This window comes from Vicia villosa, linkage group LG4 (genome assembly GCF_029867415.1).
Source record: "Vicia villosa cultivar HV-30 ecotype Madison, WI linkage group LG4, Vvil1.0, whole genome shotgun sequence".
NCBI classification, from domain to species: domain Eukaryota; kingdom Viridiplantae; phylum Streptophyta; class Magnoliopsida; order Fabales; family Fabaceae; genus Vicia; species Vicia villosa.
Genome location: NC_081183.1, coordinates 121,449,795 through 121,521,883, shown reverse-complemented (window position 1 = coordinate 121,521,883; position 72,089 = coordinate 121,449,795). Strand labels below are relative to the sequence as shown.

General features: G+C 36.3%; 2 protein-coding genes across 2 annotated transcripts; one reads left to right on the top strand and one right to left on the bottom strand.

Annotated features, from left to right (window-relative positions):
- Positions 1-15,283: 15,283 nt before the first annotated feature.
- LOC131599593 (uncharacterized) lies at positions 15,284-24,190 on the bottom strand. The gene is made up of 3 exons (XM_058871891.1): positions 24,080-24,190; positions 20,951-21,963; positions 15,284-15,412 (listed from the first exon to the last, which is right to left on the bottom strand). The coding sequence occupies exons 2-3, from the start codon at positions 21,954-21,956 to the stop codon at positions 15,399-15,401; spliced, it is 1,020 nt and encodes a 339-aa protein (XP_058727874.1). The 5' UTR covers positions 21,957-21,963; positions 24,080-24,190; the 3' UTR covers positions 15,284-15,398.
- A 10,049-nt stretch (positions 24,191-34,239) lies between these two features.
- Positions 34,240-35,426, top strand: LOC131599592 (chitinase 2-like). Its single transcript, XM_058871890.1, has one exon. The coding sequence runs from the start codon at positions 34,279-34,281 to the stop codon at positions 35,191-35,193; it is 915 nt and encodes a 304-aa protein (XP_058727873.1). The 5' UTR covers positions 34,240-34,278; the 3' UTR covers positions 35,194-35,426.
- The last annotated feature ends 36,663 nt before the right edge of the window (positions 35,427-72,089 follow it).

Here is a 72,089-nt window from a genome sequence, read left to right as displayed (position 1 = left end):
ATTTGAAAATGATTTGGAATGATATGAGGTTTCGTTGTTTGGAAACCCTAATCATTTGATTTTATCAGAGATTGAAAATAGTTTTGAGATTTGACAAAAGTCAACTTAATTAAAGTAAAAATAAAGATTTTTACTTAGTTAAGACCTTAACAATTAGGGTTTTATCATAAAATTATTTATAAAATGATTAGGTTAAATCAAAGTGAATATATATATTTAAAGTATTTAAGAAAACACTTAAAAACATACTATTTTAAACCTAATTAAAATATATGAAATAAATAATATTTTTATGATTTTTTTTGATTATTCACAAAATAGATATGTTAAATAAAAAGTGTGTGAAAAATGAAGTGAAAATGATTTAATTTGATAGGTTAAATAATTGTGTGAAGTTGTGAAGAAATTTAGTGTGAAAAGTGATAAAAAATATGATTTTGTCACCTAGAGGGGTTGAACTCACGCCCTTTAGGTCACATACCCAAAACCAAACCACTGGGCCAGCGCGCGCTCAGTGTTAGTAACTTGCCTTCAATTCATTATATTTTCAAACAAGTAGTAAAACCATGAAAAAAAAATAAAAGAAACAAAAAGTCTGGGGCGAGGGGGATTCGAACCCCAGACTTTGGGCATGAGGAGTCTAAGAGCGCATGTGTGGCCACTGGGGCAAGTTGTTTAGTCATTAATAAAACGCATACCACTCAAAATAAAATAAACTCTCCCCTGAGAATTCAAATTTGCGCGCCACCACCATCTTCGTCTTCAACCTCAAGCTCCATGAATTTGAATTTCTGAACTCACTCATTTCTCAATCATTTGCCATGATGTAAACACGAAACTTGCTCTAATTTCACTCACGATTCTAAATATGTAACTAACATGAACTATCATTAACTACATCTAACTAATTTACCAGAAATCGTGAAGAACCCTAAAATTTCAAAATCAAATTAAATGACTATACTGAAAGATAAATGGATGATGATAGAGGGTTTTCAATCCTCTGATGATGCTGAGCAAGATAGAATCGAGCTATTTCACAAAGAGTACTTAAATTAGAGAGGTGAAGTTCAGAAACTTACCTCTGAAAATGGAGGTCGTGAGGATGATTGAGAGCACCTGGGCTTGAATGAATGATCTCAATAGCTTCCCTGAGACTCAATGATGCTAACTGGATGCTTATTGTAGCCTGAATCCTTCTGAATTGTTCTATGGACCTCCCTCGATTTGAGCTTCAAGTGGACATGGAGGTTGTTGAATCCTGAGTTACAGATGAGCTGCAGCCATCTGGTTAGCTTCACTATGACCTGAGGAGTGTGTCTGGATGATTGGCTTGCCTTGAAACCTTCTGAATCACTCCATGGACCTCCAACTGCAAATGCTCCAAAGTGAGAGCAACAATGGTGTTCCTCCACCTACAGAAGTGATCCAGGTGCTTGGATCACCTCAAATGACCTCCCTTGAGATGTTAGAATGCTCACTTCCCAAAGATAAGCTTTGGTTTGAAGAAATCGATTCTTCTTGCCAAAGAACTTTGAAAAACAATGAACAAGAGGAGAGAAAGAGAAAGCAAGGAATATGGTTGCTTTGGTGTCTTTTTTGAATGAGAATGAGGCCTCTATTTATAGGCAATTGGTTCAGTACTGAGTGAGAGTGTGAGCTTCCTTAGTGAAGTTGATTTGCTTTCTTAGCCATGAAGGAAATTTGCAAATATCTCTTATGCAATGATGAGAATTTTGATTCCATTTAATCAATCCCCTAGCCCTCGATTTTGCTTGATCTTAGGGGACAATTCTGAGCCAGAAATGAGCTCTAATTGGTTGGTGAGAAGATTCCTTGGGTGATTCATCAATTTGCCATAAATTCACAAATGTAATCATTACATAATCACATGTTCTTGTTTTTAGAATCTTCTTCAATTCTTATGGCATGGTGAAAATGAATGCATGGCATGTTTTCAGATGTGTTATGGGTCGTGTAGCATCCATAAGAGAGGTTATTTGCACAAAATTTGCAAAGTCCAAAAGTGTCCATGACCTATAATTTCACTTCATGAGGCCAACTTTGAACAAGCATAACTCCTAGCTCAAATTGAATTTGGAGAAGGTTGAACACAATTTGGAAAGCCCTAAACATCTACTTTAAATCATTAGTTTATGTCTTCTTCAGAATCATTTGGGAAATTTGTGAAAAATGAGCCCAAAGTTGGATGAAAACTAGGTTAAAACACTTAGAAAAATTTCTAAGTGTTTATGACCTAAACTTCAAAATTTCCAAAACTTCATAAATGGTTGATCTTTTGAAAAAAGTTCCTTTGTAAGATGTTGTTTTATTTTGCAAGATCTACAACTTTCATGTTGGAAGTTTTTTTGAGTTGTGTAGGTGAAATTTTGAGTTCTCACCATGCCTTCAAAAACCCTAATTCCCGACTTTTTGCTCCTTGATGAATTTCTTTGAATTTCTTTGGTCAAATGACTTTAATACCCATATATTGATGATATTGATCTTTGAAAGTCATTTTTTGACCAAAAACCTTAAAAGTCAATGATGATCCTTCACAGTTGACTTTTTCCTGACAAAGTGAATTTTTGGACTTTTGTGTAGAAACAAGATCTTATCCTCAAATGAATGATGTAAATGGATTATATTGAGGTAATGGAGATTCTTGAATCATGTATTGAGTTTTGGATTCATGCCCTGATCAAAAGTCAACCATCTTGGTGAATTAGGTCAAAACCCTAATTTGTCGACCATGTGAAAATAATGACTGTAGGCTTTGAACTGAGATGTAATGTCCAGTGGATCTTGTCATATGAGTTATTTGAAGATGATTGATGTCTTTGAATGGTTCCCTGGGGCTTTTTAGGGTTTCCCAAAAGTGATCCCTGATTTTAGTCCTTGATAGGCTCAAAACCCTAGTCTGGTGACCTGAGTAAACCTGTACTCAGATGACTGGATGTCTAATCAATCATAGATGAGAAAAATGAAGTCCTTGAGCCCCATGATTGTATTAGGGACTAATCCTTGTATTGATTGATCCTTTGCCTGAGCTTTTTTGTCTTTGAGCATCCTCGATTGAATGCCAGATGGAGAAGTGACTGCTCTGGGAACTTGTCTTGACCTGATGAAAAATCCTAAAGATATGCCATCTCATGGGGGTCAAAAATTAGGGTATGACAGTCGGATTCAAATGCTGTGTATGGGCAGAAAAGGATGAACCATGATCAATCTATTGGGGCAGTTCTGAGCTCCACACCGGCGCCTCAACAAGGTCGTCAAGACAAACAAGTTACACCCAGACGTCAATTCACAAAGATCAACACGTCGCTAGCTCAGGCTTTACAACATCTGCTAAAGGCAAATTTGATCACCCTGAGGGATCCTCCTAAGAATCCTAACACCTCTGCTCCTAGTTATAAGCCCAATGCGAGGTGCGCATATCATTCTAATAGTCCTGGGCATGACACAGAGAATTGTTGGCCGTTGAAGAACAAGATCCAAGATATGATCGACGCTGGTGAAATTGAGTTCGACCATCCTACAACTCCTAATGTGATCACTGCTCCCATGCCTAATCACAACAAGATTGCTAATACTATGGATGGCTAGAAGGATGGACTTTTTAGATCATTAGATTTACTTTTGTTTGCAATTTCTATTCTGTTTGTTTAAACATTCGACTTATGATAGACATTATCTGTTTTAATAATTATCATCAGTACATTGCATATGTTTGTCTTGAATACATTATTTCGTTATCATTCATTTCAAATCACGTATTTACTTTGCATATGTTTTGTATTTATTCAACTCCTGCTAAGCTTTAAGCCTTTTGAGGGAGGATGACGAAAACGATACCGCAACCTCATACAATATGCTTTTGAACGGACTATGCTGACGATGTACAGGCATTGTTTCAATTCCTAAATAGTGGAGATATAAGGATGTTAATCCCTCGTCAACCCCTTTGAGCCTAAGAAGTAGAAGTTTCTTTCTTGAAAAATTCAAAACCCTTGATCATAACCTGGGGCATGGTAGTTCTCAGTTAATTTAGCTGTGCATTCTATTTTAAGAGAATCATTCAGTACACCTTTCAACAAAGGTTTCAATCACAAACGTTCAACCACACACATCAAAGAAGTTTTGGAAATGTCAATCAAAAGACAATGACGTTTCAATCAATCATCAAACAAGGCAGTCAACATCTTTCAAAAGGAAAAAAATAAAAAAAACATACATACAAAGAAAAGCCTGCTAAGTCAAAAATCAAAAAAGAAGACTTAGGCAAAAATCAAGGCATCCCGCTGACTGTAAGCTCAAAATAGACAGTTCAGGCAAAAGTTAGGGATATCAAAAGGATGAAAAAAGAGAAGTCAATAAATTCCTGAACAACAAAATGTTGTGACTACCAAAAGGAAGAAGTGGCTGCCATCTTAAAAGTTCTCTTTGCTTGTGAACCATCATCATTATCAAAGGTGCAAATCCAAAAGTCTCTTGGAACCTGAATGCATAAGTCAAATTAACTAAGCTTAGGACCGAAGATCATCACGAAGAGGGGTGGGTACAATCAAACTTTGAGCCTTTATCCTTTGTTTTTTAAACCGTGAACCAAACCATGTTACAACCCTTGAAAGTCCTAATTGAAGCATGGTTAGTTCAAAAGCATATTGTCACCAAAAGGGTATCCTGACTCCTTAAGGTTTACCATAAATGCCGAGTTGATGTCACATTTTCACAAATGGCACATTGTTATAAATATCATGTTCCTACAAATGTCGTGTTTTTACATCTCCTGCTTTAATGTTTTTCAAAAACTCAAGACAAACGTATGCATTGCATCTCATGAATTCATTATTAAACATATTCTGCTACATAATTTCAAATGTTAGCATCAGAAAGAACTTGTAACAGGGTACAACTAATGACTGAAAGTTATCCCGACAGACAATATTACTCCAAAAAGCAATGTCCCCTACGTATACAAGGGGCATGACACGTTTTTCCCAATCAATCTGGGGCAATCAAGTCAAGATTCCAAGAATCTCTCAAAAGCCAAACAGTCAGGGGCATCATCCTAAGTTTACGATTACTAGGGGCATGTCACCTACAATATACACTTCATAAAGTCCTCACTAGCAGGGGCAGATCTATGCAAGTCCAGTTCAACATCTTGATCAATACTCAGTGGCGTGTCCTGAATCGAGTAGTAAGTTACTATGATACTGGGGGCAACTTTCAAGACATCCACATCTCCCCACAGAGCCAGGTTCATAAGATCATATCCCCACAAAGTAATCATTAAGAAGATATATTCAAAAGTTCTCGTCCAGACACAGATGTAGATCCCCAACAGAGTTTACATCTTCAACACTGTCGTTTCTCCAACACTTTGCTCTCCGCCAACATGGTTTGTTAATATCTCTAACCCCCAGTCAGGGTATATCAAGTTACTGATCGTCCCCAAGCAGAAATCATAAATCCCCATCTGTACTTCCTCAAGACAAAATCAAACGACAAAATCACAATGATACAGAGATTTATTTTCTCAAGATACTCCAAATAGCATAAATCATTTTCATACATCATGTGTCATAGTAAATTCATACATAACATACATACGCCTCATTGCCTATGCATAACACTTTCATTCATAAACATTACAATACATGCATCACAACATTGCATAAAACTAATGTTCCTTTTTCAGCCTACTTCTACAATCAAATAAACATTGTCTTCTAGATATAGTGCAGAGATAATCAAATCAAAGATTTAATTCTGACGCTCATTCAAGATGGAGATTTAGTTCTGATACTTAATTTTGGATACCTTCCAAAGATAGCTCAGAGATAATCAACACATATATCTAAATTCTGATACTTAGTTCTGGATATTCTCCAGAGATAGTTCAGAAATGATCAAGACAAAGATTTAGTTCTGACACTTAATTTTGGATATCTTCCAGAGATAGTTCAGAAATGATCAAGACGAAGATTTAATTTTGACACTTAATTTTGGGTATCCTCCAAAGATAGTTCAGAGATAATCAAGATAGTTATTTAATTCTGACACTTAATTTTGGGTATCTTCCAAAGATAGCTCAGAGATAATCAACACATATATCTAAATTCTGATACTTAGTTCTGGATATTCTCCAGAGATAGTTCAGAAATGATCAAGACAAAGATTTAGTTCTGACACTTAATTTTGGATATCTTCCAGAGATAGTTCAGAAATGATCAAGACGAAGATTTAATTTTGACACTTAATTTTGGGTATCCTCCAAAGATAGTTCAGAGATAATCAAGATAGTTATTTAATTCTGACACTTAATTTTGGGTATCTTCCAAAGATAGTTCAGAGATAATCAAGACAGAGATTTAATTCTGATACTTAACAGTTCAGAGATGATCAAGATAATTATTTAATTCTGACGCTTAATTTTGGGTATCCTCCAAAGATAGTTCAGAGATAAACAAGATAGAGATTTAATTGTGACAATTATTTCGAAAATAGTTCAGAGATAATCAAGACAACGATTTAGTTCTGATACTTAGTTTCGAGCATCCTCCATAAATAGTTCAAAAGACTTAGATCTAATTTAGTTACTACGAACGGCGCTGACATGATCAATCTCCAATAAATTTTCTCTCAACACCTGGATGGCATTTCAAGCCCATCTCCGACAAAGGTCCCTACTTCAGCAAGGGCAAATTTCTTGGTATTCTAGTGTTCAATCATCTTCCACCTTCAGATACCGACTGGCATACAAACCACTCTACATCTTCAGGTTTAAGACAATTGAACAGGGGCAGCTGTCATACCCCAAAATTTGCCTTCCAGATTCTTTTTTAAGCGTATGCTTTTGCATATCATCTGCAAAATAACTCAATTTTGCAATTTTTTAAAAATACGTTCATCTTTGCGTATTTTGGTCGTTTTTACGATTTAGCAATATTTTTGGTTCACTAACCCCTTTTTAGGCTTACAATTATAATTTTAATTCAATTTAAATTTAAGTTGAATTTTAATTAAAATTAACAAATCATTTTTATTATATTTACATATTATTCTATTTCTTTTAGTTTTTAGGTGCAAATAGAAATTGAGAAGCACATAAACCTTTTTCTATCTATTTTATGATTTTTATTATTATATAATCTTGAATTTATTTATTTAAATACAAATTAAATCAAATAAATCATAAATTGGTAATTAAAAGACCATATATTTGTTCTCAATCAATTCACACCTATTTCAGGATCAGTCAAAACGTGGAGAAGATATTAAGAATGGAATTGAACCAATTTAGGAAGATTGGATAATCAAATTCAATCATATCCAAATCAAATTTCAATCATAAGAATCAATCAAATTCCTTCTAAAAATGTTAACCTAATGGATCCTCTATAAAGAGAGGAATATATTCAGATGCAGAAAAAGAAGGATTCGGAGGCAAGGATTGGCTTCATCAAATTTCACTAAACCGTGAGAAAAAAGTGAGGTTGCAGTCAAAATTGTAGCGCAATTCAAGTGATCCAAGGCATTCCGATACATTCCCAAGATATCACTGAAGGATCTCCAATTGTTCTCAAGAGCCAGAGCCCTCAGAATCGTGCCCAGTTCGTTACGGTTTGTTCACTTTTAGCCAAGTTCAATTCTCATGATTCATGCATCCCTAATATGTTTTGAACCTATATTCATGTTTATAATGGTGTTACAATGCTATCTGGATTGTTTGATTAAGTTTCAGTTGCAGGAAACACAATCTAACATTGTTAGGGTTTTGAGGTTTTGAATTGGGGCCATGCTATTATAGAGTAAATTAGTCCAAATCGACCCCGTTTTCGTGTTCAGTAGGTTATGCTTGTTTGATCTGGGTTCTTGTTTTCTATTTATCCGGCTTCCATGTCGAGTTTGAGGTTTGCAGGGCTATTGCCACGAAGCTAAACCGTTGCTGCATCTGTGAGTCGCGAGGAAGAAGATAACTCAAGCCAGCGCGCGTTTTGCTTGAGTTTGAAATATTACTTTGTTTATTATAATTCTGTTTCCATTGTGTAACAACGTAAGCGCGTAGCTCAACTGGTAAAGGCAAAGGGATATTCAGCGTGAGGGCCTGGGTTCGAACCCTACCCTCCACGCTATAATTTTGGTAATTTTGATGTTCTGACTTGCTAACAGATCCAGCGTTTGCACCCTCATCGAAACCAACACGCACCTGCAAGTGCCACCCTTCAGATTATCACTGAAACTCATCCAACGCACGGGAGGCTGCTAGTGTGCCATAGACCTCAAGGATGCATCACACCTAATCACCAGCTGAGTTCCCTAATTTTATTTATTTATTTTTCTTCAATATTTATGTTTTATATGTTGTTTAGTTTATTTTATTTAATAAAATGTCTTTTAAACACTCTTTTTAAAGAAGAACATCTACTAAATTCCTTTTTTTAAATAATTTATTTTATAAATATTTATTTTAATTAAATGGTTAAATTAATTTAATTGTTTAATTGTTTAATTCGTTATCAATGTTTTTATTAGTTAAAAATGCCCATTAGGATTAGACAATTTAATCGAGAACCTTATTTTGCCGATTTAATCAATGTTATTTATTCTATTAATCATAGTTAACTTGTGCCCTAATCAGGGTTTACGAAGATCATTCCATACACTAAATATTTCTTTTTCTATGCCTTTTCAGGGTTATCCTTCAAGTGTCTTCCGACTACGCGCCTGATCAAGAACCGAAGCTAAGTACTCGACGCTAAAAATTGAAAATCTATTTTATTTCCTGTTTTTAGGGTTTCTCTTTTTAAATAAACATTGCCTACACTCAATTTTTCTGCCTCCGCCTTGCCTCTTTTCAGGGTTAACCTTAAAGCGTCCTATCAACCATATCAGATCAAATCCGAGCTAAGTACCCTTACTTATTTAATTATTTTTATATATATTTATTTATTCTTTATTTTAGGGTCAATCCCGTTCGCCTTTGAATTAGCCATACACTCTCCCTATTTTTGTTTGCCTTTTCCAGGGTTTGTCAAATTGCCAAAGCCACGAGTTTGGTAACCTTAAACCCTAACCTTTTATTTTTCTGTTTAATTATTACTTGTGTCAAACCCTATTAAGGGATCCGCTGGTTACAATTTCCCTCCCCCATATTACTGTTTCTTGCCTTATATTATCTACGTGGTTAGTAAAATAGGGAGTGACAACCATTAAATTGAATTAGCCTCACTAATTTACAAGATAATATAATTGAATATAATCACGTGATTGGTGCACACACGCACGCTTTTGGGTAACCTCTCTGTTGCCTTGTTGACTGTTGCCTTGTGTTTTTTTTTGCAGAATAAGCCAAGTCCCTCGAATACGAGGATACCTCAGCCATGTTGCCTCGATAAAAAGGTCACGACCCTAAATGATGCTGCCTTCGATACACAAATGACCTCGACCCTCGGAAGTTGCCTACGGAAAAAGGCTGAGGTATCTTCTGGTTGCCTAACGAAAATGGCTTATTCTGATTCTTGCCTTAGACTACCTGCCCTTCTATGGCATGGGACAGTCTCATGGAAAAGGATGCTTCGACGACCCTTCAACCTCCAAACGAAAGGCTTCCTGCCCTCTTATGGCAAGGATAGACCCTTTCATTCTGAAAGGCTAAAAAGAGACCTATCATCTGAGTTTAAGGTAATTGCCCCTAATTGCCTTGCAATGCTCATCTTTAATATTCTTTCTCACAATTCTTCGAAAACTGGCTACGCTCATTTACGAGCTAAAGTCCACTTTTTTCTTTCATCTACCTTTTTTAAAAAAAACAAACGAGCAAGCAAAGCAATTAAGAGCCCATGGAAAACCATGGATGCAAAGGGTGCCTTACACCTTCCCTTTGCATAAATTACCCCCCGAACTTAGATTTCTTTAAAAAGGTTTTTTTCTGTTTCTTTTTGCCTTTCCGAATTTGTTTGGATAAAATAAAAGTCGGTGGCAACTCTTGCTTACCGCGACATTTCGATCGATAAAAAGTCAGTTCACCGTATTACAACTGTGTTCCCAACCAACATCCTTTGCATACTTGCTTTGATAGAGGAGAATTGAGTCCTCCATTTGTTTAGCTCGTCCTCCTAGAAACTTTGCCAATCTCAAATGTATTTGTTTGACAAGATGCTGGAACATTTCATCCGACATCCCTTTTGTACTTATACATATCTGGGCATAGTATCTCAAGCCCTTCTTGACACAGAGAACTTTTTCAGTTTCATTCCCTTCATATTCATGGCTGTGTTGGGGCTCAATTAACATCATACACCACGCACTTGGATCTTGGTTCGTGTCACACTCACATATTCTTAGTTCAAGCAGTGACTGATTACTCATATAGTCCCCTTCAATCTGATATTCACCTGGACAACCAAACTGAACATTAAGACTCTCTTCAACTCTGTAGCAAAGTCTTGCTTACTTAGGACATGCACCTCATACACTATTGGGATCAGGTTCCCTATATCCTTTCTCTTGTACTGATTGAGTTCATCTTCCAGGCCATTAACCTAAGGCTCATCAGTTGCTACTTTATTCTCATAATTTGATATACAACTGGGACTTGATGATCCTTCCCTTGATTTGGAAGTATCTTTTTGACTAGAAACATTTAGTCTTAGTTCTTGAGGGTGATCTTTTTGCCTACTACAGACTAGATCTTTGACAGCTATCTGTGTTTCCTCAGCTTCAGCATTTGTACCACATTTCTCAATGTTGGTATCTGATGTTGACACATCTTCAGCAAAGCTTCCTTCAGCTGGTATTGCAGTTGTCTTGAGGGTGTTCTCTCTTCTGATAGAGTCACTGATGATCACATCTGTAGGGTCCATTATCTTCTTGGATCTGGTCAAGTCACAGTTCTCTTCCTTGCGAGATATGACCATGGAATCCGTAGACCTCTTTTTGTCAGAACTCACCCTTTTGGCCTCAAAGAGGTCATTACTCATGACACCTACATCATTCTTGCCCCTTGAGACTCCAACCTTCATTGACTTGGATTTTCTTCCATGCATAACATGGCTTGTGTCACTAGATACAATTTTTATACATCTCTCACGACTAGAGACTTTCTCTTCCTTCGGATTCATCTGAGTATGTTTCCTTTGACGAGACACCATTCGTTTGGGATATCTAGTCAAGTTGTAGCATGTAGCCTTTGAATGACTAATACTTCCACATTGATCACATTTAAGTTATTTATGCTGAGGGCTATTGTATCTTTCCTGTGCTCCTTTCAGATGTTGTGACAAGAATTTCGACATCTTCTGCTCCTGTCCTTGAGGGACCTCCTTGATTTTCATCCCAACTTGGTTTCTAGAGTCAAGATTTATTGTTTTCCAGGGACTTTTCACTTAGGAGATTCTCATCTCTCATACCAGTACTTGACCTACTTGTCACTTGAGTTATGTTATGTTCTCTTGATTTTAACAACACATCATCTCCTCTAAGGTCCTTAATGATTGTCAAGAGTTTCTCTTTCTCACCCTGTAGTAGAGATGCAACATTTATGTGCTCTATTACTCTCTTACAAAGTTTTTCATTTTCCAAGCATGTCTATGAGAATCCTGCTGCAAGTTCACACACTGTAAGTTCTCCAACATATGACTCAGTATCAGATTCTTCATCAGATTCACAAGCTTTAGTCATGATATCTTCTTGTTTGACTATTTTCTTTTTGAATTTTTCTCCTGACCATGATACAACTGAACCTCTCTCATGTTTTTGGAGATATATGATTTTTCTTCCTTGTTCATATCCTTCATGATTCATCCTGGACTTCCTTGATATGTTGTTGAACTGCTTCCTCAACAGACTCAGGTCGTCGGATGCGTTTTTAGGAATCATCTCTTCTTTGGTTCTTGAGGTCGAAGCAACCATGCTTTTCTTGTCAAGATGTCGAGACATTTGATTTGACATCTTTGATTTAGTTTGGAGATGACTAGAACCTAGAGCTGACTTATGTTTCTCATTTAGCCCTAGGCTACTCATACCTCTGGTCATTCTACCCACTCGAGGAGCGGTATAGAGCGAGTCAGACCTATTGTTGAGCATCCTGACAGACTTATGAACTTTGTCAAGTTCGGACTTCAGAAGGCTCACCTCTTCTTCCATACTAGAAATTGTCCTTAGTTGTTCTTTCTTTTCTTTATTCAGTTGGCGCACCAGACACTTCTGTTTCTCCCTTTCTTCACACAATTTAGCACTTCTGAGACACAATTCCCTATATGAAGCAACTAGATCATCATATGTTGAATCATCATCAACGTCCACCCATATGCTGGTTAAAGCATTCACATGTTTGGCAGATTCGTCTTCAACGTCACTGTCAGAGTTTTCTTCAGACCAAGTTACATATATGCCCTTCTTCTGTCTCTTAAGATACGTAGGACACCCAGGTTTAATGTTCCTAAGCCTCCACATTCATAGCACTGTACGCCCTTTTCTTGAGAGGATTTTTCTTTAGATTTTCTTCTTCCATCCTTGTTTGAATTTTGAATGTCAGAAGGGTTGTTTTGGAAATTTGATCTTGGATTCCTACCTATCTGTTTTACCACCATGTTAAATTATCTCCCAATCAATACTATAGAATTGGATATTCCTTCATCTGAACCCAGATCACATTCTTCCATACCATCTTCTGTGTTGGCAATAAAAGCTATGCTTTTGTTATTCTTTTCGGCTCTATCGTTGATGCTTAATTCAAACGTCTAGAGATATCCTAATAGATCTTCCAACCTTATTCTTTTAATGTCTTGAGCTTCTTCGATGGCATTCACCTTCATGTCAAATCTCTTGGAAAGAGACCTGAGCATCTTTTTTACCAATTTTTCTTCTAGTATCTTTTCTCCTAGTGCACTGGATGCATTAGCTATCTCAAGAACATTCATATGAAAGTCATAAATACTCTCATCACCTTTCATCCTTAGATTCTCAAATTGAATGGTTAGTAGCTGAAGTCTTGACATCTTGACTTTATGTGCCTTCATGGGCAGTTTTGAGAATTTCCCATTCATCCTTGGCTACTTTGCATGTGTTCACCAACCTAAAGATGTTCTTGTCGATTCCATTGAAGATGGCATTCAAGGCTTTAGAATTTCCAAGAGCAAGTTCATCATCTTCTTTGTCCCAGTTTTCTTCAGGCTTTAGCTCATTAGTGGGTTGTTTTTCTTCTCCGATAACAACAGGATGATTCCATCCTTTCAAAACAGCCTTCTAAGCCCTGCTGTCTATTAATTTCAAGAAGGCCACCATACGGGGTTTCTAGTAGTCATAATTACTTCCATCTAGAACAGGTGGTCTGTTCAAAAATCCTCCTTCCTTGTCCATCTTACCAGAAAGTAACCTCCCTAAATCTCACCCAAATGCAGAGCAGGATGTCTGCTCTAATACCAATTGAAACTCTGGTATCAGATATGTGATGTCGAATGAGATGTCACGACACAAATATCTATTGATGAAACTAATAGAAAAAACAACAACAGTAACGAAAACAATAACTGTGCAGAAAGGTAAAGAACACACATAATTGTTTACCCAGTTCGGAACAACCTTCCTACTCTGGGGGCTACTAAGCCAGGGATGAAACCAATATATGATAGTATCAGTTCGAAGCTAAACTTCCCCGTTTACAACTTCTCACTTAATCACTACCCTTCCTATGACTTATACCTAAGACTCACCTAGGTATGAGGCCCTCCTCAAATCCCCTCCATCACAAACCCGTGACAAATAACATAAACAACAAAAACAGAAGAAACTCTTCCAAGACACACAATCCTAGATGCTTAAAAGCTTATGAGAACGACACTACTCTCCTTGCTTAACAACTTTGGAGATTAAACCAACATTCAACACCTAGAGGTTTGTGAATGCATACATATGGAACTTACAGCACAACTTAAAATAAGGATTCCTATAACCCTAAAAACACAAGTATCAGTTCCACCTAAAACTAGGTTACAATCCTTCTATTTATAAGATTAATATCGACTGGACTGGGCTTCAAAACACAACAAAGAACTGCTACTTGTTCTCTAAGAAAATAGGTCTTCAATCCAAAGTTTCCTATATTGTCTCCAATTATAGAAAGTATGGAAATCTCATGGTTGAATCTATCTTGGATAACACATAAGCTAATTGAGTTATCCTGAATATTCTGTAGCTGAAACACGAGATTCCTGTAGCAATAAAAACGTCTGATTCACTTGACATATCAGCTTCTGCAGCCAGGATGTCATACCAGACATGTTGTGACATCTTGTTTGACGTGTTGAAGTCTGAACGTTAGGAATCTTGCATTTATTTCAACCTGTTATTGCTAAGTTTGTTTTACCAAAATGCATGCCAACCTCAGAGAAACTACAATATGGATCTTTGTAACATTTTACTTGGTTTGCCATGGCAGTTTGATAGTGATATGAATTACCAAGAGGAAAGAAGTCTAGTTTCATTTGGATGATGAAGAGAAAAAATGAGCTTGATGAGGCTGTTAAAGGACTTGAACTTTTTTGTCTACTGGTGATTAAAGGGATGATGAGTATTGTAAAGGAGGAAACAAAAATTCCAGAAGAAATGTTAGGGATCCTAAAGGATTTTAATTCAATGTTCACTTATGTGAGATATTTACTCAATTTTCACTTATTGAATCTTCCATCTTCACCAATATGCTCACAGTTTTCATGTGGAAATTGTTGGAGCGGTAAAGCGGCAAGCAACAAAAGTTTTGGAAATATTTATCCGGGAATTTATCGTGTCCACAGAGATTAGTGCTACTGAACTGCCGTTTGACGGATTCTTAGTTCTTGAGTTCGGGTTAAAATGGGTGTTGAGTAAACAGGAAAATATAACATATGAACATAAAAAATATTCATTCTTGATAGAGAATAGCTTATTTGGTTTGAATCTAAACTACTCCTCACAAACTTAGATTTATCACTCCGCCGTATGTAACACCCCAATTCTACCCACGAAATTTAAATAAAATAAGAGTATAAAAATTCACAAAAATAAGCAATTGAGGTATCACATATTCATTCTCAAAGACAAATCACCTCGTCGCATAAAGCGGATACATAGCATTCATAAAAAAATATGGGAGAACCGACAACATCGAATGATAGTCTTTAACATAAAACAACTTCCATAGAAGTGCAACGGAAACTCAACAATTAGTTCAAAGATTTCATAGCATCTTAATTCAACAATTAACACAATTAAATTGGCAATCTCAAATAAACAACTCAAGTATTTGCCAAAACGTAGTAAATCAATAGCAAGTAAATTGACGCGTTCGTCCCCCCGAGTGCTACGTATCAGAGCGACAACGACTCAAGACCAACTCGGCTAACCTCCTCTCAATGCGAATCACCTGCACGTTACCAATATAAAGGCAACGGCGAAACAAAGAAAGGGTGAGATATTAATTCATATAATTGAGCGCATGATAAATTATATATTAGAAATTAGACATATTCGGCTAATCGCATTCACAAGTATTAATATAGTCATTCTATCATTAAGTCACAAATTCACATCTTCACATAATCCCATCCTTTAATAAGTCACAAAAATACAAATCACAACAAAGTCACAAACGTCACGCTATGAATCACATAGAAATATATGGGACATGACTCATGTATATGCATGTGGTACTAATCGGAGCTTCAGCCCCCGTCACCAATTGCCCAATTCAGAGGCACAAGGCATAAGCCTTCGTCACTAATTTGCCAATCCAGGCCGTCACAATAAATATGCAAATGCATGCGACTCGATGAACCGAACATCACACAACACCATCATTATCATTTACTTCACAAAAATATTCGTCACAAGGCACGCGCCCATATCACAATTATTACCGATTATTAAAGGTAATACACTTCACACTTCATACGACAACGAAACAATTCCGAAAACTCATTAAATTTACGAACAATGCCTTTAACAAAAGAATCACAAAGATATTCACAACAATCACATTCACGGTCAAATTCGCAAGATGCCGTAATTTACCGCTAAACCGAATAGTTAATCTAAGTTCAAGTTTATTCTAATTAAATAGGCTAATTGAAATTAATTCACTATTAATTTAATCGACCGATTAATATCACAATTCCGACAAAAGAACACCACCACGTTAATGTACTAATTAAACTTAGCTACCACGTCAATTTTCATCAAATTCCGGTCAATTAATTATACCGCTTAATTCGGCTATTTCGATCAAACGGGACTGTTTTACTTATATTTTAACTGCTACTACTGTTACTAGCCATGTATTTCCATTCTTAACATTCTGTTACCTAATAATTACTACTATGCTATAAAGGTTATACCATGATATACATATTCAAAATATTCTGAAAAACAAGTGAATGGTAACAGAGAGAACAAAACAAGGGCAAATCAGAAACAAAACAATGACACAATATGAAGCCTAATTACAGTTTCTCACTAATTCTAATATGTCGATAAACTTATAATACTCATGTATATAAAGTTAATATGAGTGATTTTTCTAATTTCTAATTTCATAAAACTTGAACCATTAATTAATTTATTTCTATAACTAATTTCAAATTCACATTTCACTTATACAATACAAGTCACTAGCATGAAAATGATACTTTTAAAGTGAATTTAGAGCACCATACTTCAAAAACATCATGTGCCGCCTGTCTCCCAAGGGTGGCTGTCGTCCTTCACTGGGTGTGTCCCAAGGGTGGCATATTCAAAGCTCACGTTTAGTAATACAAACAACAACACAGTAGCAAACAACAACGGTAGCACAACACATGATTCCAACGTTTTCAATTCCCAGAAACAAGTTAACATGACAATTTCAAACAACAATAGTAAACAATTTCAGCACAGCAAATCAATAACCTAAATCCCTAATCTCCAACATATAATTTCTCATAAGACCCATTATATAGAGAAAAACCCCACCCTTACCTTGTTTGGATTGAAGAAAACTCTACAACCCTAGCACTTGGATTGAGATTTCTCTAAGCTTGCTCTCCTCTTCAAGACCTAGCCTCCTCCAAATGCCTTCTATTTTTCTGGTTTTCTCTCCACTTCTCTTCCTCTTACTAACACTAAAAACCTAATTTTATCATAATATTGGACTTAGTAATTAACACCCCCTTCTCTATTGTTTACTAAATCAAAAATAGGCCCAATAAACTCATTAACTCAAAAAATAAAATAAAATACTATTTATAATAATATTCCACTTTTTATTCTATTAAAACAAAAATTTGATTATTTAATATACCGACTTATTACTCAATAACTCATTTTTACGGTCTAATCTTAATTACTCGAAAAAATTCCCAAAACGCTACATATTAGCTTATTAATATTTCTAATACTAAAAAATATTAAAATTTTCGATTAAATGTTGATCCGCTATCCCGAACTAATACCGACTAAATCGCTTCAAAACGCAACAATTCACTAAACATCACAAACGTCTAAATTAAGCGAATAAATAAATTTCCGGGCGTTACAACTCTCCCCCACTAGAATATTTTCGTCCTCGAAAATAGAAATTTACCTGATTCAAATAACTCGGGATAGGAGTCTCGCATCTTGCTCTCCAGCTCCCAGGTTAGGCTCTCACCAGCAGCTCCCAACCAGACAACTTTCACTAATGGAATCTCTTTGCCTCTTAGAACCTTCACTTCGCGATCCTCAATTCGCACCGGCATCGTCTCCACTGTGAGATTATCACGCACTTGCACATCGTCCATCTGAATCACATGAGACGGATCTGAAACATACTTCCGGAGTTGTGACACATGAAACACATCGTGCAAATTAGCAAGATTTGGCGGTAACGCCACACGATAAGCAACCTTCCCAACTCGATCTGATATCTGATACGGACCAATAAAGCGAGGAGTGAGCTTCTTAGATTTCAGAGCTCGTCCAACACCAGTCACAGGTGTGACCCTCAAAAACACATGATCACCAGCTTGAAATTCCAAATCTTTTCTTCTCTTGTCATGGTAACTTTTCTGCCTACTTTGCGAAGCTTTCATCTTATCTCGAATAAGCTTCACCTTCTCCGTAGTCTCCCTAACCATCTCGGGTCCAAGTACCACACTCTCACCCGACTCGTGCCAACATAACGGAGTCCTACACCTCCGGCCATACAACGCCTTAAAAGGTGCCATCCCAATACTAGAATGGTAACTGTTATTGTAAGTGAATTCAATCAACGGAAGATAAGTATCCCACGAACCTCCCTGCTCAAGAACACATGCTCTCAACAAATCCTCCAATGACTGAATAGTCCTCTCGGTCTGACCATCTGTCTGTGGATGATACGTCGTACTCAACCTCAACTTAGAACCCAACGCTTCTTGCAAACTTCTCCAGAAATCGGAAGTAAACCTTGGATCTCTATCTGACACAATACATAAAGGTACACCATGCAACTTCACAATCGTCCTGACATATATCTCTACTAACTTCGCAATCGGGAATGTGATGTTAATAGGTATAAAGTGTGCCGACTTCGTAAGCCTATCAACAATCACCCAAATCGAATCAAATCCCCTCAAGGTGTTAGGTAATCCCGTTACAAAGTCCATCGAAATGCTATCCCATTTCCATTCTGGAACTTCTAACGGTTGCATCAATCCTGCAGGCTTCTGATGTTCGATCTTTGACTTCTGACAAGTCAAACAAGCATACACAAACTGTGCCACATCACGTTTCATACTAGGCCACCAAAACAAACCCTTCAAGTCTTGATACATCTTTGTAGCTCCTGGATGAATACTCAAATTGCTTCTATGACTCTCTTCAAGAATTGCCTTCTTAACCTCTTCATCATCAGGAATGTAAATACGATCTCGGAATCTCAACACACCACGTGCATCTAACTTGAAATCACCATTCTCAAGTCGATCAGTTCCTACCATCAAATCCACCAACTTCACATCTAGCTTCTGAGCCTCTCTAATATTGTCAAGAAAGTCATTGTTAATCTTCAACATTCCCAACATAACACTATGCGGTGTCACTTCGCAGACCAAACTCAAGTCTCGGAACTGCTCAATCAACTCCAACTCTTTAACCATCATGGCCGATATATGCAAAGTCTTTCGACTCAAAGCATCGGCCACTACATTTGCTTTTCCAGGATGATAGTTCAAAATGAAGTCATAATCGTTCAACAATTCAAGCCACCTTCGTTGCCTCATATTCAACTCCTTCTGATCAAAAAGGTACTTCAAACTCTTATGATCGCTAAACACCTCGAATCTAGAGCCATAAAGGTAATGTCTCCAAATTTTTAACGCAAAGACCACTGCAGCCAACTCAAGATCATGCGTAGGATAATTCTTTTCATGGATCCTCAACTGCCTAGATGCATAAGCAACCACTTTACCATTCTGCATAAGTACACCACCTAACCCCATCAAGCAAGCATCACAGTACACAACAAAAGGCTCTCCTGAATTAGGCAAAGTCAAAACCGGAGCCGACGTCAAACTCTTCTTCAACTTATTGAAACTTTCTTCACATTGAACATCCCACACAAAGGCCTTTCCTTTGCAAGTCAATCTCGTCAATGGAAGTGCCAACTTAGAAAATCCTTCGATAAACCGTCTATAGTAACCGGCTAAACCCAAGAAACTTCTAATCTCAGTAGCTGACTTCAGAGTCTCCCATTGTAACACCGCATCAACTTTAGAAGGATCCACGGTAATGCCACTACCAGAAATAACATGGCCAAGGAAACTAACTTCATGCAACCAAAATTCACACTTAGACAACTTGGCATACAACTGCTTCTCTTTCAGAACTTGCAACATAATTCTCAGATGCTCTTCATGCTCTTCTTCAGATTTAGAGTAGATAAGAATGTCATCAATGAATACCACCACAAACCGATCCAAGTAAGTATGAAAAATACGGTTCATGTACTCCATGAATACTCCCAGTGCATTAGTGACACCAAAGGGCATCACCGAATACTCGTAGTGTCCATACCGAGTCCTGAACGCGGTCTTCTGAATGTCATCTTCTTTTACTCTAATCTGGTGATATCCGGACCTCAAATCAATCTTAGAAAACACACTAGCACCCACTAACTGATCCATCAAGTCATCGATTCTTGGAAGTGGATACTTGTTCTTTATCGTCACTTTATTCAACTGCCGATAATCAACACAAAGTCTCATACTTCCATTTTTCTTCTTTACAAGCAATACGGGTGCTCCCCACGGCGATACACTTGGTCTTACAAACTTCTTCTCAAGCAATTCCTCTAATTGCTTCTTCAGTTCAGACAACTCTGATGCAGACATTCTGTATGGTGCCATAGAAACAGGTCTGGTACCAGGTACAAGGTCAATCGTAAACTCAACTTCTCTTTCTGGAGGTACATCAGGGATGTCATCAGGAAACACTTCAGAAAATTCTCTCACCACCTTTAACTCATCAATTCGAACTTGATTCTCAAAAGACAAGGACGCCATCAATGAGAACATTTGCGCTTCGTCTTGCATCAGTTGCTTCAATTGCTTACCAGTCAACAAACCAACTCCTTCTTCTTCAAGAGAAGAAAATCTCACTGTGTTGTTAAAACAATTGATATGAACGTAGTTGTGTTTCAACCAATTCATACCCAAAACCACATCCAAACCAACAAGCGGTAAACACACAAAGTCAACAACAAAGTCCCTATCAAAGATTGACAGAGGACAATCCAAACACATTAGAGAAGTAGTCACCGTTCCCTTAGCGGGGAGTTCGACAACCATTTCTCCCTTCATAGCAGACAAAGTAAGACCCAATCTTTTCACACAATCAGCAGCAATAAAACAATGAGTGGCACCGGTATCAATAATAGTAATTAAAGGAGTGCTATTAATGAAACAAGTACCTCTAACAAGGCCGTCCTCACTAGATGTCTGAGTGCCTGACAAAGCGAACACTTTACCACCTACAGCTGTCTTCTTTGGCTTCTGACACTGGCTATCAATATGCCCCTCCGCACCACAGTTAAAGCAAACAACATCCTTATGCTTACAAGCAGATGACATATGTCCCGTCTTACCACAACGGTAACACCTCTTCACATCAGTAGTACAAACATCGCTCTTATGACCAGGTCGACCACACTTGAAGCATACAACCCTAGCAGGAGCATCTCCCCCACTAGTCTTATGACCATGAGCAACTCTTTGCTTCCCTCTACCAGCATCATATGGTTTCTCACGGCTTTGTTGATTCTTGCCCCTCTCCTCATTAATAACACGATAATGAGCGTTGTTATCCTCCTCATAAATCCGACAACTATCAACCAAATCAACAAAAATACGAATCTTCTGGTAACTGACCGCTTTCTTGATTTCTGGACGCAACCCATTCTCAAACTTGATACACTTGGAAAACTCACCATTCGCACCATCATAGTATTGGTAAAACTTAGCTAGCTCACCAAACTTAGCAGCATACTCCACAACAGACTTGTTCCCTTGTTTCAGCTCAAGGAATTCAATCTCCTTCTTACCACGGACATCCTCAGGAAAGTATTTCCTTAAGAACTCCATGCGAAACGCAATCCAAGTGATCTCCTCACCATGAGCCTCCAACCTCCTACGGGTCTCAAGCCACCAATCATCCGCTTCCTTAGCCAGCATATGAGTGCCATATCTAACCTTCTGTGCAGAAGTGCAATCCATAACACGGAAGATTCGCTCGATCTCCTTCAACCAATCAAGAGCACCATCGGGGTCATGCGTACCCTTGAACACTGGCGGATTCTCCCTCTGGAATGTCGCCAAACTACGAGATCCCGCATTCTCATCAGCATTAGGTTGGTTCTGCATAGCCTGAGCCATCGCTTCCAAAGCAGCAGCTATCGCAGCATCATTCCTCCCAGCCATAACGTCACTACAACACAAAAACAATTAGCACAAACAACAATACATGATTGTTAGACAACAGTACGACTCGACACTTGGCCGGACAAGACCGACCTGCTCTGATACCACTAATGTAACACCCCAATTCTACCCACGAAATTTAAATAAAATAAGAGTATAAAAATTCACAAAAATAAGCAATTGAGGTATCACATATTCATTCTCAAAGACAAATCACCTCGTCGCATAAAGCGGATACATAGCATTCATAAAAAAATACGGGAGAACCGACAACATCGAATGATAGTCTTTAACATAAAACAACTTCCATAGAAGTGCAACGGAAACTCAACAATTAGTTCAAAGATTTCATAGCATCTTAATTCAACAATTAACACAATTAAATTGGCAATCTCAAATAAACAACTCAAGTATTTGCCAAAACGTAATAAATCAATAGCAAGTAAATTGACGCGTTCGTCCCCCCGAGTGCTACGTATCAGAGCGACAACGACTCAAGACCAACTCGACTAACCTCCTCTCAATGCGAATCACCTGCACGTTACCAATATAAAGGCAACGGCGAAACAAAGAAAGGGTGAGATATTAATTCATATAATTGAGCGCATGATAAATTATATATTAGAAATTAGACATATTCGGCTAATCGCATTCACAAGTATTAATATAGTCATTCTATCATTAAGTCACAAATTCACATCTTCACATAATCCCATCCTTTAATAAGTCACAAAAATACAAATCACAACAAAGTCACAAACGTCACGCTATGAATCACATAGAAATATATGGGACATGACTCATGTATATGCATGTGGTACCAATCGGAGCTTCAGCCCCCGTCACCAATTGCCCAATTCAGAGGCACAAGGCATAAGCCTTCGTCACTAATTTGCCAATCCAGGCCGTCACAATAAATATGCAAATGCATGCGACTCGATGAACCGAACATCACACAACACCATCATTATCATTTACTTCACAAAAATATTCGTCACAAGGCACGCGCCCATATCACAATTATTACCGATTATTAAAGGTAATACACTTCACACTTCATACGACAACGAAACAATTCCGAAAATTCATTAAATTTATGAACAATGCCTTTAGCAAAAGAATCACAAAGATATTCACAACAATCACATTCACGGTCAAATTCGCAAGATGCCGTAATTTACCGCTAAACCGAATAGTTAATCTAAGTTCAAGTTTATTCTAATTAAATAGGCTAATTGAAATTAATTCACTATTAATTTAATCGACCGATTAATATCACAATTCCGACAAAAGAACACCACCACGTTAATGTACTAATTAAACTTAGCTACCACGTCAATTTTCATCAAATTCCGGTCAATTAATTATACCGCTTAATTCGGCTATTTCGATCAAACGGGACTGTTTTACTTATATTTTAACTGCTACTACTGTTACTAGCCATGTATTTCCATTCTTAACATTCTGTTACCTAATAATTACTACTATGCTATAAAGGTTATGCCATGATATACATATTCAAAATATTCTGAAAAACAAGTGAATGGTAACAGAGAGAATAAAACAAGGGCAAATCAGAAACAAAACAATGACACAATATGAAGCCTAATTACAGTTTCTCACTAATTCTAATATGTCGATAAACTTATAATACTCATGTATATAAAGTTAATATGAGTGATTTTTCTAATTTCTAATTTCATAAAACTTGAACCATTAATTAATTTATTTCTATAACTAATTTCAAATTCATATTTCACTTATACAATACAAGTCACTAGCATGAAAATGATACTTTTAAAGTGAATTTAGAGCACCATACTTCAAAAACAGCATGTGCCGCCTGTCTCCCAAGGGTGGCTGTCGTCCTTCACTGGGTGTGTCCCAAGGGTGGCATATTCAAAGCTCACGTTTAGTAATACAAACAACAACACAGTAGCAAACAACAACGGTAGCACAACACATGATTCCAACGTTTTCAATTCCCAGAAACAAGTTAACATGACAATTTCAAACAACAATAGTAAACAATTTCAGCACAGCAAATCAATAACCTAAATCCCTAATCTCCAACATATAATTTCTCATAAGACCCATTATATAGAGAAAAACCCCACCCTTACCTTGTTTGGATTGAAGAAAACTCTACAACCCTAGCACTTGGATTGAGATTTCTATAAGCTTGCTCTCCTCTTCAAGACCTAGCCTCCTCCAAATGCCTTCTATTTTTCTGGTTTTCTCTCCACTTCTCTTCCTCTTACTAACACTAAAAACCTAATTTTATCATAATATTGGACTTAGTAATTAACACCCCCTTCTCTATTGTTTACTAAATCAAAAATAGGCCCAATAAACTCATTAACTCAAAAAATAAAATAAAATACTATTTATAATAATATTCCACTTTTTATTCTATTAAAACAAAAATTTGATTATTTAATATACCGACTTATTACTCAATAACTCATTTTTACGGTCTAATCTTAATTACTCGAAAAAATTCCCAAAACGCTACATATTAGCTTATTAATATTTCTAATACTAAAAAATATTAAAATTTTCGATTAAATGTTGATCCACTATCCCGAACTAATACCGACTAAATCGCTTCAAAACGCAACAATTCACTAAACATCACAAACGTCTAAATTAAGCGAATAAATAAATTTCCGGGCGTTACACCGTACTCAATCTACAATACTAATCAGAATCACCACATATCCCTCACATCAATGTCCATTTCTGCAACACCGACAGATTTCAACCATATTGCTCTTTCGACGATGTCTCCACCGATTGAACAACACAGAGGCATTAAACTCAGATATTATGTGGATGTTAACCCCAATCCTATGTCTAGAATCAAAAGCTAACAGATATCCCCCTAATCAAGATTTGTGATGTCTATTTCTACAACAACTCAAATCCAAAGCATTTAAGCAAAAAGATCAGAAAAACACCGATTAAGATTTGTAAAGCAAACTTTATACAACTAGTAGAAAAAGCAATAAACATCCATGGGTTTAGAGTAATTTACATACAAACTCACCAAAAGAGAAATACAAAGAGAAGAGAAGAAGAGGAACCAAACATTTCTTGGTTTGTCAACACTAATCGATGAGAAATTCAACCTCCGATCATCTGATTACAAGCTCCAATGGTGTTTCCAAGCCAAATCTACCCAAAAATGACCTTGGATGAGTTGGGGTTCAAAAATACCCAAAACATTACCTAAGAAATCTGATTTTCGGCTATTTATACAATTTTGAGTTCTGTCCAGCGCGCGTCGCGCGCAGGAGCGCGCATCGCGCCCAACACGCGGACTTGAAAAAATAGCTTTTAGTAAAAATGACGTAACTTGAGAACCGTAACTCCGATTTGTGCCCGGTTCGAAGCGTTGGAAAGCTTATTCAATTTCCTATCTAACAATGACAACATATCAACCAAATTGGTGATTTATTATTCTTTGATTTTTGAGCTTTATTCGTTGACGAGTTGGTTTCGATGCTCAAAGACGTGCGTTTGAAGCCGTGTCTTCGACACGTTATTACTCATGCTCCAAATACGCCTCAATACCTACAAAATGAATAGAAAACTATCAAAAAGTATAAAAGTATATGAAAATATATCTATTCATAAAGTATACGTATTTATACACAAAACGGGGTATTATTCAAACGGTATTAACAAAAAGTATCGATAAGTGCAACAAAACATATATACAAAATAACTACATTTTGGTACTTAACAGAAATCACCAATAATCCCACAGATTTCTTAAGCCATAAATTCACTTAAGATTTTAGAAGAACTCCACCTTGTTCGCAGTTGTCATACACCAAATTTGACCCACTAAGACTTGTCCCTTCTTATTTATTTTCATTGGCACATAATTTAAAATACGTATGTATTAAAATATATATATGTATATAAGTGTCATCAAGATTATAAGATGCGAGTTCAATAGGTTTTACTGATTAAATGGGGGTGTACATTAAATAAAAGTGTTTATTCATTTGGGCTTATTATTCATAAAATATGAGACCCGTCTTTGAAAATTCAAATTATTTCAAAAATTGGATTTTATAAATTCTTTGGTTTATTTACATTGACATCTTGAAATTTTATAAATATTTGATTTAAAATTTATTTTAAAATATAATAATTTACTCTTACATTATTTATATTTTAATAGAAAAATATTTGCCTATGCTTCATACACTTTCAATTGGATTTTTATTTCAAATATATAACGTAGCACAGTTTGTAAGGAACTAAGGCTTACAAACAAAAGGTCACCAGTTCAAATCTCGCTTGGTGCACTTTAGTTGATTTTTAGCTATTTATGATCATTTTTGCACCAATGTCCAGGTTCACAATTTTTGTGACCAAGATGGGTTGTTGGGCTTTTTGATATGAGTTATTTCCTGTTATGAATTTTAACCTACTTTTCTAACTATATAAAAGGGACCATTGATTTTTTTCACGGGCAATTTTCTCAAACATACTTTTTCCACTTATTTTTTTCTACGCTATTCTTCCCTCTTTGGAAGGTTTGTCATAGGGTTCAATGTCTTGAATGAACCTTAACATGCCATTGTCTGTTAACACACAATGGTCGACAAACCTTTTCTTTTTATCAAACTCAAATCTCTAATCTCATAATTTTGGCCAATGATTTCATATGAGGTCTCCCCTTTTTTAAAACGTGTTTTTTTCTTAAACTTTTGGCAAATGATTGCTATGAGGCCCATTTTGCTTTCAAAAACTTTTTGGCCAATGATGATACCTGAGGCCTTTTTTTTAATATTTGTTTTGGCCAATGATTAAAACCTCAATATGAGGCCAACCCTTATCAAAACTTGTGTTTGAGTGTTTCCATTTTATCAAGGGAGGCAAAGGGTTCCTAACACCTTCCCTTTGTCTAACTAACCTACTTACCCAAATATCTCAATTTTTCTTTAATTTTTAAAGTTTTACCCTTTTTTACTTTAACTAAAGGGTGGCAACTCTGTAATTTTTAAATTTTTTATGCTAGTTGCCACAACAGCGTTCCACACAGTTACTACCAGGGTCACCTGGTGAGAAGAACCTCCTTCTTTTTACTTGAATTTGTTAGTACGAATGACAACAACCTCAATCTTTCAAGCTTCTTGAAAATATTAACCAAACATTAAAAAACAATTAGTTTCAAGACAACGTCTTCCTCAACAATTATAGATCTCCCCATGATAAATATCTGAAATCAAACTAGAGGTTGATTATGAAAGAAATTATGTTTGAAAAAGTTTTTTTTTCGATTTATCAAATAAATAGGGTGTTGATTACACAACAATAATAATGTAGATTATGAAATTCTATTTTATGAAAATGAGTTGACAAAATGATTTTATATATGATTGAAATTAAGCTGAAAATGGATGGAAAAAGTTAGTTAGATTCGAGTCAAGAACATTTTATGATTCGAGTCAAATGAACAAGTGAAGCGAAACAAGAAAACATAAAGAATTTGAAACATTTGTTGTGTGATTCGAATCCATTGAAAAATATGATCCAAGTCAGGTATCTCGTGATTCGAATCAACTACAAAGTATGATTCGAGTCAATTTAGACACATCAAAATAGAGAAATGTTACAAACTGTGTGATTCGAGTCAATAAGGAATCAATTTGATTCGAATCAGGAAATGTACATAATTCGAGTCATGCACATAAAGTCTCAATTTTTAATGTTTTTCAAAATACTTTGAGATTTTCCTTTAAATGAATTTATAAGAAGTTACATAAAATAAGGAAAGAAATTCTCCATTGCTTTGATGCAATATCTTGTTGATACTTACTTGTTCATCAAATACCATGATAGTTTCTTGATACTCATACTTGTTAATATCCTTTTGGTATTCAAACTTATGTGTTTTAGATGTTTATATGTACAATTTTTTTGTCCTCACCATGTTCATATACTTGATACTTGTTGATTGTGATCCCTCTAGATTGATGTTTGTCCAACTTTAAATGGAGCATACCTTGTTGGATCATTTATGTATATAATTGCTTGATCTACATGCTTTTATCTTATACTTTATATGTACTTTTAGACTTGATATCCATTGTTGATTAATTATATATCCACGAGAATATCATGTCCATTTATACTTATCTATATGATCATACACATCCATACTCATACATACTTGATGTGATTGACTTTGTTGAGGCATGTTCTCTATTTTATTCATAAGCCTTATATACTTGAGATTACTTGTATACCTTAATATCTTTGTTTATATTTGACATACTTTAATTGTGTTCATATTACACATACCATGTCTCGCCCATAATACTTGAGATGTTTTCCATTGATGCTTGCTTGAGATTTGATTCGTCATTGATATTGCTCGTGTGACTAAAATCCAAAGGAATGGGATATTATTGACTAAAAATTGTCAAGGTACTCACCTCTTTTCCTTTTGTTTATTTAATGCTTTGTATTTTAAATATTAGCACCAAAATCCTTGCTTTGAAGTTATAAAGCTTAGCACTCCCCCTTTTAAATCTTGCTTTGCATTTCAAAAGCTTAGCCATTTTTAAAACCACCATGCTTTGTATTTCTAAAACATAGCATTCCCACCATTGCCTTGCATTTTTAAAGCCTAACTCCTCTTAAAGACTTGCTTTGTATTGTTAAAGCTTAGCATTTTAAAAAACCCTGCTTTGTATTGTTAAAGCCTTGCACCTAAAAACATTTTTGCTACTTTGTCTCTTTATTTTCCTTTAAAGAGGAACTACAAATGCTCTTACTTCCCTATTGCGCAAAAATGGTAGGTTGGCACAAGATGCGATGTCTTGCCGAGCATAATAAAACTCTTTTCTCGCCATCCCACTCTGTTTCACAAAACAAAAACAATAACAATAAAAAATAATAAATATTTTCAAAGAGGTTTCTGTAGAGTACTACATTTGTGAGGGGTGCTAGTACCTTCCTCTTGCTTAACAAACCTTCGAACCTAAGATCTCTATTTATTTTATTAGTTTTGATTTAAAAAATTCTTTGGGTTTTATTTCGTTATTTTCCCATTTCAGTTGGAAACAATAAAGTGTGGTGGCGACTTTCACTAAAATACAAGTTGAGTCAATCCAATGGCTTCAGCTCAATTTTTCACCGCTAAAGGATGTTACACATCTCTAAGCGCACACACACACACATTGATCATGCAACATTTAATTTAAATAAACATACATCATAATATTTTAAGGCACCCAATTGTACTTAGGATTTTGGCACGACATCAATTCATTTGATCCGTACTTGGGATGTTTACACGACATCCAACTCATATGATATCATGGCAGCAGAATCCAAATTAACAAACAAAAGAATTTAAATCCCATAATAAAATTTCATATTATAATTAAAAGCATCGAATCGTAAGTCTTCTCCAAATGCTTATCACACCAAAATATAAACATACAAAAGTGTACGTTGACTCTTAGAAAACCTCTACATAAAACAAAGAAATCTCTCCCATTGTTACTTATTAGAGCATAACCAAAACTAAAGCAACAAAACTAAAAGAAACAGCTACAAGAGCTAGATTTCCACTCATAACAGCGCCTATACTCTTGAGTATCTCCACGATGCCCATGTATAGGCAACATTCAAACAGAAGGGATGATAAATCACATTCATATCTCCACTGACAACGATACCATCATACCTAATAGATTTAGAATTTTCAAGATATGGTGGATGGGGTTGTTTAGTTGACCATTACATGGTGCCCTAGGAAGTATGATCTAAGTAAAATTGCATTAATCACGACCGCCAGCGCCAACATATCAATTTTATGATACCCTTAACTTAACGCATTTGAATAACTTGCTCAGGAAGTAGATTGGTTGTTCCACCTTTTTTTTTATATTGGACGATTATGAGGCAATTTTTCCTCTTAGCGAATGATAAATATATGCATAAGAACTCACATGCCTTAGGGCATTTCAGAAAAAGACATTGTACCCTAAAAAGGTTTTTAATGCTACAAATACCTCCTCACATTTGTTTTTCCATTCATACTTCTCCTTATTATTTAGCATGGAGAAGAAGTTGAAAGCTTTTCACTTACATAGGAAATAATATGAGATAAGGAGGCTAATCACCCCTTAGTTAATGAAGTCCTTGACGCTTGAGGGGCTCCTCATGTCAATAATCACCTAAATTTTATGAGGGTTATTCATGATTCCTTCTCAAGTCAAGATAAATCTTAAAAACTTGCTCGCTTATAATTTAAAAGTGCGGTTGAAGGAATTGAATTGCATGTTGTATCTTCTAACCAAATCCAATATCTCATCAAAATTTGTATAGTGAATTCCTTTTTTAGACCTCCATAATACGCCCTATTAGGTATGAGAATACTTCATATATTAGCCTTTGATAAGCTGCACATGCACTCTATAGTCCAAATCGACTAATTTGCCCTTTCATCCAAAAAAAATTACACTACAAAAAGGACAATTTCGTAACCTATTAACTAAACCACCTTTTCATTACAAACTACCCATAAAGCCCTTTGATCAACTACAATATTTCACCTTTCCCACTTCTCTACTGCCATGTGTTCTCATTTCATGGGCTGATTTATTTAAAAATAATTTTAATTTTCAGCTTTCTTTCTCTCCCTTATGTCAACCTTCCCTCTCTTTTTATTTTTAAATCAATTAAAAAGAGTTGTGATTATATACATTTATATTAATTATGTTGAAATATATTTTTAGCTCTTACATTTAAAATAATAAAGTTTTGATCATCTATTTAAATAATACAGTATTTAACTAATTGCATTCTCCATTTTCACTTTTCTTAATTTTTGAATCTCTTCATATTTATTCTCATTTTTATAGAGAGCACCAATATTTCATAATTTTTTATATATGATATCTAAGATGTTATTAAATTTATTAATCATATTTAAATTTATTTTCAATTATTTATATAAAATATTTAAATAATTTTTCCTTTATTTTACAAATGTAATTGAAATACTTCGTGAAATAACACGGGACACTACCAGTTGGATTCAAGTAATAAAGCATACATATATATTACTTTAAAATAAGAACATTATGATTTTCAAGCACTACTAGAGTTTAATTTTCAAGCACTAGTATATCACTATCAATTATGTGTGTGTCCATAGAAGTGGTTATAATAAAATTCAAATGTTTCTAATGATAGAAGTGCTTTTAGAATTGTATTTTATCTTATTGAATATTACTATATAGTCATTCACACAACTAACTTTTTATGTTACGAGTCACTATCAAATTATTACCTTTTTTAAAGACAAAATTACTATTTTCAAATACACTTAAATCTATATTTTTTTTAATAGGCAATATTTTATTAAAGGGAGAACAAAGGGTTCTCCAACCCAATTACAAGAGGACACGGGAAACAAATACCTAACAACAAGGAAAAATTACAAACCAAATACCATTACGAGAGGAAAAACAACGGATCCTTTGAGAACTCGTAAAAAGAGAAGTTGAAATGAGTAATTTTCCCACAAAAAGTCCACTTAAATCTATATGATTATTGTCCAACTTACAATTAAGTAAATGATTTTATATTTTTCTTTTATATTTTTAAATTTTGCACTTACATTTCTTATAATATTATGAAGTTAATATTCTATCAAAAATTATATTTTTTTTCATGTTTATTTAATTTACATAATAATTGATAAAATTGCTCATAGTGTCATTTAACATTGACTTTCATATCATTCAAAATATACTACATCAAATAAACATGTACCCGTGCAACAGCACGAATCTCTTACTAGTGACATGACATTGTAATACTATTTTCTATTGTTGGATTTGAGCGCCTTCTTCGGCACGTCCGATGGGTTCATTTTTATTAGTTTATAGTCATAGTAAGAATCCATGAAGCTCAAAGTTTAGTAAAGTGAGGACCCCTCGACCAGTCTATCAATGTTTGGCTATTAATAAGGATCATTTGAGTAAGTTGCATTCAAATAAGTGAAATCAACGTGCATTCGCCATTTATTTGATTATTTTTTAACAAGGACCATGTTAGCCAATCTTGTTTAACATTTGAATTTAGTTATGGAGATTGTATTCTTTTACTTCCTATCATACTCATCGATCGCTTGCTGTTTTTCTTCACCAAATTTAGGTTTTCTTTGTACCACGAGATTCACAGTGAAATAAATCCCTAACTTCTATACCTAACATGTTGGTGAGGGCCCGGGAAAACAAATCCATGTTCCTCTTTAACAAGGAGATCAATTGTTCTTCTTTATCATTAGTTAAGGAAATTCCTATCTTGTTGGATTGAAAATTTGAGGGCCCAATCTAGACCTCCTTTATATTTTTCGTGGGTGTCATTATTTCTTTCTCGGGCTCTATCCTAATATCTAAACTCACAAAGATCATTATTTACGCGCCTCATGGTAGAATGAGAGTTGCAAACATTCTTGAGAAGTCTCCTGATCCCCATGGACTATTCAAACCCACTCACTCGACACCGGATACTTCATGCTTAAGTACAAGGTTAACAAGGTGGGGCCTAAAAGGTTGAGAGCAAACCTCCATTATGAAGTTGTATGAAGAAAAGGCAACTATCGTGATATATTTGACCTAGACCATTTCTGTGTTCTTGTTCATTCCAAACACATTCATAAGAGTTATGTCGCATTTCACCAATACTTTCTCTCTAGAGATACTCCCCAATAAATCTAAGAATGTTCAGATGTCATCTTGATTCAATAAGTGTCTTTCGAATGTGTACCAGAATAAGACATTCAATGATCTTTCTGGGTCAATCAGTACCCTCTTTATATCCCAATGGTTACACTTCACTTTCATAACCATGAGATTATTGTCATAGGGATGGATGTCGACAGAATCTATATCAGAGAAAATGATTTTAGGTTATAACTCCTTCTTGAATTTGGTTTGGGATGGCGGGGAAAACATTTACCTCCAAGATATGGTGAGCGTATCTTCTACGAGAGAAGTTGAACTCTCCACGTCCAACATATCCCCCAATATGGTGGAAATAGTTGTGGATAATTCCGTAGATGTTGCAAATGCCTCCATTTTCTCTAACTTAAGGAAGATGGTTGAGATAACTTATGATTTGAAGGTAAGTGTAACTCAGGTCAATTTTATCGGACTCCGTGATCGACGCCAATTGTACTTGCAAAGCATAGAATAAAGGATGGAAAGATTCAGATCATGCATGAATGATGAGAGGCTTTATATATCTCTTTTCGATTTGTATATAACATCTCCCAATTATGGGAATATGGCATTTGTATGGAGTTCCTTAGACGTGGGCTAGAAATCTATGAAGTGATTTCTCCATGATCATAGATTTGGGAATCAAGAAGGACTCATTTGTAATCCCCAAATCATGGGGATACAATTTTCTTTTGACTAATATTCCTTGAACACCTCATAAACCACGTGTATAAAGTGGAACAAGTATTTTAGCAACGATTTCACCGTTTTGGCTAACATTAACGTTTAAAGTTCATTCTTTTAAGGAGTGTTTGTTTGATGAATTTAAATTATATTTTCGGAAATTTGAAGTTGGGAATCCTACATTCTTGTTCCACCTCATAAACATGGGTGTTTATTGAATAACCCATGTTTTATTTCAAGTTTTAATAAATTATTCCTAAGTTCTTTTTATTCAAGGAAATCTTATATTTTTATTTGAACAAAAAATAATCAATTATAACTACCAACTTCTATATTATTTTAACAATATTTTTTTATTTATATTTTTAAGTTATCAAAATTATAAACAAAGTAAAATTCAAACATATTCTCAGGTTTCCTAATAAGTCACTCTTTTCTTTTTTTAGTACTATTTAGCCATGCTACTGGCCGTGGCTAAATTCTGGTCGATCCGTGTAAGCAATTCCATTTAAAATGGCAACTATAGAGATACAAAGGAAGGATTATTCAATATTTATTTATATGACATACTCATTCAGAAAACACTGCTACTTATACCAACAATTAACTAATTGACTAATAAATGTATTATAATTAGTCACTTTTTTTACTCAAATATATTTAGTCATTGAATATTACATTATTGACTTTCTTCAATATAATAAGAATTATATATCATGCTTATGTCAAGATGTGAACGTCATAGAGCATAATAGCAAGATTTATTAATTGGATCCGTAGTATTATAAAAGTGAAACAACAGTTGGTGATTAATTCAAACCACAACACAAAAGCCAATTAATCTCATATCCCCCTCCTTTCTAATTGTGAAAATGTCTAAACTTATCTTTCGAGAGTATATTGGTGTGAAGCCATCCTTATTAACTGATTTTCCAATTGAAATCATCAACACCAAAAGCTTTGATTTCCACTATATTTTGGGCTTTGCAAGTGAGGGGTATGACAAAAATGGAAAAGGCGACGGAATTTTCAGAGAAACATGGAATGTGAATTACTTCGGTCCAGAAAAAGTGAATAATTTGAAGAAAAGGTATCCAAACGTAAAGGTGGTAATAAGCATTGGAGGTCGTGATGCTGAAACTCCTTTCGATCCTGTTGATGAAACTGTATGGATTAAAGAGGCTGTAAAATCACTCAAAGTGCTCATCGGTAAATACAACAGTGAAAGCGGCAACACAATTGATGGCATTGATATTAATTATGAAACTATCAAAACTAGTCCTGATAGATATGATGATCTATTTGTTAAGTGCATAGGCAAAATTATAACAGAACTCAAGAATGATCGTGACTTAAAGATTACTGTGGTGTCCATTGCTACATCTGAGATTAATGATTCTCACTACCGCAATTTGTATTATGCATACAAGGGCATTATCAATTGGGTTGACTACCAATTCTACAATCAAAAAAATACTATATCCACAGTTGAGGAGTTTGTAGTGATCTATGACAATCTAATAAAAGACTACCCTCCTCAAAAAGTCCTTCCCGGATTTAGCACCGACCCAAATGACACTAAGAATAATAAGATATCACGAGAGATTTTTATTGCTGGCTGCATACAACTCAAGAAACACTCAAAATTTCAAGGGGTTTTTCTCTGGAACGCTAATGACTCTGCAACTCTCTCTCAGGGTGAGCGCGAACCCTATATTGTAGAGCATATCTTGCAAGACGTCCTCACCAAATCAGATGATGAGTTACTCGCTATACATAGCCAGTAATTAATCTTTCACAAAATGGGTCAAGCATCACATACTATAATATAGGTCTAGATCCTATGTTGCAAGCACTATATGCTTTACTCTTTAATATAAGTGTTAAATAAGACCTATGTGTGTCACTTATTGGATGTGTGTTTAAGTATTACGTTGTAAGTTTGGAGAATTACTTTCTCATGTTTTAATATATGTGCTTGTAATTGTTTGTCATGGATTCAAGTGCAATCTAGGGGAGAGAACCTTGTTTAATGGTATGTCTTTTTTTTCTTCCAATAAGCAATTGATATAAGAAATCGCACTAGGGGTGGAACCCTCACAACACAAAACACTACAAAGAGTTACAACCAACTAAAGGTAACTTTTACCAATTGTTAAAGCTAGAACGGGACAAATGATTACAACTAGTCAACCATCTCCAAGATAAGAACATAACGTTGGAACACACCACTTCAAAGCTATAAGAGGTGTTCTAAAAAATAATGACATTTCTCATGAGCCATAAACTCCAATTAGTTGCAAACCAAATATTGTTAATGTTTTCCCTAACAAAAACATTCTTCACCTTCTCTTGAATAGAATAAAAATTCATTAAATCCTCTATCGAAAAAGCAACGTCGTCTCCCAACCATATATAGATCCATTCCCATACCGCTTTCGATATTTGATTGAGGAAAAATAAATGGTTCATAGACTCCAGATGACAATTGCAAAAAACACAGTTTTGGTTGGAGGAAATGATAGCTATACCTCTTCTAATTAGCATGTCTTTAGATGGTAATCTGAAAGTGAACATTCTCCAAGAAAAAAATCTTGATCTTGAGCGGTATCTTCGACTTCCACAAAATGTTCAACCTCCTAAACGTAGCAGGCTGCCACGCTATCTCCTTAAAATCGGAAACCAGATCGGATACACTCGCCACCGAGAAAACCCCATTGCTGTTTAGCATCCACATGAAGTCGTCTTGACCGGCCTGCAGCGGAAAAACTGCTAACAGCAAATTCTCGCTACTGCACCAGAGCAGAACTGAAGACATCATCAGGGGCAATCGCACGATCAGACCCAAATAGAAGAGAAGGATGCCAATAAAAAATGTCACTCCCCCATGCAACAATGTCTTCAACTGTGCAAATCTTTTTGCTTGATAGATCGAACAAATCCGGGAACTTGTTACGAAGCGTTTGATCTCCCAACCAAAAGCTATGCCAAAATAAAATGTTATTCCCTTTCTTGATTCTGCATTGAACACATCTAGAGAAACCATCCTCACTAGAATCCACCTTCACATCATTTGAATTTACATCTCTCCACCAAATAGAATTATCCGGATTGAGAACTTCCCCACAAGACGCTTGCACCTTTAATTTAATGGCATGGTATCTCAGCCCCGAAAACTACTCCATATGGCTTTATCCTCCTTTAGAATCCTCCACTTCCACTTGAGGAAAAGCGCTTAATTTTTTTAACTCTCCGACATCTCAACCTTTAGACCACGATAGGCAGACGTGCCTATCTGACTCTTCAGGTTCAAGAAGATTGAACAGGAGCAGCTGTCATACCCCAAAATTTGCCCATATCATTTCATCATCAAGGGTTCAAGGTTTAAGGGTTTATTCAAGCAACATTCTCATAATCGAGGGTCTCTTAAATTAGGGTTTGCACTTCATCAAAATAATTTGAATCTCTAAGGCCTCAAATGGATCTCAAGGTGTCTCATATGTTTCAAGGTGTCTCCATGTCAATTATCAAGCTTCAATCCCAAGGATTTCTCATTCAAATGCTCAAGTGATCCGCAGTCAACTAGCTTGACCTAAAAGTCAACTATGGTCAAAGTACAGTCAAAACTCATGACTTTTGGTAAACATTTAGTATTTGAGGCTATATCCATCATTTGATCAAAGGTTGATCATGATCCATTAATAAAAATTCAGAAGGTTGATCATTGACTGGTCATAACTTTCACATGGAGTATCAAAAATTTCCCAACCAAAGCCTATTCTGAAGGAAATTGGATTATCTACAACTTTGTCTCCCACAGGCCAATGCTAGAAATGCTTCGTTCAAGAGATATGGTCAAAGAGATTATAGGTCCTCCAAAAAGTTAACAAAAACACCTTTTGGGTCAAAGCTCATAACTTGAGCATGGAAGCTTCAATTGAGCTGAAACCAAAAGGGTCATTTAGAGGACTCTTGGAGCTTTCCAAAAAGTCCTAGAACATGGTCCTATGGCAAAGATTGAAGGAGATACAAGGCTTAGAAGTTGAGCGATTTTGTGAAAATGCACCTAATGTAAAGTGGCCAATACTTGACTGTTGAGCTAATGGGCCTATGTTTGAGTTTTTAAACATGGTCATGAGTGCACTAGAAGCCCATAATTATATTCTTCTCTTTTGTTACTTGTTTATTTTTATTATATTGGATTTTTATTCATAAAAGTCAATATAAACTAAATAAATGATAAAAATAATCAAAGATTGGAATAAGATCTTATTACTATCAAATTTGGAGAAATATTTTGAGAATAAATCAAGGGAATTTCATGGAGAGAGAAAGAGATAGATAGAACCAAAAATAGAAAGTTTTCATGCAAATTTTCCAATCAATTTTCTCATGATTCTTTCCCAAGACATAACCCTAATTCTACCATATATATAGCTGAGATTGTTGCAGCCAGGGGGAGGTTTTTTTTTTGGGGGGGGGGGGGGACGAAAAAGAGAGGGAGGAGGCTAGGGTTTGCAAGTTACAAGATTTCCAAAGGTTAGGACATATTGAAAAACTTCTCCCAGCAGGTTTCAATCAAAAGGAAGCATTCATTCACGTTCCTGAGGTTCCGAGGAGTCGATTGCAATCCTTACTCGAGCTCATACCTACTCAGAGGACCCCTGGCCGCTCTCACCGGAGGTAAGAACGTGAAGGTTTGTATTCGATTTTCCATGCGTTTTTAACCTATCTCCAACATATATTCGTGTTCAGGGACTTATTTAGAAGAGGATTGATGCATTACCCGTAAAAGGAGGTCATCTGCTTCGTGTGGACCCTTACAGGCGTTTTTAGCCAAAACTAATGGCGCCACGAGATTCGCAAGGTCCCAATTATTGGATCTGGGTGCTTTTCTTTTTCTGTTATGGTCGTTTTTACAGGTGCGCCGTTGGGGGTTATCGGAGAAGACAACCGAAAACACTATTCCGGTGGCTTCTTCTCTTCAGGCCAGTCAAGGCGCTCGCGTGGCATCCATGGACGTTCCTGATTGGATGGTCAATTGGTTAACCCACTTTCTTCAACTCTCATTCGTCCATTAATGACGTGTGGGGCCCAGGTTCGTTCTTGTTTGACTTCCCCATTAATAGTTAATTCTTTATTTTATTTTGTCGTTTCGTTTTACTAACAACTTGAGCAAGCAGCATAACTGGCAATGGACCATTGGTGGGGAGCGTATTTACCTGGGTTCGATTCCCATGTTATGATATTTTCTTTTACAATATATTTGAACATAGATCCAGTGCTTCGTTCCTTATGCGTGAGCACCATACGCCTTCAAACACAATCACTGGATGAATAGATTATCAGATCCAATGCACACCAACATGCAGGTCCATCACAGACCTCCCAGGCGCAATGCACAGGATCAAGGCCAGGTTTTTCATTAATTTTGTTTATTTAATTATTTGGATTAGATTTAATTAGTTATAGTTAAATTTAATTAATTTATAAAATTAGGATTAGAAGAATAAAATTAGGATTAGTTTAGGATTATAGTATGTCCCGATTATTCGATTATTTCGATTATTCGACTTAATTGATTTAATTAATTTTAATGGTTAAAGATCACAAAACCCTAGAAAGGTTATAAGCATTAGGGTTTGACCAATCATTTGGCAAAAAATATTAATCCTTATTCAATTTTCTCTTTGATCCGATTATATCTAATAGTTGCATCGGTGAGAAATAAAATAATAAAAATACATTTATTTTGCTAAATGGTTTTATTCAAATCTTTCGGTTACGATGATTAGCATACTCAACTCGTTATCGTGTAATAATCAAACCTATTGATTATGAGGGATAACGATAAATAATTTAAATTATTTAAAATACATTTTATTTGCTGTTCATGATGATCGAATCTATCGATCAGAATGGTCAGTAATCCTTCATTCAATCCGTTAACTATGATGATCAAACCTATTGATCATCGCAACTAACGGTAACATATTAAATCAAGGTTGTACGCCCAAATCTTAAAACACTCCTTCAAACTACGGATTTTCATCACTTCGATAAGGTAATTCAAAATGCCTTGCAAACCACAAAATTCAAAACTACGATAAGGTAACTCAAAATACCTTCAAACCATATCATATCAAATTCTAAGGCGGACAATCCTGCCCCGAACTACGTTGACTCTGATTCTCCCTAAGGAGATACGTAGGCACTTGGCAACAAGGCGAGTCCCCTTCCCCAAAACCTCAATTCGTTCGGATATCATTTTTTGCCCTTTTCATTTCTTTAGCTATTAACTTAATAATTTTAGCCATAAACCTCCGCCTCTCAATTTAAAACCTTAGGCAAGGGTTAAGGGTGCATAACACCTTCCATTGACCTGATTATAATAATCTTACCCAGATCTTTATACTGCGTAGGGTTTTCTATTCGCCCTGGTAGAATAGGTGGCGACTCTAAATTTAATTTTTAGGGCAGGTTGCTACACGTCACCCTACCCCCAATTGAAATATTTCTACTTTTCCAAGATGAAAGCCTATTCTTGATGTTATCAATCACCTTTTTCCACACCTTCTTCCTTCTAGGATTCTCTCCCACCATGATACCAAGAAAGGAAAACGGAACATTACCTTTCTTGAAAGTTACAAATGTAGTTGCCGAATTTATAAGCCAATCACCTATGTTAACACCAAAAACATTACTTTTGTAGAAGTTGAATTTCAAACCCTATTAGTGCTTTTATTGGCTGATTGGCATCTATGTTTGACTAAAACACAATAGCAGTAAAACATAATATTAATGTGAATCTTACAAGTTTATAAAGAACAAAACAGGTATGAGCAAGATGTTAGATGGAATGTCATGACATCAACTTAAGACATCGCGCCTGCAGAACTAGAAGAGAGATTCAGTTTGATTTAAAACAAATACAGAATATTATATGTGAATATTATGTAATATTATGTGGTGCATATTTAAAGGTCAAAAGAATAATTGAAGAATCAAATCAAAAGATTGAAGATTCGGGAAGATCTGATCAGAAGATTGGATTCAGCAGTTTCTAATTTAGAAAACTCAGGATTGAAAGACCTTATTTGTAGCAAAATATTTTTCTGCATATTTGTAACAGCAAGTGTGCTGCGATTTGTAAGCCCAAGTCCAACTGGGATCAAGTTTTAAATAGAAACCTTTGTAACCTAATTTGAGTGCTGATTGCCAGAGCTAGAAAGATGTAGTCTCTAGGGTTAGCCGTGTAAGTGAACCACCCGGTGTGTGGGATGGTCACTGATTTGTGCCTCGAAGCCTGTAGGTAAGAGGTTTATTTTACTCACTCAGAAGCTGTGAAGTAATGAGTGCAGTTTTGTTCTTGGAGGAAGCTTGTAAGAAACTTCAAGTTAACGTTTTGTTTGTGTTTAGAGTGTTGGGAATTAGGCTGTCGATGCAGTGGCTGAGTTGTTGACTGCTAGACATCATTGCTATGATTGGGAGTGGAATGGAGATATTCCATATCTAAGGAGAACCTAGGTAGAGATTGCATTGGGTAGGATTTAAGTGCGAAGTTGTAAACGGGGGAGTTTAGCTTCAAATTAAGACTACTGATAGTGGATTTCCTTCCTGGCTTGGTTGCCCCCAGAGTAGGTTTGTTAGAACCGAACTGGGTGAACAATTTTGTGTGTTATTTATCTTCTGCATTATTTGTTCAGTTATGGATATTATGACTTTGGTTATAACATCAGGTTCAGAAGCGTTAGTGTTCCTATACAGAACCATGTAAATTTATAATCTGGTTATGTATGCTTAACATGTGTGATCCCAGGTCTCATTGACTCTTCTCCAAGAGTAATTAAATAATGGGGGATCCTTCTATTCTGCTTGTGCTACATTAATCACAGATCAGATGTCTTGACATCGAGATTGACATCCGAGTTTGTCTTACCAAAGTTTTCAAACCCGAAATAAGCTCGAAATCTCCCAACAAAACTTTCATACTCCAAAGGTTGTCACTACAAGCTTCGTGAAGAATTACTATATCATCCGCAAATTGTAAAATATCCACATACTCCACTTCACCATACTTAAAAGGTTTAAAATCTCCCAACTCTACCGATTTTCTAACTAAAGAAGTTAGCCCTTCCATAGCTAAAACAAAAATAAATAGGGACAATGGGTCACCTTGACGCAAACCCTTTTGAGCCTTGAAGTCTTTCCTAACACTCCCATTCAGTAGAACAGACATATGGATCATGAAAATGAAAGCTTCCATCCAATCCAACCACTGAACTCCAGACCCGATGTTATTCATCACAGATCTAAGATAATTCCACGAAATGGAGTAATACGCCTTCTCAAAATCAACATTAAGCAAGAGGCAACTCTTATTCTTTCTTTTGGCCCAATCAAGAATCTCATTCACCAACAAAACACCATCCATCATATTTCTGATCGGAACAAACGTGGTTAGATTAGGAGAAACCAATTTTCCAAGAACCCTTTTAATTCAAGCGGCCAAAATATTAGAAATAATTTTGTAGAGACTTCCCACCAAGCAAATAGGACTATACTCGAACAAATCTTGTGGATTCTTGATTTTGGGAATCAAAGTTATAAAGGAAGATGTGATGGATTTCACTAACTTACCTTTAGTGTGTAAATCATAACAAAAACTCATTAAGTCATCTTTAAGAAGAAACAAAATATTTTGAAGAACTCTAACAAGTAACCACCCGGCCCCAGGATTTTGTTCCCATCACAAGCCCAAATAGAATCCTTCACCTTCCTTTCAGAAAATAGACTCTCTATCTTGAAACACTCGGAAGAAGACAAAGAATTCAAATTTACATCCTTTGATTCCTACTACAAAACTCTACCTCCTTGAAGAAACCATTGAAGTGATTGAAAATGATTTCTTTGAATTCGCAAACCTCCTCCAATCTCCACCCATTAGTCTCAAACGAACACAACAAGTTTCTTCCCTTCCTTCCCTTTAAATAATTATGAAAAAAACGAGTCTTACAATCTCCTTCAAAAAGCCAACGTTGCCTTGATTTTAATCTAAGTAATCCTTCCTTCTTATTAAGGTTGTCCCAAAACTCTTCCGCCGCCTTAGACCTTTTCCTAACCACTTCCTCTGAAATGTTACTTGCAAAAAGAACAAACTGGTTATCTAAAAAATGTATCTCTTCAGTGGCATTGTTAATGTTAAGATTGATACAACCATACACAACTTTGTTCCACCAAGAAATCCGACCCTTTAGAACTTTCAATTTTTCAACCAAACAAAAATCACCCCTCCCTTTCACTTTAATCTTGAGCAATTCCTCCTCCCCTAACTTAGAAAAATCTTTGTGCTTAAACCTAGAGTTGTTAAAATTTAAGGATTTTGGACCCCAATCCTTTCTATTATCTTTAATCCATATCGGAGCATGATTGGAAATGTCTCTTGCCCCGCTACTTTCCAATCTTCAATAAAGCTCTCCGATAGTAAAAGTCTATCAATCCATCTAATTTTTTTTCCATTGCTATTAAACCAAGTAAATTTACCTCATATGGTAGGGATATCTGAAGGTTTGGAAAACACTTAGAAGAGGGGGTTGAATAAGTTTTTATTTTTCATTCATAACAACAATGGAAAAACCATAGTTACTTTTATCCTGATTCATTTGCAACTCAAACTACTCCAGTCCACCCGCCAATTACTTAATCCACTATAATTAAAACTGATTACAAATGCACAACCAACTATTGTGACTAACAATGTTAGAACAAGAAATGTTCTGATCAATATTCTTAGTTTTGATGATAACATTATGTATGAATTTTGTATAAGACAATGTGGTACTCTAATCCTTTGGATTTTCCATTTCAGGAAATATATAAAGAGTATGCACAAAGCAGCGCTCATAAGCACTGACTCAGAAGGTTTTGCATGGCTACAATAGAACATGCTCTAGCAAGACATCAGAAGATGGTCAAGCAGAATTAGAACATGAACTTTGAAGCATCAGAAGAACATGAAGTCAGAAACAAAAGCTCTGAAGCTCTGAAGGTATCACGCTCAAAGCTCTTCAAAGTCAGAAGACAGAAGATGCTCTGTATCAAAGCTGTTTGACTTTGATATTAAAACGTTGTTTATCTACAAATCTGAGTCCAGAAGAAAGTACAAGATGACAGGCTACTAAGTTTAATCTATGACTGACAAAAGGAACGTTAGAAGCTACAAAAGGCAAAGTCAGTAAAATCAGCAAAAGCATGGCTCGAGGTAGTTGACAAAAGTGTGAAACATTAAATGCAGCATTGTACTTTTCACGCAAAGAATTAAATGCTCCCAACGGTCATTTCCTCTGAAGCGCCTATAAATAGAAGTTCTGATCAGAAGCACAACACATAACTCTTGCGCAAAATACAGAAACATTGTCAAAATCAAAAGCTTACGAACTTCCTCTTCAACCTCACAAACTCTTGTAATATTTAGTGAGTGTTAAGTTTAGAACATAAGAGAAATATCACTATTGTGATTACTGCTTTATTAGAAGCAAATAAACTCTTGTAAACTTTGTTTTACATTGATTGTAAAAGGATTCTTAGAGTGATCAAGTTGTGATTTGTAGACTCTAGAAGACTTAGAGGTTATCTAAGTGGAAAACCATTGTAATCTGTTGGATTAGTGGATTAAATCCTCAGTAGAGGTAAATCTCCTTGTCATGGGTGGACTGGAGTTGTTTCGTTAACAACGAACCAGGATAAAAATAATCGTGTTCATTGTTTTATCATCCAAAGATTTTGAGTTACACTTATTCTATCCCCCCTTTCTAAGTGTTTTTCACTCCTTCAATTGGCATCAGAGCACCGGTTCTAGGTGCAAGCACTTAACCGTGTTAGACAAAATATTCAGGGAGAAATACACAAAGTCATAATGGTTGAAACAACATGCACATCTGTTCCCACTGAGCACAACAATAATAGTAACAATGGAAGCAGAAGCTTCAATGGTTACTACAGACCTCCTGTCTTTGATGGGGAAAACTTTGAGTATTGGACGGATAGACTCGAAAGTTACTTTCTTTGTCAAGATGGTGACTTATGGGATCTAGTCTTGGATGGTTACACACATCCTGTAAATGCTCGTGGAGTAAACGTTTCAAGACAAGAAATGAGTAATGACCAAAAGAAAGAATTAAAAAATCATCACAAGTCAAGGACTATTCTGCTGAATGCTATTTCTCATGCTGAATATGAGAAAATAAAAAACAGAGAAACTGCTCATGACATCCTTGAATCCTTGAAGTATGAAGCTTTCAAGATGGAGGAAGATGAAAACATTGAAGCAATGTTCTCAAGATTCCAAACTCTGACTGCTGGATTAAGAGTGCTTGACAAGGGATATACTAAGGCTGATCATGTCAAGAAGATCATCAGAAGCTTGCCCAGAAGATGGAGCCCAATGGTGACTGCATTCAAGATTGCTAAGAATCTGAATGAAGTTTCTCTTGAGGAGCTGATCCGTGCCTTAAGAAGCCATGAGATTGAGCTAGATGCAAACAAGCCTAAAAAGAAAGGTACGTCTATTGCATTAAAATCTAATAATAAAAAATGCACTAACGCTTTTCAGGCTGAAGAAGAAGATTCTGAAGAGTCAGAATCAGAAGAAGAAGAAGAAGAAGAAGAAGAAGAAGAAGATGATGATGATGATGAACTTTCTATAATTTCCAGAAGAGTAAATCAACTCTGGAAGGGTAAGCAAAGAAAGTTCAAGAACTTCAAAAGCTTCAAAAGGCCTGAGAAAGGAGAATATTCTGGACACAGAAGATCTGACAAGAAGAATGTGACGTGCTATGAATGTAAAGAGCCTGGACATTACAAGAATGAGTGTCCAAAGCTTTAGAGGGAAAAGCCCAAGAAAAGATTTGAAAAGAAGAAAGACTTGATGGCTACTTGGGATGGATCAGATTCTTCTGACCAAGGATCAGACTCTGAAGATGAGCAGACAAACATAACACTGATGACCATTTTTGATGAAGGATCAGAATCTACATCAGACTCAGATTCTGAAGAGGTATTTTCTAAACTTTCTAGAGATGAGCTAGTTTCCAGTTTAACTGAACTTCTGGAAATCAAGCCTTAACTTAGTATCAAATACAAAAATCTGAAGAAGCTCTTTGCATCTGAAACTAAGAAACTTGAAATAGAAAATTCTGAACTTAAGGAAAAAGTTTTAAAACTATCTAAAGATGTTGAATCATCTTCTAGTTCAGAAAAGTCTATTCCAAGCGTGAACAATATTCTTAGGGAATATGACTTGAGTTTCAAGAAGTTTCTATCTAGAGGTATTGGCAGAAGTCAGCTAGCCTCTATGATATATGCAGCTAGTGGAAACAAGAGAGATGGGATAGGCTATGAGGTGAAACCCCATACAAACTTGAACCAGTTGATGAGATGAAAATCACATACAAACCTCTGTATGATCAGTTCAAGTATGGCCACTCTCATGATATTAGGCACACATCACATGCTAAGAGTTTCCCCATAACACACACAAGAAAACATGCCATAACACATTCTAAAAAATATTATGAGAAGAACTAACCCAAAAGGACCTTAAAGAATGTGGGTACCTAAGGAAAAGATAATTCCAGTTGCAGATCTCCTTCAAGGCTCAAAGGACAAAGGAAAACATGTCATGGTACTTGGACTCTGGGTGCTCGCGACACATGACGGGAAAAGGTCTATGTTCCAAGACCTGGTGCTTAAGTCTGCTGGAGAAGTAAAGTTTGAGGGAACTAGAAGGGCAAGATCATTGGCTCTGGAACCATATGCATTGGTAATTCTCCCTCTATAACTAATGTTCTACAAGTAGATGGATTAGCTCATAACATATTATCCTTAAGTCAATTAAGTGACAATGGTTATGACATAATCTTTAATCAAAAGTCTTGTAAAGTTATTACTCAGAAGGATGGCTCAATCCTATTTACAGGCAGGAGAAAGAACAACATTTACAAGATTATTCTTACAAATCTTAAGAATCAAAAGGTTACTTACTTCTGTCTGTTAGTGAGGAGTAGTGGGTCTGGCACAGAAGATTAGGTCATGCTAGTTTGAGAAAGATTTCTCAAATTAACAAACTTAATATGGTCAGAGGACTCCCTAATCTGAAATACAAATCAGATGCTCTTTGTGAAGCATGTCAGAAAGGGAAGTTTTCAAAACCTGCATTCAAGTCTAAGAATGTTGTCTCTTCCTCTAGGCCTCTAGAAATATGGATTAGTCATCGTAAACGACTATAGCAGATGGACATGGGTAAAGTTCTTGAAACACAAGGATGAGTCACATACCGTGTTCTTTGACTTTTGCACTCAGATCAAATCTGAGAAAGAATGTAAATTCATAAAGGTTGGAAGTGATCATGGTGGTGAATTTGAGAACAGATTCTTTGAAATTTATTTCAAAGAAAATGGTATTGCCCATGATTTCTCTTGTCCTAGAACTCCACAGCAAAATGGAGTTGTAGAACGAAAGAATAGGACTCTACAAGAAATGGCCAGAACCATGATCAATGAAACCAATATGGCTAAGCAATTCTAGGCAGAAGCAATTAACACTGCATGTTATATTCAGAATAGAATCTCTATAAGACCTATTCTTAATAAGACTCCTTATGAATTGTGGAAGAACAGAAAGCCCAACATTTCACATTTCCATCCATTTGGATGTGTATGCTATATTCTGAACACTAAAGATCATCTGCATAAGTTTGATTCTAAGGCACATAAGTGTTTCCTTCTTAGATATTCAGAATGCTCTAAAGGATACAAAGTATACAATACTGAAACATTGGTTGTTGAATAATCAATCAATATCAGATTTGATGATAAGCTTGGTCTGGAAAGGCCAAAGCAGTTTGAGAATTTTGCAGATATAGATATCTCTAACTCATATCAAGAAGAACCCAGAAGCAAAGTTTCAGAAGATCAAGTTGCTGCTTCTTTGGAGAATTTTAGAATATCTGAAGAGCCAACACCCAGAAGATCTTCTAGACTCAACTCTGCTCATTCAGAAGATGTTATCATTGGAAAGAAAGATGATCCCATCAGAACAAGAGAATTCCTTAAGAACAATGCATAATGTCAATTTGGTCTAGTATCTCTGATTGAGCCAACTTCTGTTGATCAAGCTCTGGAAGATGTTGACTGGATAATTTCCATGCAAGAAGAACTAAATCAGTTTATAAGGAATGATGTTTGGGATATGGGTCCAAGACCAAAAGGATTTAACATCATTGTAACTAAGTGGGTCTTCAGAAATAAGCTAAGCGAAAAAGGAGAAGTTGTAAGAAACAAAGCCAGACTGGTTGCTCAGGGCTATAGTCAGCAAGAAGGCATTGACTATACAGAAACCTTTGCATCAGTGGCCAGGTTAAAATCTATTCGCTTGTTAATTTCATTTGCTACTCAGAATAACATCACTCTGTATCAAATGGATGTTAAGAGTGCCTTTTTAAATGGTTATATAGATGAAGAAGTCTATGTCCATCAACCTCCTGGTTTTGAAGATTCTAAGTCTCCAAAACATGTTTATAAACTAAAGAAGTCATTATACTGACTGAAGCAAGCTCCCAGGGCTTGGTATGAAAGATTTAGTTCTTTCCTTCTGGATAGTGGCTTCACTAGAGGAAAAGTAGACACAACTCTCTTCTGTAAAACCTTTAAAAAGGATATTTTAATTTGTCAAATATATGTTGATAATATTATATTTGGAACATCTAATGCTACACTTGGAAAGGAGTTTGCTAAGTCTATGTAGGAAGAGTTTGAAATGAGCATGATGGGAGAACTCAAGTATTTCCTTGGGATCCAGATCAATCAAACTTCTGAAGGAACTTATGTTCATCAGACCAAGTATGTGAAAGAACATCTGAAGAAGTTTAATCTTTCAGAAAGCAAAAAAGCAAAGACTCTTATGTATCCAACGTGTGTGTTAGGTAAGGATGAGGTAAGTAAGAAGGTAGATCATAAGCTCTACAGAGGCATGATTAGATCTCTTCTATATCTTACTGTATCTAGACCTGATATTTTATTCAGTGTTAGTCTGTGTGCAAGATTCCAATCAGATCCTAGAGAATCTCACTTAATTGCTGTTAAGAGAATTCTGAGGTATCTGAAAGGTACTACTAATGTTGGTTTAGTCTACAAAAGATCTGAAGAATACAACTTAGTAGGATATTGTGATGCTGATTACACTGGAGACAGAGTTGAAAGGAAAAGTACTTCTGGAAGCTGTCAGTTTCTTGGAAGTCATCTGTGTTAGACGCTGGCCTGAGGATCTAGAGGGGGGGTGAATAGATCTCACAGATTTTTTCGGAATTATTTCGAACTAAAGCGAAAGCGGTTCTGAATCGACTTGTGTCTATTCCGGACCGTTATTGCAAGGGTCGTATATGTGACAAAACCACAAGATAATTGAGATTGACGATGAAGTGATATGTTATCGAATCAATACGTTTCACAGTTGAAAATCAATTAACTTCTAAATTGACAAACTTTGGTTTGCAATGCAGTAATAATGGAATAAGCAAAAAGACAAACACTTGGTGATAATGTTCAAATTGATGATGATTCAAGATGTGGTGAATTGTGATGTTTATGCAGAACCTTAATTCACAATTTTAACACTTGAATCATTAATCAATTTTGCAATTATTGCCAAATATGAACAGAACGTAAATGAAAAGATAAAAGCGACAAGAACACGATATTTGTTCAGGCAGTTCGTCGATCGTCCTCGCTACGACTACGTCTGCCCCCAATTCCAAATTGAAATTGGGAAATCTTCCATTAATGTTGAAAGCAGTTTATACAAAGAAGAAAACAAAGCGATAAACAATAAACCGAATTTGTCGATCCTTTGAATCTTCTTCCCCCTTAATCTTGAGCCAGATCAAGGTGATCCAAGAGCTTCACTTGATCCCTTTTCTGCAGTGTCTTGAATTGCCTTGAACCCTTGTTCTTCAATCTTCACACTCAGCTGGATCCTCGATGAAACCTCTTGATAAAAACCCCCAAGAAACACCTATCTTGGAGGACAAAACCCCCGGATTTTATTCACCAAAAACCCCACAAATCTTCACCCACTAGGAATCTTCAATTTCGTTCCATGGACGTTATCGAACTCGATCACTAACCCTCAACGCAAGAATGATTATGTGTAATTGTGTTAGAGATGCCGAAGAACGAAGATGAGAAGACTTTGTGTATCTTTCAGTCGTTGGTGTTCTATTCAATAATTGAACCTTGGACAATATATATGAGAGCTTATCAGTTGGAGCAGAGAAAACCAGACATTTTTGGCATTTTTGATCAGATAGGTCGACCTCTTGTGGTGCTTAGGTCGACCTAAAAGAGCTGCATATCCTTTGGATGTCATTTGTTCCCAGTTAGGTCGACCTGTTAAAGAAGTAGGTCGACCAGAATCCACTTCAGATGCGTTTTGGGGACATTTCCTCAGATTAGGTCGACCTAGTTGTTGTGTAGGTCGACCTAGCAGAATGATATGTAAATTTCTTCATTTTAGGTCGACCTGTATTGGGAGTAGGTCGACCCGACTGCTGTTTTTCTGAGTTCCTCTTATTTTGCTTGTGTTGAGTCGACCTGTATTCATAGTTGGTCGACCTGCTCTGTTATTAGTGACCAATGCTTGCTTTTCTTTGAGTTCTTCTGCTTGTACCTTGTTGCTTGTATGCTTGTTGAGTTTGCCATGAATCAAAAACATCTTTGTGAGTGTGATCTTGTATTCACATACTCCCCCTTTTTGATGATGGAAAACCGGTAGTAGAAGCTTTGGCAATAAGTGGTAAAAGCTCCCCCGTACACTTAGCATCTATTCACTCAGCTGAGCTCCCCCGTACACTCTGCATCTATCTCCCCCTTTGACAACATCAAAAGAGATACAAGAAAAACAGAAGAGGAGAGTAACGAGAGAAACATAGATAAAACGCTAGCATTCATAGTATAGTAGATAAAAGATAGATTAAAGGTACATTAAAGATGAAACACATACATGAGCAAGAGAGATATATGTATGAAGTCACTATAAGCATGTTAATTGATAGCATATTATAGTATCAATAATATTTTTGGAAGTGAACAACAGTTACGTTACCGCTTTCTCAATATGTAGGTGTCAACTTTAGTGGCAGCCTTTAGTCAATGTGGAATGACGCCTGGCTTGATAATGAACTACCTTTACGCTAAGAGAAATGTTAGCAGAAAAATATAGATATAAAGTAAAGGAATAACATTAAGAGACAACAAACGTAATTAGCCCAAATTAGAGATATCGAGTATCCCTAATTCCCTACGAATGTTGAAGTATTGCTCCGTTGCTAGAGGTTTGGTGAAGATGTCAGCTAGTTGCTTCTTGCTTTCTACATGTTCAAATGTAACGTCTCCTTTCTCTACATGATCTCGTAGGAAGTGATGTCTTATTTCAATATGCTTGGTTCGTGAGTGTAAGACAGGATTTTTACTCAAGTTTATGGCACTTGTGTTGTCGCACATGATAGGTATATGATCAAGCTTAATACCAAAGTCAAGAAGTTGTTGCTTGAGCCATAATATTTGTGCACAGCAGCTTCCAGCAGCTACATATTCTGCCTCAGCAGTAGATAATGCAACCGATACTTGTTTCTTGCTATGCCAACTTATCAATGAATTTGAGAATAGATGACATGTTCCACTGGTACTTTTTCTATCGGATTTGCAGCCAGCAAAATCTGAATCGGAGAATCCTACCAAATAGCACTCATTTCCCTTTGGATACCATAGGCCATATGTAGTAGTTCCACGTAAGTATCGCAGAATTCTTTTGACAGCTTTTAAGTGAGATTCTTTTGGACAAGATTGATATCTTGCACACATACACACACTAAACATAATGTCTGGTCTTGAGGCAGTAAGATACAATAGTGAACCTATCATACCTCGGTACAGTTTCACGTCAACCTCTTTACCTTTCTCATCTTTGTCTAGGTTAGTATTTGTTGCCATAGGTGTGTCAATTTCCTTCGCTTCACTCATTCCAAATCTTTTGAGCAGCTCCGTACAGTATTTAGTTTGACTCACAAACGTTCCATGACTGAGTTGCTTGATTTGTAGGCCAAGGAAGAAATTTAGCTCACCCATGAGACTCATCTCAAATTCACTCTGCATAAGCTTAGAAAAATCTTTGACAAGTTTTGCATCAGTCGACCCAAATATAATATCATCTACATAAACCTGGACTAAGAGAACATCTTTATCTTTTCTTTTAATAAAGAGAGTAGTGTCAACTTTACCCCTAGAGTACCCTTGACTAAGAAGAAATTTGCTCAAACGTTCGTACCAAACCCGAGGGGCTTGTTTAAGACCGTATAGAGCACGTTTCAGCTTATAAACATGAGTTGGATACATGTAATTCTCAAAGCCGGGTGGCTGAGCAACATAGACTTCTTCATTTATATAGCCATTTAGAAAGGCACTTTTAACATCCATTTGGAATAGTTTGAAGTGTTTAGAACACGCATAAGCAAGTAAGAGACGAATAGCTTCGAGACGTGCTACAGGAGCGTATGTCTCTTCATAATCAATACCTTCCTCTTGATTATAACCTTGGGCAACTAATCTAGCTTTGTTTCTAGTAATAACGCCGTTTTCATCAAGTTTGTTACGAAAACCCATCTAGTGCCTATTACTTGATGATCTCCCGGGTGAGGGACTAAGTCCCAAACATCATTCCGTTTAAATTGGTTTAATTCTTCTTGCATGGCCATTAGCCAATGCTCATCAAGTAATGCATCCTTAGCGTTTTTCGGCTCAACTTGTGAAACAAAAGCAAAATGATGACAGAAGTTACTTATCTTTGAGCGTGTTGTAACGCCCCTTGAGATTTCTCCTATTATATTGTCAATTGGATGGTCTTTCACATTTGTCCAGGCCTTAGGAAGTTCTTCATTGTTTGAGATGCTTTCCTTTTCATTTTCATCATGAGACTCATCTTTCTCTTTCTCAGCATCTTTCTTTACAATACTTTCATTCTCGTCTTCCTTATCTTTGACAATGTCTTTAGTGGATGGACCTGCACCATTAAACGAAAGGCCTTTCTCGACATATTTGGTATAAGATTCATCAAAAGACACGTGTACTGACTCTTCTACTATAAGTAATCTCTTATTATATACTCGATATGATTTGCTAGATTGTGAGTAACCAAGGAGTATGCCCTCATCAGCTTTAACATCGAATTTACCAAGATTATCCTTACCATTGTTCAAGACAAAACACTTGCAACCGAATACATGGAGATGAGATACATTTGGTTTTCTACCTTTTAGTAATTCATAGGGAGTTTTGTTAAGTATAGGACGTATTATTATCCTATTCAAAACATAACATGCGGTGCTAATCGCGTCAGCCCAGAAATACTTGGGTAGATTACTCTCATTCAGCATTGTTCTTGCCAGCTCCTCTAGAACCCGATTTTTACGTTCAACCACTCCGTTTTGTTGAGGTGTTCTAGGAGCTGAAAAGTTATGCTCAATTCCATGTTTATCACAGTATTTTTCAAAAAGATAGTTTTCAAACTCTCCACCGTGATCACTTCGAATTGCAACTATTTTGTTGTTCATTTTATTTTGACATAATCTTGCAAATTGAGTGAAAGCTGGAAAAGTTTGATCCTTACTAGGTAGAAAGATTGTCCAACAAAATCTAGAGTAATCATCGACAATGACAAAACCATAGGTGTTTCCACCTATGCTTTTAGTCCTTGAAGGGCCAAAGAGATCCATGTGAAGTAGTTCAAGAGGGCGTGATGTTGAAACCACGTTCTTTGATTTAAAAGAGATTTTTGTTTGCTTTCCCTTTTGACAAGCATCACATAGATGATCTTTTGAAAACTTCATTTTAGGTAAGCCGATTACTAAATCTTTTGTGACAACTTTATTAAGTAAGTCAAAATTTATGTGGGCGAGACGTCTATGCCAAAGCCATGAGTCTTCGCCAAGAGCAATTAGACACTTGGTACTAGACTTAGATACCTCATCCAAGTTTAGCATGTAGATGTTGTTTACTATTAAGCCCTTAAACATAATGTCTCTTTTCTTAGTATGTTCTATTGTGCAGCCAGAATTTGTAAACATTACTTTAAAATCTTTGTCACACAATTGACTTATACTTAAAAGATTATGTTTAAGGCCTTCTACTAGCAGCACATCAGCTATAGTAGTGGAAGAAGGGTTACCTACACTTCCTTTACCAAGTATGGCTCCCCGATTGTTATCTCCATAGGTGACATACCCCTTTTTCTTTGCTTGAAACTCAACAAAAAGAGATAGGTCTCCCGTCATGTGTCTTGAACATCCGCTATCAAGGAACCACAACCTTTCGGCAATGTCAAGACACTTTTCCTGCAAGATTAATTTAGAGAGGGAGGTCCCCAATTTTCATTGGGTTCTTGGTAGTGATTACACAATTTGTTGCACTTAGGCAACCATTGAAATACTCCTTTAGGAACTAAAATTCTCCTAAATTTGCATTTTTCAATGGTATGACCCTTTTTGCAACAATAATGACAGTTAATATGATGAGAATATGCTGTTTTGCTAGTTGATACTTTTGGTACAAAAGTGTATTTACTATATAAAGGAGTATACGATCTTTTGAACTTATTGGATCAACCGCAAAGGTCACTTTTGGTTGTAGAGCCTTGTCTAACTTGGCTTTTAGATCTCTTACTTCTTTTTGCCAAATGTGACATGTCTCACAACCAAACCAGGATGTAGGATCTATTTCAACTTTATCCTTTTGAATGTCTAGCATGGATTGTTTTAAAGCTTCCATATCCTTTTCAGTTTTCTCAACTTTTGATTCAAGATATGAAAAGATTTTCTTATTTGAGGCCAAAAGTTTGAAAGCTTTAATTGCATCTCTATGTAATTCTTCAAAAGCAAGTTTTAGTTGAGAATGAGATACCTTATCTACGAGTTCAGGTTTAAGATGACTTACAGCTTTCTTTTTCTTGTGTTGATGAGCCATAAAACATAGGTTTGCTGATTCTTCTTCATCGCTTGATGAGCTTTCACTAGATGAGTCACTTTCCCATGCTATGTAGGCTCTCTTAGATTTGTTATGACCTTTGCCTTGGTTCTTCTCTTTTTCCTTCTTAAGGTATGGACAATCCGGTTTGTAGTGACCGACTTTCCCACAATTAAAGCAAGGGCCTTTGATTTTTCCTTTGTTGTTGTCATCTTGTTTGAACTTGTTTGATTGCTTTCTATAGTTGATCAAGCCTTTGTCAGAATGTTTTGCTCAATTTTTCTTTAGATATTTGTTGTATCTTCGCATAAATAGTCCCATTTCCTCATCATCGGAGTCTTCGTCATCACTTGTATCACTACCCTCTAGCTCTTGTCTTGAGGTCTTGGAACTTGAAGCCCTTAGAGCTATTGACTTCTTCTCTACCTCTTTCTCCATGTTCTTCTCTTTCTTTGCCCTTTTCTCATGCATGTCAAGGCATTTAAGGTGTTGTTCATGTTCCTCTAGTTTACCAAAGAGAGTGGTAATGTCTAAGGTGTTTAGATCATTTGCTTCCTTTATTGCTGTAACCTTGGGTTGCCATTCCCTGTTCAAGCATCTTAAGATTTTGTTAGTAGCATTTGCATTGGAAACAGGTCTATCAAGAGAATTTAACCGATTTTTCAGGTGAACGAATCTCTTCTACATGTTTTCGATGGATTCACCATCTTCCATGTGGAACAGTTCGAACTCTTGAGTTAACGTATTGATCCTAGCTAGTTTGACATCATCCGTTCCCTCGTGGGCAACTTGCAATGTGTCCCACATAGCTTTAGCGGATCTACAATGGGAAACGCGATAGTATTCATCAACTCCTAGAGCTGAGATTAGAATGTTTCTCGCTTTCCAATCGTATGCATATCTCTTTTCATCTTCAGCATCCCAAGTATTTTCTGGTTTTGGAACAACTGCACCAGCTGCATTTGTCATGGTGATCTGAAAGGGACCATTGACAATAGCTGTCCAGATGTTCCTATCAAATGCATTGATGTGGACACACATACAATCCTTCCAATAGCCATAGTTTTCATCGTTGAAAACTGGAGCTCTATTGTGAGCCCCTTTAGGTCCGGAAGCCATCTTTCCAATAAGTGTTTCACGTAGCACGGAATAAACCAGAGCTCTGATACCACTTGTTAGACGCTAGCCTGAGGATCTAGAGGGGGGGTGAATAGATCTCACAGATTTTTTCGGAATTATTTCGAACTAAAGCGAAAGCGGTTCTGAATCGACTTGTGTCTATTCCGGACCGTTATTGCAAGGGTCGTATATGTGACAAAACCACAAGATAATTGAGATTGACGATGAAGTGATATGTTATCGAATCAATACGTTTCACAGTTGAAAATCAATTAACTTCTAAATTGACAAACTTTGGTTTGCAATGCAGTAATAATGGAATAAGCAAAAAGACAAACACTTGGTGATAATGTTCAAATTGATGATGATTCAAGATGTGGTGAATTGTGATGTTTATGCAGAACCTTAATTCACAATTTTAACACTTGAATCGTTAATCAATTTCTTAATTATGGCCAAATATGAACAGAACGTAAATGAAAAGATAAAAGCGACAAGAACACGATAATTGTTCAGGCAGTTCGTCGATCGTCCTCGCTACGACTACGTCTGCCCCCAATTCCAAATTGAAATTGGGAAATCTTCCATTAATGTTGAAAGCAGTTTATACAAAGAAGAAAACAAAGCGATAAACAATAAACCGAATTTGTCGATCCTTTGAATCTTCTTCCCCCTTAATCTTGAGCCAGATCAAGGTGATCCAAGAGCTTCACTTGATCCCTTTTCTGCAGTGTCTTGAATTGCCTTGAACCATTGTTCTTCAATCTTCACACTCAGATGGATCCTCGATGAAACCTCTTGATAAAAACCCCCAAGAAACACCTATCTTGGAGGACAAAACCCTCGGATTTTATTCACCAAAAACCCCACAAATCTTCACCCACTAGGAATCTTCAATTCCGTTCCATGGACGTTATCGAACTCGATCACTAACCCTCAACGCAAGAATGATTATGTGTAATTGTGTTAGAGATGCCGAAGAACGAAGATGAGAAGACTTTGTGTATCTTTCAGTCGTTGGTGTTCTATTCAATAATTGAACCTTGGACAATATATATGAGAGCTTATTAGTTGGAGCAGAGAAAACCAGACATTTTGGCATTTTTGATCAGATAGGTCGACCTCTTGTGGTGCTTATGTCGACCTAACAGAGCTGCATATCCTTTGGATGTCATTTGTTCCCAGTTAGGTCGACCTGTTAAAGAAGTAGGTCGACCAGAATCCACTTTAGATGTGTTTTGGGGACATTTCCTCAGATTAGGTCGACCTAGTTGTTGTGTAGGTCGACCTAGCAGAATGATATGTAAATTTCTTCATTTTAGGTCGACCTGTATTGGGAGTAGGTCGACCTGACTGCTGTTTTTCTGAGTTCCTCTTATTTTGCTTGTGTTGAGTCGACCTGTATTCATAGTTGGTCGACCTGCTCTGTTATGAGTGACCAATGCTTGCTTTTCTTTGAGTTCTTCTGCTTGTAACTTGTTGCTTGTATGCTTGTTGAGTTTGCCATGAATCAAAAACATCTTTGTGAGTGTGATCTTGTATTCACAATCTGATATCTTGGTACTTCTGGAAGCTGTCAGTTTCTTAGAATAATATCATTAGAAGATTATCAGATATATGAGAGTAACATTCCTATATTTTGTGATAATACTTCTGCTATTTGTTTATATAAGAATCCAATTCTTCATTCTAAAGCTAAACATATTGAGATTAAACATCACTTTTCATAGGGACTATGTTTAGAAGGGTGTTCTATCTTTAAACTTCGTTGATACAGACCATCAATGGGCTTACATCTTTACCAAACCCCTTGCTGAAGATAGGTTTAAGTTCATTATGAAGAATATCAGTATGGATTTATGCCCATAATGAAAGGATGAGAAGATCTGATCTATGGATTAGATTTGAAATAATTATTTATTCTCTTATTAGATGTTTTGAATATGTTGATCATTTAGATATTCTGATTCGGTTCTTGCTAACGTTTCATATGTCTAAGTTGATTCTGAATTTCTGTTAAAGCAAAATAGCTGTCACCAGCTATTCTAGATGATGAACACGTGTTCAATCTAAAGGAACAAGCATGCGTGCAGTTGATGAGACGCCGCCCTAGGTAATTGTGTAAACCTTTTCAAATATTACGTTATCTCTCCTAACGTCATTCAGCATTAAATGTGATTGATTCAAATTCTGTAATCTTTCTCATTCAGAATCTCATTGCCTATTATTTCAAATCCGTGGCTATATAAACGCATCTCACATACATTTCATCTCTTTCCTCTCATATTCACTGTTCTTTGTTTATGCATTTTTGCCTCTTTTTCTCTCTTTTCAAAAACCCTAAACCGAAACCCAGGAATCTCAATGGCGATTCAATGACTTCCTCTTCAAATGTTCAACGCAAGGTTTCATCTTCAAGACAAGAACAACAAAAGAAATCTGTAACTGCTCCGTTGAAGAAATGTTTGATTCCTCACGATGAATTGGAAGTTCTCTGTGAACCTATGGTTGATTTTGAAAATATGCAAGCACATGATTTCAAATTCAAAACAGGCATGTTGGTTCAAGGATGGGGAACCTACTCTGATCGTCTTATTGGATCAGTTTACCCTGATTTGGTTAAGGAATTTTGGATTCATGCCATTGTTACTCCAACTGCTATCATTTCCTTCGTGCTAGGTCATGAAGTGGTTATCTCTGAGAATTTGATAAGGAAGATATTGAAGGATAGAAAAACACTTAGAAAGGGGGGTTTTAATAAGTGTGAGTTTAAAAACTCTTAAGATAAAAACAATTGCACAATGATTTTTATCCTGGTTCATTATTAACGAAACTACTCCAGTCCACCCCCTTAGAGTGATTTACCTCACCTGAGGATTTAATCCACTAATCAACCTTGATTACAATGGTTTTCCACTTAGATACCCTCTAAGTCTTCTAGAGTATTTTGATCACAACTTGATCACTCTAGGAACCTTTTACAAATTAATGTAAACAAATTCTTACAAGAGTATTACAATGCTTCTTAATAAGCTATAATCACAACTGTGATATTTCTCTTAAGTTCTAAGCTTAAATCTCACTAAGATATTACAAGTGTACTGAGGTTGAAGATGAAGTTTGATAGCTTTGATTCAGCAACGTTTCAGCAATATTGAAAGAGTTGTTCGTAAATTGGTAACCTTGCTTCTGATCAGAACTTCACTATATATAGGCGTTTTGAGAAGATGACTGTCATACCCCAAAATTTTCCCATCTCATACCTCTTATTCAAACTCATACCAAGGCACAATGCTCAAAGACACCTCCTCCTAAGCAAAGGCTCAAAGAACTAGGGTTTATGGTCTTCTGAAGAAAATCAATGAACCAAGGGCTCCAAGGCATTTCATATGACTTATGATGTTTCAAACTACCTCCATGGCAAAATTCAGGTCTCAATTCAAAGGATTGACCACTCAAAAGCTCAGAAAGTCAACAGTCGACTGATTGGACCTAAAAGTCAATTATGGTCAAAGTACTGTCAAAACTCCTGATTTTTTGTCAGCAACCTTATTTCGAAGTATCATGCACCATTTGATCAAGGATTGATCATGGTTCATCAAGGAAAGATAAAAAATCAACAATTTCAAAAGTTTCTAAATTAGGGTTTTCATAGGAGAAAGTCAACTGAACTTTGACCAGCCATAACTCCTACATGGAACATTAGAAATTTCCCATCCAAAGCTCAATTTGGAGGAAATTGAATTATCTACAACTTTGTCTCTCACATGCCAAGACTAAAAATGCACCATTTGAGAGATATGGATCAAAACATTATAGGTCCTCCAAGAGGTCAACAAAAAGACATCTTTTTCAAAAGCTCATAACTTGAACATGGAAACTTCAATGAAGATGAAATCAAAAGGATATTTTAGAGGACTCTTTGAGCTTTCTAAAATTTGTAAGAACATGGTCATATGATAAAAATTGAGGTAGATACGAGGCTCAGAAGTTGGTCGATTTCCAAAGAAAATGCAAAACCCTAATTGTACAATTTGGTATTCTTGGACTAATGGGCCTAACATAAGGATTCTAAACGTGTCCATGGACTCTTTTGGTACTCCTAGACTAATTATTTTATTTTTATAGTATTTATTTTATTTATTTGAATTTTAATTCATTTAGATATTAATAAATCATATAAGTATGAAATAATCAAGTTTAATCAAAGATTCTATTTTTCAATCAAATCTGATCATCCAATTATATTATTTCTGATCCAAATTCATGGCAAGGGATATTGGAGAGAGATGATCAAGGTTGAAATCAATTTTGGAAAGATTTGCATACAAATTTCCAATCAAATATCTCACTATGATCTCAAGAGATTTGTGTGAAAACTATTTACCTAATTCTTCCCTCTATATAGGGGCAAAGTGACTGAGTCATTACGGGACGAAAAAATACACAAAAGGTTAGGGTTCCAAACATCAAAAAATTCAAAGAAAAAGGCAAAAGTCGTATCAGCAATTTCAGGGATCCTCCGGCCGAACCAAGCGTTCAGATAGACTCCTGGATGTTCATAAGGTAAGAAAGGGTAAGTTACCAGACTCGTATGGGCCTGAAAAGCTATTCATGTGCTTTCCGATTTGTTCAATATTCTTGAATTCGTAATTCATTACACATGCATAGTTGGATGTTCTTAATAGCCCAGATCAACTCACGTGAACCTGTGGAGCACGTTGAAGCCTTAACATGGAGGCTGAGATGTAAAAACGTGGGCATGCCATTCATGACCGTGACTTAAAATTTTCTTCGAAGCTTGATTTACAGGTGTTGTCAGGATGAACTAATGTCATAATTGGATTCATAAGGGTCAAATTAGGGGGGAAGGATGTCTTTTGGTGTTTTGTTCGCATGTTTTTTTAGGTCTCAGGAAAAGGAATCGCCGGAGAAGACGACCGGACTTAGGGCTCCGGTGCTTCTCCGGTCCAGTCAACCATGGCGCAGTCAGTTCGTCCTACGTGGCACTCTCACGCGTTATCACTGGCCGGTCAATTCGTCACACTCACTCTCCATGTTTCCAGCTCACTGATTGGATCATGCAAATAAGTCTGGGACCCAGCGTTTGACTCTCTTAAATTTTCCATTAATGTTATTTTCTTTTATAACGTTTTTCAATGTGCTTATTTAATGACTAAAACTGCAGCGCAATTGGCAAGAGAGGATGTTATTTGAGGCATGGGGTGCGAGTTCGAATCATGCCCAAGACAAATATTTTTATCACCTGTGTACTCTTGCAGATCCTGCGTTACATGATACGCACATCCAGGGTACACCCTCGCTCTTCAGCCATCAGATCTCTCACGATGCAGATCTAAGGGCGCCTGGCACGCCCCACCATGGATCTTCATGTGACAGCCACACTAGATCAGCTAAATTATTTTAAATTTTTTATTATTTGTTATTATATAATTTCCTTTAGTTATTTGTTTATTTGTTTATTTCTCTTTAATTAATTGTTTATTCTAATAATCATGTTTTTTTATATATAATTACAAAAAATGTTTTTATAATTATTTCATCGAAACTCGATTTTTTTGATGACATCGAAATTTCTTTTACAATGATCGTCTTTCACATATGTTTTTAATTAATTAATCAAGTTAGGTTTTTTTAAATTAATTATTTATATTTCTCATTTTCTGCTTTTATTCCCCTTCCCCGCAGGTGTTTATTGTAATAGCGTAGGACTTTTAATTCCTGGCTTTGATTTTTGTTTATTTTAAACTGCGTGGTTAGTAATCCTAGGGAGTGATAAAACATGAACTGAACCTAGAATCACTAACTTTACAAGATAAATGTCATCGAAGTTCACCACATGATTGTGCACCCACACACCTTTAGGGTAATCCCTCTTGTTGCCTCTGTTGCCTTATGATTCTGTTGCCTCTAAGTGTACTAAATAGTCAAGTCCCTCGATTCCGAGGATACCTAAAGCAATGTTGCCTTCAAAGTTATTGAAACTCCCTCGAAGCTGCCTCAGTAAAATATGATGATTGTCCCAATTGCTAAGGTATCCTCGCGTGATGCCTAAAAAGATTAAATGACTATTATATCCTTCCCTTAGACTACCTGCCCTCTTTATGGCATGGGACAGTCTTATGGCGAATGATAATTCTCGATGACCCGCACATCCAATTGAAAGACTTCGTGCCCTCTCATGGTATGGATAGACCCTTTCGCCCTCAAAAGCTAAAAGAACAAATTTTAAAACTTAGGGTAGTTGCTACTAATTGCTTGCTCTAAATTCAAATCAAAATATTTTCCCACTCTTTTTCAAATACTTTCAAAACAAGGCTACGCTTCTTTACAAGCTGAATTCCTTAACGAATATTTTTTTCACACCCTACTTTTCAAACAATTCAAACATTTTGAAAACTAAGTGAGCTAAGCAATTAAGAGCCCATGGATAACCATGGATGCAAAGGGTGCTTTACACCTCCCCTTTGTATAACTTACTCCCCGAACTCAAAATCTTTTTTAAAAGGTCTTTTTCTGTTCATTTAGCCTTTCTTTAAATTGGATAAAATAAAAGTCGGTGGCGACTCTTGCTATCCGCAACATTTCAAAAATTCAGTTCACCGTATTAGAGAACTGGCGACTCTGCTGGGGATGCTTTCGAATAAAATAGGGATTACCTTAAAGTTTAGGATCACTTTAATTGTTTGATTTGTTTGATTTATCTTTAAAGGCTGTTTTGGGTATTCTGCTGTGTGAAAGATCCTACACCTGGATCTAGTGTACCTTAGGTATGTGGCAATAGACCAAGGAGGTTGTAAGACATGTATCGTTACGGTTGAACTGGCGGCCACCGTTAGTGCGACGCTTTGGTTTGTCCTGGTGGCCCTTGAATCTGATCGAGGAGACGTTTGGCTACCGCGTGGTGTCATAAGCACTAATTCGCCCTCAGAACCTTAGTTAAACTTGACTTTGGCCTATAGGAAGTAGCGAGATGGCTGGCTTTGGATTCCTGACTAAAGTCGGTTGATACTCGATGCTACACTCATTGAGATTGGACTCTAGGGATGCTTTTGGCTGGCCGATCGAGTGCCATGTTGAGACAATGCCCGCGAGAAAGATCAGGGATATGAGCACCATAGAAACTGGTTACTCTTCTAGGACAAGTTGAACCAACTAAACGCCAGTGGGGAGGGTACTTACCTACGAACTTCAAGCAAGCCTCTAAACCTAAGGACACTTGTGTGACTTGCTTGTGCGTGCTACTAACCCTTTCGTTTCCTTGCAGGTTTTTCTTGTGGGACTCACTCGTCCTTAATACCTTATGTTTTGCTTACTACATTACATCTGCATGACATCATGACATCATAACATTGCATGTTAACTAACCCTTTCAAGGATCTTAGGGATTTAGGGCACACAATTTCAGGTACTCTTATCAAGGACTAAATTACTATCAAGGGGCAAGAGGATTTATTTTCCTCTGGCCACATACCTTCCAATTCAGAGACTCAGTACCTATCAAGGGGCAAGAGGATTTATTTTCCTCAAGCCACATACCTTCCAATTCAGAAGTATCCCGAATCAGAGGCTATGACCCACTCGATATGGTGAGCTTGATTCCCAAAGAAGGACGTTCAAAGAGAAAGTCAGAGTTCTTCAAGCAAAGATGCGACCAAATAATTTTCCAAATATTGCAAACTAAATTCCTTAAAGACCCTTGAAAACATTGCATCTACATTCATAAACATTGCATAACAAGTTTCCGCAATAGGCTTCCCATTCTCTCTCGCTGTTTATTTCAGCACAAATGGATCTCGAGCAAGCAGTCAAAAATCTTCAGGCTCAGAATAACCAGTTCCGAAAAATAATCTTTCACTTGGCCAAGGGGCAAGAAGAAATAAAGGCACTTCTGATCGAAAAGGAGAAGGATCAACATAGGCAGCAAGGTGGGCAAGATAAATGGATTTATATGATGACAAAAACATATATAATTTATATGAATTTGCAATCAGAATATCAGATGACTAAAGACAATTACACAATTGTAGCATAAGCAAATAAACATAGTGTGTGAATATGTCTCCCCCTGAGATTAACAATCTCCCCCTGAAATAAATACTAGAAGAATTTATAAATAAAAGACTTCCCTGAGTATTTTCCATTTCAGTCGAGACGTTCACATTTTCCTAGAACTTCAGAACATTCAGAGCTTCTACTTCTTGCTTCCATAGGACAACTTCAGAGCTTTGAATTTCTTCTTGAATCATAACATTCTTGATTGTATCAGAACATTCTTGAATGTACCAGAGCATCATCAGAGCATCTCTACCTCCTGAAATGTTTCAGAACAAACTAGACAAAAATAGTCAGAGCATGAATGAGTCAGAATATTCTTTTAAGAAAGAAAAAAATGTATCGGAGCAATGCTTTGATAAGTTCTTTAAAAGAAATATGTATCAGAATATATGAGAGATAAGAATGTATTAGAGCATATTCTGTTACGAGAATATCAGAACATTCGTTCTTCTTGCTTCTGATCTTGAAGCTTCACTGCACTAAGCTTGCTTCAATTTCCAAAAGCATGTTTCTTTACAGAATTTCGTTTCCCCATGTATTTGCTTCTCATGTTGAGCTTTTTCAGAATATCTTCAATTCTGCAAAAAATCTCAAAGACATAGAACTTGCAAATATTGTTAGGAATGTTGAGACTTACTCCCAACAACTGATATAGTAAATCAAATCAATTATCATGTTTCTCCCCCTTTTTGTCATAACATCAAAAAGCATTTAAAAGATTCAGATCAAAAACAATATGAGTGAAAAAGATAATTTTTCATTGATTCAATAAAATATTAGAAGATACAAAAAAGATAGAAGCAAATGCAAGAAACAGATGCAAGAAACAAGAAAACAACTAAGACCAAAGACTACGACTAGCCTAGTTTAGAAACTATCTTGGCCAGAAGGTGTTGAATCTCAGAAGTGCTTTCAGTCTGCATCTTCACGAAGGAGCGAAACTCATTGTGAGTTTCTTCATGCTTATCCAAACGAGAAGCAAGATCAACTTGATTCTTTTGAAGAGCCTTCATGGTGTTCACCAGAACAGAAGGTTCATCAGAAGAAGCATCACAACTATCATTCAAAGGAGTAGCATGCTTAACAGCAGGATCAATCATGAGAACATCATCTTGATTTTCCTGAACAGGAAGTTTCTCAGCAGGATGATTCTCAGCATCTTGTGTCTCAGCATCAGCTTCTGACAAAGAAGCATCTTCAGCATATTCTGGATCAGGGATATCAGAATCTTCATTCTCAAGAGCCTGAAGGATCTCAGCCAGATTCCTTGGAGGTGTAGGAGCAGCAAATTCTGAAGGGTATTCAACAGCTGGATATACCATATTTAGGCTTCCACACAACCATATCAAGACAAGGCTCATCATCAAGCTCATCAAAAAACTTCTTCTCTTCAAGAGATTTCCAGTTTCTGATAGGATGATAGTACTTACCATCATCAAGCTCCAAGAAACAACCAGAAGAACCAGGTGCTTCAGCCAAGCATCTCTTCTGGATGTTCATAGCATCAAACTGAAAATCCTTCTTAAAGATTTTCCATAAGCTTCGAATAGCAACATGATCCAACTTGGAGTCATGAGCAGCTCTAAAAGTTTCCATCCTTGTTCTGAACTTAAGCTTGAATAGGTCAAAGCAGATATCAAGAGAAGGTTCATGAGGATTAAAGGTGAAACGATAATCAAGGTACAGAAGACTGTAGAGTTTGGATTTTCTTCAGAACAAAGAAAGGGTTAAAGAAGATGGAGAATTTATGGAGGAGGTGGATGAAGATGAATTTTTAGGAGTCGGGGGAATAGTATTTAGTGGTTGAGGGTTCAGAATTTGTGTAGAAGGAGGTGGTTGGTTACTGTTTGGAATGGTGAAAGAATTGTGGGGTTCAGAAAGAGGAGGCTTTTCCTGAGAGGATCAGGCAGAAGAATCTGCACGAAAAAGCTTTCTTAAAACGTTTTTCAAGATAATCATCAGATTGTACCTTGAGAGGATCGAATGGTTTCTTCTGCTTATTAGGTGGCTTAGTATTAGGTCCTGCTTCTGAGTCCTTTCTCTTCAATTTCTTTTCCTTCTTCTTCTGTTCTTTCTTTCTCAACTCAGCCAGAGATGGAAGAGTTCTTCCTCGAATCCACGCAGGATCAACAGAAGTTTGAGCTTTGACACATGCCTTCAAATAGCGCTTAACAGACTTGTCTAGCTCTTCTTTGAACATGTGAGAGAAGCTCTCAACATGAGTTCTTCTAGTCAGAATATCTAGAAATATTCTTGGAATAGAAGTTACCTTTTCAATCAGCTGCATCCTTTGTAAATCAAAAGCATTCAGAATACGTCTTTGAATGAAAGTTAAGAGCTTGGGTGAACCAACAGCTCTCAGAACATCCATCAAATCACTTTCCATCAAAATATCTGAAATCATTCTGGCAAGAGGGATAGTATTCTTCTGGAAATTTGGATTCTTCTTGCGTTCTCCATCTCTTGATTCTTCAATATTTGTCTTCAAATGTTGAAAGAGAAAGTGAGAGAGATTAACTTTCATACCTTTTCCAATGCAGAAAAGTATATACTTCTGATCCTGATTAACATACGTAGCAGCAAGAGATATCCTTCTATGGTAGAAAGATCCAAGAATAATCTCAGCCCAAACTCTATAGGAAGGTTTCAAAGAAGTAGTGATATGAGATGCAGATCCAGAAGAACACAGTTCTCTATCAACTTTCGCCCAATAAACTCTTCCAGGAAGAGCACAAGTGATTCCATCTGTGTCATCAAGACCATACAACTTCCTTATCATCTTCTCAGTCACAACAACTTCATGGCCTAATACGAAGGAGATGATAGCAGTTGGAGTAACTATTGCATAAGTCTAAAAATCCCTAACCAAGAGAGGATAAACTGGTCCAACCAATCTTTCAAAGTAGTTTGACCAACCTTGTACCAGCATTGCAGCCTTGGTTTTGAAATCATGTTGTCATACCCCAAAATTTGCCCTCCTCATTTCATCTTCAAAAACTCAAGGTTCAAGGGTTTATTCAAACAACATTCTCCTTATCGAGGGCCTCCTAAATTAGGGTTTGCACTTTATCAAAAGAGTTTGAATCTCTAAGGCCTCAAATGGATCTCAAGGTATCTCATATGTCTCAAAGCATCTCCATGTCAAAAATCAAGCTTCAATTCCAAGGATTGCTCACTCAAGGCTCAGATGACCCACAGTCGACTAAGTTGACCTAAAAGTCGACTATGGTCAAAGTACAGTCAAAACTCCCGAATTTTGGTCAACATCAAGTATTTGAAGTCATATCCATCCTTTGATCAAAGTTTGATCATGACTCATTAATAAAAACTCATAAATGAACACATTCAAAAGGTTCAAATTAGGGTTTTTTATAGGAGAAAGTCAACTAAACTTTGACTGGTCATAACTTTCACATGGAGTATAAAAAATTTCCCAACCAAAGCCCATTCTGAAGGAAATTGGATTCTCTATAACTTTGTCAGTCACAAGCCAAGGCCAGAAATACTTCATTTGGGAGATATGGTGCAAAAGATTATAGGTCCTCCAAAAAGTCAACAAAAAAACACCTTTTGGGTCAAAGCTCATAACTTGAGAATGGAAGCTTCAATTGAGATGAAACCAAAAGGGTCATTTAGAGGAGTCTATAAGCTTTCTAAAGAGTCCAAGAACACCTCCATATGTTAATAATTGAAGGAGCTATGGATTACACAAGTTAGACGATTTTGAGAAAATGCACTTAATGAAAAGTGAATAAATTCGATATTTTGAACTTTTTGGCTTAATGTTTTGATTCCAAAACATGTCCATGGGCCTTATAATGACTCTTAACAAAATTATTTTATTTTTATGATATTTATCTTTATTTATTTGAATTTTAATTCATTTAAATATTGATAAATCATATAAATTAGAATAAGGGAGAATCTAAAGATTATGGCAATCAAATTAGAATATTGATATTTAGCTTTCTAAGATTGATTTTTCAATCAAATCTAATTAACTAATATGTCAAATATATGGACCAAATTAACTAATATGTCAAATATATGTCAAATCTAATTAACTAATATGTCAAATATATGAACCAAAACATGTCCATGGGCCTTCTAATGACTCTTAACAAAATTATTTTATTTTTATGATATTTATCTTTATTTATTTGAATTTTAATTCATTTAAATATTGATAAATCATATAAATTAGAATAAGGGAGAATCCAAAGATTATGGCAATCAAATTAGAATATTGATATTTAGCTTTCTAAAGATTGATTTTTCAATCAAATCTAATTAACTAATATGTCAAATATATGGACCAAAATTATGGCAAGAGAGGTTGGATCAAAATTAAAGCTAAAATAGAAAGTTTCCAATCAATTTTCAATCAAATATTCAACATGCTAATGATTGGATTTTATGCAAGCTTCCAACCCTAATCTGATTCATATATATACACACTACAAGGGCAGACCGAGGGAGAGGTTGGGGGGACGAAAATAAGGAGAAGAATAAGACTTCAAATTGCACAAAGCTTAAAAAAACTAGGGCATGAGAAAAGATATTTCCCAGCAAGTTTCGAGCCAAGCCAGGTAATTATTCATCATCCTGAGTCCCCGAGGAAGGCGTACCAGTCAGGATTGAAGCTTCAAAACCCTCAGGACTGTCCCTCTGAACTTGCACCGATCAGGGAGTTCTTACAATCTTTTAATTAGTGGTTCAATCGTATTCGATGGCATCTTAGTTATTTATACAGTTATTATGAACCTTAAGACTGTTTCTGGGCCATGGGATCATCGTTTCCACGTATGAACAATGCTCCACCATTAATGCACCGCGTCTGGTTTTTTGGTCATATCTCGTTTTGCAGGAAGTTTCGGCCAAAAGCGACACCACCATCGTGTTCACAGGCTTCGATTTAGGGGGGTAGGGTGCTCCTTCGACGTTTGTAATGGCTATTCGCAGGTTTTATGTTTTTTGATGAATCTGAAAAGATGACCTCCGGCGGCGTCGAGAAGCTGAAGGTAGGTGATGGGCATGCGTGGCTCCGGAAAGGTTTCCTATTGGCCAGCCAAAATTCAATCCTCTCTCCAGGACACGCGCAAGCAGTTGGTTGGCCAGTCAACGTTTGGCAATTCTCTCTCCCTTTTTCAATTAGTTGATATTTTTATATTTATGTTTTCTAAATCATATTGATATCAGCAAACAATCCAAGTACAAATGGCAAGTATCATAAGCGTGTTACCCAAAGGACCGAGATCGATCCCTGGGTCCATCATTTTTATTTTATTAAATGATTCCTTTGTAATCTCATGTGTGCAATCTCCGTACGATCATCATGTACCCTCAGCCATGCACCATCTGATCTCCTACAATCCAATCTAACGTACCATGATTGCAAGGCCTACCATGGACATTCACCAATTACACACGCAAGATTAATACCAGGTTTCTTTATTATTTATTTTATTATTTATCTTATTATATTAATTATTTAGATCAAATATTGAATAATATGGTTTAATCTAATTGATTTGTTTAGTTAGGATTGAAATATTAAATTAGGATTAGGCTTAGGATTATTTTCCCGATTGTTCGACTTTTCCGATTTAATTAGTTTTAATCAATTTTAATTGTTAAAAATCACAAAAAAACCCTAGAGAAGCCTATTAGAGTATTAGGGTTTGCCCAATCCCACTGGCCATTTGGCCAAAATATTAGGATTTTAATTTATTATTTGTTTCGACCTAATCTATTGGTCGTGATGGGTAATAATCGGTCATTTAATTATTTAATCAAATATAATTCAAATAAACTTATTTTGCTAAATGGTTTTAACCAAATCTATTGGTTACGATGATTAGCATTTCCTCTTTATCAAATTCATTTTTATTCGTGATCAAACCTATTGATTATGAGGGATAACGATAAATTGATAATTATTTAAAATACATTCATTTGCTATTCGTGATAATCGAATCTATCGATTAGAATGGTTAGCAATCCTTCATTCAATCCGTTAACTATGGTGATCAAACCAATTGATTATCGCAACTAACGGTAACATATTAAACTAGGGTTATACGCCCAATCTTAAAACACTCATCTCTTCAATACTGTGAATAAGGCAACTCAAAATGCATTGCAAACCGAAAAACTCGAAACTACGATAAGGTAACTCAAAATACCTTCAACCCACTTCATATAAAATTCTAAGGCGTATAACCCTGCCCCGAACTACGTTGACTCTGATTCTCCCTAAGGAGATACGTAGGCACTTGGCAACAAGGCGAGTCCCCTTCTTCAAAATTCTAATCAGGTTTAAATCTTGTCATTTACCCTATTAACTTTCTGTCCCCTTTCTTTATGTTTAGCCACAAACCTTTACTTTAAGATGCAAACCTTAGGAAAGGGTTGAGGGTGCCTAAAACCTTCCCTCGACCTGATTATAATAATCTTACCCTGAATCTTTATACTTCGTAGGGTTTCCTATTCGCCCTGATAGAATAGGTGGCGACTCTAAAACATTTAATTTTTAGGGCAGGTTGATACAACTGGCGACTCTTCTGGGGACAACAAAATTGTAAATTATTATGCTCCTATAAGTTTTGGCAGGGTTTAGGTTTTTGCCAAATTATTTAGGTTTTTTGGCGAATTTTTTTTTTAGGGTTTGGGCTAATTCTCCATTTTAGGGTTTATTTATTTTTTATAACTATTTAAATTTTTATTTATTTACAATTTCATCTATTTACACCAGTTTAAATAAATATTTGTTTATTTAAATATTTGATGTTTTACTGCATCTTTGAATTATTTACAGTCTTAAATTACCGTAATTTTTTTTACAGTAATTTAAATATTTATTTAATTGCTTGTTTGTTTTACTGTATTTGTTGGGTTATATAAATTGCGTTAAAACCTAAGTGTCGGAATTATCCTTAAGACTAGGGGGGACTTGAATCGCCTACGAGTCTTATTGATAATTCCACTCAGAGTGGGTTGAATATCCGGAAATGTCCAAAACGAGGCTTGACTTTGTTAAGGGCAGGACTTGGTATTTGGCTGATCTCTCTGAGAACCTACCCCTAAAACTCGAACCTCATGGAAAAATGAGTTGTTCTAAAATCCAAAGAGACAAAAAGTCTCGGAGGCTACGAACGACCCCATGAGACCCTTGTTAGAACATACCAATGGGAAGGGTAGCCTCCCTAAGCCGTCATGCAGAACCTATGAACCTAGGGCTTATGTGCTTATGTGTTTATTATATGTGTGCAATTTATATACTGCGAATGTCTTGCATTTTAATTTTGCAGGTATTCCTTCACGTTCCCTGGCCTGCAGGGACTCTATTTCTAAAAACATGTCCTTCCCACGAAGGACACCTCCATTTATGCACGTCAACTGGCCTCTCGATGGCCATGAGATCTAGTGATTGTCTTGAGCGGTCACCCCGTGCCTGCTCCTACGCACTCCCTAGCCTATAGGGATTTTCTTTTACGTCCATGTGTTTTTACAACGACTTCGTCTTTCCCCTAAAGGACGTCCCCATTAACGCACATCGATTGGCTTCACGATGGCCATGAGATCTAGTGACGATCTTGAACGGTCACTATGTGCCTGCTCCTGCGCACCCCATAAATTGTAGGGTTTGGATTTCCAATTATGCATCCTCAATCCCTAACCTGTAGGGATTTCACTTCGTCTGATATCATCCTTAGATAGGTTGTGTTCCGCATAGAGAACCTTCCCACGAGGGACAAATTCATTGGTACGAGTCGAATGACCTCTCGATGGCCATGAGATTTGGTGACTGTCTTGAACGGTCACCAGCTGCTACCTCCCGCGCACTCCCTAATCTAAGGGATTCCCATTGGCGTTTCATAACATCTAGCTTGCAAGGATTTCAGTAAGGTCCAATGTCACCTCAAAGTCCGCATAGGCTATCCTTAGGATTATATATGTCGAACGTTTGCATTGCATATAAGGAGTCACCATGTACAAAAAAGAAGGAGTCTTTTGCATACGCATGCATTCGCATTTTTATGCGTTCATACATTTACATTTGCATTTCTATCTTCGCCCGCATCCATACTTACCGTGCTAGCCGGTTTCCCTAAATTCCCGAAGAAAATCAAAAGGATCACAAACTATTGAGAATGATCTTAGTGTTACTAAGGAAAAGAGGATGTCTTTCACCATGCCAGCCGCATGTCCATGCCTTGTCGTAACAGGATTATAAATACAACAAAGGTTATCGTCGAGCAAGGATTAGTTCAACAAAGAAGTTCCCTCATAGGTACACTCAAGGGGTATCTAATCATAAAGGGGATCATCTTAGAACATAGCAAAGTTTACAAGGACGCTCCGTGATAACTCAGGGGGCAAGGGTCAGTCCAACTAGGGCAAAATCCTGAACAAAG

Bases quoted from the DNA above. Each gene is read 5' to 3' on its own strand.
- LOC131599593 (XM_058871891.1), bottom strand. From the start codon at position 21,956: ATGGCTGGGAGGAATGATGCTGCGATAGCTGCTGCTTTGGAAGCGATG.
- LOC131599592 (XM_058871890.1), top strand. From the start codon at position 34,279: ATGTCTAAACTTATCTTTCGAGAGTATATTGGTGTGAAGCCATCCTTA.